Below are 71512 nucleotides of genomic sequence, written 5' to 3'. Positions count from 1 at the left end.
CTTTCTTGCAAGCTCTAAACCCAACAATGCAGTAACCAATAACAATGTAACACAAACAAATTACATCAGGTAGAACAAAAACACAAGAAATAAAAAATAAGAAATAAGAAGAACAAGAGAAAGTAAGTAAGCATACGATATACATAGTCAGTCAGTTCCAGTACCATATTTACAATGTGCAGGGATACTGGATCGAAAGAGGTAGATACTGTATGTATAGGGGTAAGGTGTCTAGGCATCAGGATATATGATAAACAGAGTAGCAGCAACGTATATGATGATTGCATGTGAATGGGTTTATGTGTGTGTGTAGTCAGTATAAATGTATGTGCATATTATGTGTGTGTGTGAGCAAATGATCGAGTGAGTGTTTGTGTGTGTGTTGGAGTGTCAGTGTGCGTGAGTGTGTAGGGCCCTGTGATTGTGAATAGAGACAGTGCAAAAATTAAGGGCCAACTCAGATAGTCCATGTAGCCATTTTGTTAGCGATTTTGTTAGCTATTTAGCAGTCTTATGGCTTGGGGATAGAAGCTGTTCAGGAGCCTGTTGGTGTCAGACTTGATGCACCAGTACGTCGTGCCGTGCGGAAGCATAGAGAACAGTCTATGTCTTGGGTGGCTGTAGACATTAATGATTTTCCGAGCCTTCCTTTCACACCACCTGATATACAGGTCCTGGATGGCAGGGAGCTTGGCGTAACTGATGTTCTGGGCTGTCCGCACAACCTTCTGTATCACCATGCGATCGAGGGCGGTGCTATTGCCAAATCAAATCAAGTTTAAATCAAATGTTATTGGTCGCATACACATATCTAGCAGATGTTATTGCGGGTGTAGCGAAAGGTTTGTGTTGCTAACTCTAACAGTGCAGTCATATCTAACAATACACAACAATACACACACAAGTGTACACAAGTCGAAAAAGTATAAGAATTAAATTAAAAAATATGGAAATATTAGGAAGAGCAATGTCAGAGTCCCGAAAATATATACAGTACCTGTCAAAAGTTTGGACACACCTACTCATTCAAGGGTTTTTCTTTATGTTTACTATTTTCTAAGTTGTAGAATAATAGTGAAGACATCACAACTATGAAATAACACATATGAAATAATGTAGTATCCAAAAAAGTGTTTAACAAATCAAAATATACTTTATATTTGATATTCTTCAAAGTAGCCACCAATTGCCTTGTTGACAGCTTTGCACACTTTTGGCATTATCTCAACCAGCTTCATGAGGTAGTCACCTGAAATTAATTTAAATTAACAGGTGTGCCTTATTAAAAGTTAATTTGTGGAATTTCTTTCCTTCTTAATGTGTTTGAGCCAATCAGTTGTGGGTAGGGGTGGTATGCAGAAGATAACCCTATTTGGTAAAAGACCAAGTCCATATTATGTCAAGAACAGCTCAAATAAGCAAAGAGAAACGACAGTCCATCATTACTTTAAGACATGAAGGACAGTCAATCTGGAAAATTTCAAGACCTTGCAGTCGCAAGAACCATCAAGCGCTATGATGAAACTGGCTCTCATGAGGACCGTCACAGGAAAGGAAAACCCAGAGTTGCCTCTGCTGCAGAGGATAAGTTCATTAGAGTTAACTGCACCTCAGATTGCAGCCCAAATAAATGCTTCACAGAGTTCAAGTAACAGAGACATCTCAACATCAACTGCTCAGAGGAGACTGCGTGAGTCATATGCTCTCTCTAATTCTCTCTTTCTTTCTTTCTCTCTCTCGGAAGACCTGAGCCTTAGGACCATGCCTCAGGACTACCTGGCCTGATGACTCCTTGCTGTCCCCAGTCCACCTGGCCGTGCTGCTGCTCCAGTTTCAACTGTTCTGCCTGCGGGTATGGAACCCTGACCTGTTCACCGGACGTGCTACCTGTCCTAGACCTGCTGTTTTCAACTCTCTAGAGACAGCATGAGCGGTAGAGATACTCTGAATGATCGGCTATGAAAAGCCAACTGACATTAACTCCTGAGGTGCTGACCTGTTGCACCCTCGACAACCACTGTGCTTATTATTATTTGACCCTGCTGGTCATATTTGAACATCTTGGCCATGTTCTGTTATAATCTCCACCCGGCACAGCCAGAAGAGGACTGGCCACCCCTCATAGCCTGGTTCCTCTCTAGGTTTCTTTCTAGGTTCTGGCCTTTCTAGGGAGTTTTTCCTAGCCACCGTGCATCTACACCTGCATTGCTTGCTGTTTGGGGTTTTAGGCTGGGTTTCTGTACAGCACTTTGAGATATCAGCTGATGTAAGAAGGGCTTTATAAATACATTTGATTTGATTTGATCAGGCCTTCATGGTCGAATTGCTGCAAAGAAACCACTACTAAAGGACATCAATAATAATAAGAGATTTGCTTGTGCCTAGAAACACAAGCAATAGACAATAGACCGGTGGAAATCTGTCCTTTGGTCTGATGAGTCCAAATTTGAGATTTTTGCTTCTAACCGCTGTGTCCCTGTGAGACGCAGAGTAGGTGAACGGATGATCTCCGCATGTGTGGTTCCCACCGTGAAGCATGGAAGAGGAGGTGTGATGGTGTGGGGTTGCTTTGCTGGTGACACTGTCAGTGATTTATTTAGAATTCAAGGCTATCATTTGTTTTTCAACAGGACAATGACCCAAAACACACCTCCAGGCTGTATAAGGGCTATTTGACCAAGAAGGAGAGTGATGATGCTGCATCAGATGACCTGGCCTTCACAATCATCCGACCTTAACCCAATTGAGATGGTTTGGGATGAGTTGAACCGCAGAGTGAAGGAAAAGCAGCCAACAAGTGCTCAGCATATGTGGAAACTCCTTCAAGACTGTTAGAAAAGCATTCCTCATGAAGCTGGTTGAGAGAATGCCAAGAGTGTGCAAAGCTGTCATCAAGGCAAAGGGTGACTACTTTGAAGAATGATGGCCTTGAGAAGCTGTTTTTCAGTCTCGGTCCCAGCTATGATGCACCTGTACTGACCTCGCCTTCTGGATGGTAGCGGGGTGAACAGGCCGTGTCTTGGGTGGCAAAGGTCCTTGATGATTTCTTTGGCCTTCCTGTGACACCGGGTGCTGTAGATGTCCTGAAGGGCAGGCAGTGTGCCCTTGGTGATGCCTTGGACAGACCGCACCACCCTCTGGAGAGCTATGCGGTTGGGGACAGTGCAGTTGCCGTACCAGGCGGCGATACAACCCGACAGGATGCTCTCAATGGTACATCTGTAAAAGTTTGTGAGGGTCTTAGGGGCCAAGTCAAATTTCTTCAGCCTCCTGAGGTTGAAGAGGTGCTGTTGCGCCTTCATCTCCACACTGTCTGTGTGGGTGGACCATTTCAGATTGTCAGTGATATGTACGCCAAGGAACTTGAAGATTTTCCCCTTCCCCACGTCGATGTGGATGTGGGCATGCTCACTCTGCTGTCTCCTGAAGTTCCCAATCAGCTCCTTCATTTTGTTGGCATTGAGGGAGGGGATATTTTCCTGGCACCACTCCACCAAGGCCCTCACCTCCTCCCTGTAGGCTGTCTTGCCGTTGTTGGTAATCATACTTGATGATTGAGTTGGAGACGTGCATGGCCACGCAGTCATGGGTGAACAGGGAGTACAGGAGGGGTATGAGCAAGCACCCTTGTGGGAACCCTGTGTTGAGGACCAGCGTAGTGGAGGTGTTGTTGCCTACCTTCACCACCTGGGGCGGCCCGTCAGGAAATCCAGGACCCAGTTGCACAGAGCGGGGTTCAGACCCAGGGCCCCGAGCTTAATGATGAGCTTGGAGGGTACTATGGTGTTGAATGCTGAGCTGTAGTTGATGAACAGCATTATTACATAGGTTTTCCTCTTGTCCAGATGGGATAGGGCAGTGTGCAGTGTGATGGCGATTGCATCATCTGTGGATCTATTGGGGCGGTATGCAAATTACAGTGGGTCTAGGGTGTCGGGTAAGGTGGAGGTGATATGATCCTTAACTATCCTCTCAAAGTACTTCATGATGACAGTTAGTGAGTGCTACGGGGTGATAGTCATTTAGTTCAGTTACCTTTTCTTTCTTGGGTACAGGAACAATGGTCGACATCTTGAATCAAGTGGGGACAGCAGACTGGGATAGGGAGAGATTGAATATACTACATGACCAAAAGTATTTGGACACCTGCTCGTCGGACATCTCATTCCAAAATCATGGGCCTTCATATGGATTTGGTCCCCCCTTTGCTGCTATAACAGCCTCCACTCTTCTGGGAAGGCTTTCCACTAGATGTTGGACCATTGCTGTGGGACTTCCATTCAGCCACAAGAACATTAGTGAGGTCGGGCACTGATGTTGGGCGATTAGGCCTGATTCGCAGTTCGCATTCCAATTCATTCCAAAAGTGTTTGATGGGGTTGAGGTCAGGGCTCTGTGCAGGCCAGTCAAGTTCTTCCACACCGATCTCAACAAACTATTTCTATATGGACCTCGCTTTGTGCACGGGGGTATTGTCATGCTGAAACAGGAAAGGGCCTTCCCCAAACCCCAAAGTTGGAAGCACAGAATTGTCTAGAATGTCATTGTATGCTGTAGCGTTAAGATTTCCCATCACAGGAACTAAGGGTCATAGTCCGAACCATGAAAAACAGCCCCAGACTATTTTTCCTCCTCCAGCAAACTTTACAGTTGGTACTATGCATTGGGGCAGGTAGCGTTTTCCTAGCATCAGCCAAACCTAGATTCGTCTGTCGGACTGCCAGATGATGAAGCGTGATTGGCTACCCGGACTATTTGCATTGTGTGCCCCCCCCCAACCCCTCTTTTACGCTGCTGCTACTCTCTGTTTATCATATATGCACAGTCACTTTAACTATACGTTCATGTACATATGTACATACTACCTCAATTGGCCCGACCAACCAGTGCTCCTGCACATTGGCTAACCGGGCTATCTGCATTGTGTCCCACCACCCACCATCCGCCAACCCCTCTTTACGCTACTGCTACTCTCTGTTCATCATATATGCGTAGTCACTTAACCATATCTACATGTACATACTACCTCAATCAGCCTGACTAACCGGTGTCTGTATGTACCCTCGCTACTTTTAAAGCCTCGCTACTGTATATAGCCTCGCAACTGTTTTTCACTGTCTTTTTACTGTTGTTTTTATTTCTTTACTCACCTATTGTTCACCTAATACCTTTTTTGCACTATTGGTTAGAGCCTGTAAGTAAGCATTTCACTGTAAGGTCTACACCTGTTGTATTCTGCGCACGTGACAAATAAACTTTGAATTGATTTGATTAAGTTCTCCAGGTAACACATTTCCACTGCTCTAGAGTCCAATGGCAGCGAGCTTTACATCACTCCAGCCGATGCTTGGCATTGCGCATGGTAATCTTAGGCTTGTGTGCGGCTGCTCGGCCATGGAAACCCATTTCATGAAGTTCCTGATGAACAGTTATTGTGCTGACGTTGCTTCCAGAGGCAATTTGGAACTCGGTAGTGAGTGTTGTAATCGAGGACAGACGATTTTTACGCTCTACACGCTTCAGCACTCAGCAGTCCCATTCTGTGAGCTTGCGTGGCCTACCACTTTGCGGCTGAGCCGTTGTTGCTCCTAGACGTTTCCACTTCACAATAACAACACTTACAGTTGACCGGGGCAGCTCTAGCAGGGCAGAAATTTTATGAACTGACTTGTTGGAAAGGTGGCATCCTATATCGGTGCCACGTTGAAGTCACTGAGCTCTTCAGTAAGGACATTATAATGCCAATGTTTGTCTATTTGCCCAATTTTATACACCTGTCAGCAACGGGTGTGGCTGAAATAACCAAATCCACTAATTTGAAGGGGTGTCCACGTACCTTTGTATAAATTGTGTATGTCCGTAAACACTCCAGCCAGCTGGTCTGCGCATGCTATGAGGACGAGGCTAGGGATACTATCTGGGCCGGCAGCCTTTCGAGGGTTAATACACTTAAACATCTCGCTCATGTTGGCCATGGAAAACGAGAGCTCACAGTAATGCAGCCAGTCAAGATGCTCTCAATGGTACAGCTGTAGAACTTTTTGAGGATTTGAGGGCCCATGCCAAACCTTTTCAACTTCCTGAGGGTGAAGAGGCACTGTCACGCCTTCTTCACGGCTGTGTGCATGTGTGTGGACCATTTTAAGTCCTTAGTGATTTGGACACCGAGGAACTTACAGCTCTCGACCCGATCCACTGCAGCCCAGTCGATGTGGATGGGGTCATGCAGTTAGGCTCCTCCATGTGTGTAATTAGAGGCGTAGCCCTCTGTGAAATTTTCTGATTGGTGTAGATAATGGAACTGAAGCACAAGACAAGTGTAGACCTCAGTTAAGTTATTTCATTTATCTGAACTCTGGACTTTGAATTCAAAGCGAATGGGGACAGTTCAAGTTCCCCCATGTCCAAATGCAGCACTTCAGTATTTGATATAGTCAATCAACCACTGTCTACGTCTATAACATCTTACTTTATCTCCTTTCTCCGTAGCCCTATATAATCTGTGTTGTTTGCAACAAAAACATCACAAGCAATAACACCCACATTGACTGTGTTCGCTACAAGGATGTGAAGAAGGTAAGCTTCTAAACATAAAAAAATGTATGTCATACTCAAATTTCTAGTGTATCCGACAACAATGAGTTAGAATCCTAATTTCATTAAAACACTTTTTTCTTGAGAAACTGTTTGTGTTATCATGAATATTATTTTCAGCTTGTCGTCCAACACGAGAAATGTTCACCTCCGAGTGGTTTTCATGGAGAGGCTACACTTTTAGCCTCAACCAACAAAGAAGACCTTCAGACTGGATGCCTTGGATGTTTCTGATAACTAATGAAAGCCATTGTCCAGCACTGATGGTCAGAGGCAGTCCTTACAGGCGGCAGTTAGCCTAGCGGTTAAGAGTGTTGGGCCAGAAACTGAAAGGTTGCTGGTTTGAATCCCTGAGCTGACAAGGTGAAAATTCTGTTGATGTGCCCTTACAGGTCTACCTGAACCATTGTAACCGGAGTCTATACTTCAAAACAATCATGGTGAGGGAGTGAGATTACTAGAATGGTGCCTGTGAAGTAACAGATATGTGTGGTATGTTGCAAAGCTGAGTAAAATCTCCTAATAAACTAAGATCACAAAGTCAACATGCCAGAAATACAATATACGATATTACACCATGGTCTAAATCCTGTAGTATTACTATATTTATGTACTACACTGTACTACTACTACACTGTAGTGTTTTTGTGGACATGACTGTAATAAACTGTAATCTTTACCGTAGTGTATTTGTGGACATGACTGAAGTATACTGTAGAATTTACTGTAGTGTTTTTGCGGACATGGCTGTAGTATACTGCAGTATTTACCGTAGTGGTTTTGCGGACATGACTGTGGTATACTGTAGTATTTACTGCATTGTTTTTGCAGACATTACTGTAGTTTACTGCAGTATTTACAGTAGTGCTTTTGCAGACATGGCTGATATTCAAGTCAAATCAAGCTTTATTTATATAGCACACTTCAAACATGGATGCAACGCAATGCGCTTCACGGGAAAAACACCATTTAAAAAAAAAATTTTACTACACAAACAGAGGATAGAAAAATATATAAGAATACACACTGAAAGAGTAAAAAGCACCATAAGGAAAAGCAGATGTAAAAAGGTGTGTTTTAAGATCCCTTTTTAATATGTCCATAGTTTCGGCCCCCCTCAGGTTCTCTGGCAGGCTATTCCAGAGTCTGGGGTCATAGTAACTAAAGGCTGCTTCTTCATGCCTCTTTGTTCTAGGCTTTGGGATAGTTAAAAGGCCAGTGCCAGAGGACCTGAGGGACCTACTGGGTACATAATTAACTAACACCTCCCAAACCCGGATCCGGGATCCCCCCCATCACAAAAGCTGACTAGCATAGCCTAGCCTAAAGTTACAGGGATATCATAAAATAAAATGTTCATGAAATCACAAGTCCAAGACACCAAATGAAAGATACAGATCTTGTGATTCAAGCCATCATCTCTGATTTTTAAAATGTTTTACAGGGAAGACACAATATGTAAATCTATTAGCTAACCACGTTAGCAAAAGACAACACTTTTCTTACTCCACCATTTTCTTACTGGATCAGTAGCTATCACAAATTCGACCAAATAAAGATATAAATAGCCACTAACCAAGAAACAACCTCATCAGATGACAGTCTGATAACATATTTATTGTATAGCATAGGTTTTGTTAGAAAAATGTGCATATTTCAGGTATAAATCATAGTTTACAATTGCAGCCCCCATCACAACTCTCACTAAAATGACTAGAATAACTACAGAGACCATCGTGTATTAGCTAATTACTCATCATAAAACATTTCTTAAAAATACACAGCGTACAGCAGATGAAAGACACAGATCTTGTGAATATAGCCAATATTTCAGATTTTCTAAGTGTTTTACAGCGAAAACACAATATAGCGTTATCTTAGCTTACTACAATAGTCAGTCACACAGCAGCATTGATTCAAGGCAAAAATAGCAATAACGTTATAAACCACCAAACGCTATTAATTTTTTCACTAACCTTCTCAGAATTCTTCAGATGACAGTCCTGTAACATCATATTACACAATTCATATAGAGTTGGTTCGAAAATGTGCATATTTAGCCGCACAATTCGTGGTTACACAACGTGATTAGTGGGCAAAAAATCAAGCAATCTGTCCTGCGCCATCTTGGAAAGGCACCTATTCTTATCGAAAGCTATTCATAAACTTGACTAAAAAAATACAGGTTGGACAGCAATTGAAAGACAAATTAGTTAGATTTTTAAAATTAACGTTACTAGACATACAGTGTGCGTTACAGCCAGACTAGTGCCGCAATAATGGCGGACAAATACGTTTACATTTTTCCACATAAATACGGAATAACATCATAAATAGCTCTTACTTTTGGACGATCTTCCATCAGAATCTTGGCGAAGTGGTCCTTTGTCCAAAAGAATTGTTGCTTGGTTGTAAAATGTCATGTTCAACTTCGGAATTAGCAGCTACCAATAGCTATGCGGCCACAGCATGCCCAAATCCTCAAACTCAATACTAAGGAAATTCCGAAAATAGCAATATACTCGCATAAACTGATATAACTCGGTTTAAAATAACTTCGTTATGATATTTCTAACACCTATATCGAATTAAATTACAGACGGATATATCTAAGGTCGATAACTGAGCATTTCAAAACGCCATCCTGAGGTCTTGCTTTGCGTAATGGCGAGCGTTGAAAAGAGAGGTCCCCTCGTTCCTTGGCGTTTTATGAACTCTGAGAGCTACGTAGAAAGTCCATTCCACTTCTCATTGGTTACTGACATCCAGGGGAAGGCGGGTGCAGTTCATGTCGACCCATAGGATACAGACAGAGCTTTAAACTGATCTGAGAGCAGAGCCTAGTTTTCAGACCTTCGCAGTTCCTGTCATGGATTTCGCTGTAGAAAGAGTTCTGTTTCACCCACAGACATAATTCGAACGGTTTTAGAAACTAGAGAGTGTTTTCTATCCAATTGTAATAATAATATGCATATTGTACGAGCAAGAATTGAGTACGAGGCAGTTTAATTTGGAGACCAATTTTTCCAAGATCGAAATAGCACCCCCCATAGGCTCAAGAAAGCATGTCTGACATGTGTTGGGGAGCACAATTGTGGATTGATTTCAAATCCAATAGAAGAATCTTACAATTTATTCTAAAACTCACAGGCAGCCAGTGCAGAGACCTTAAAACCAATGTAATGTGCTCTCAATCTGGTCTTCGTCAGTACCCGTGCTGCAGCATTCCGTATGTTTTGCAGTTGACCAATGGTCTTCTTGGGTAGACCAGACAGGAGAACATTACAGTAGTCAAGCCTGCTTATAATAAAATCATGGATGAGTCTCTCTGTATTAGCCTTAGAGAGAAAAGGCCTACCTTGGCAATGTTCCTCAGGTGGTAAAAAGCTATTTTGGTCAAATTCCTAATGTGTGTTTTGAAACTGAGTTAAGAATCTAAAATGACAGCTAGGTTTTTTACCTTGTGTTTTATCTTTATAGCCCATGAATTAAAATGTGCGGTTCTCTCTCTGTGCTTTGGCTCCAGCAATAAGTACCTCAGTCTTATTGTCACGCCCTGGCCTTAGTATTCTTTGTTTTCTTAATTATTTTAGTTAGGTCAGGGTGTGACATGGGGAATGTGTGTTTTTTGTAGTGTCTAGGGTGGTTGTAAGGTTTAGGGGGTTTATTAGAGTAGTTGGGTTTATGTTTAGTATAGAAGTCTAGCTGTGTCTATGGTTGAGTGTAGGTATCTAGGAAAGTCTATGGTTGCCTGAATTTGGGTCTCAATTAGAGACAGCTGGTTATTGTTGTCTCTGATTGGGAGCCATATTTAAGGCAACCATAGGCTTTAGCTGTTTGTGGGGAATTGTCTATGTCGAAGTGTTTTGTGTCAGCACTTATGTTTGTATAGCTTCACGGTCGTCTGTTTTGTTGGTTTGTTTTGTTTTTTCCTTCTTTAAATAAAAAGAAGATGTACTTTCCACGCGCTGCGCCTTGGTCCTCTCTCAGTCCCTTTGACGATCGTGACACTTATCTTCATTTAGCTGGAGGAAGTTGTGAGCCATCCAAGTATTTAAATCATCAATACAGTCTAATAATTTATCTGTGGAGCTAAAATCCTCTGGTGACAGAAATGTAAAGTTGTGTGTCGTCTGTGTAGCAGGGAAAATCAATCCTGTGCTTTCTGATAATTCTGCCAAGGGGTAACATATATAAACTGAACAGTAATGGACCCAAAATAAAACCTTGTGGAAAGCCACGTCATATCAATTATATTTGAGTTATGTTCACCAAGGGTGACAAAAAAATAGACCGGTTAAATAGGTCCTAAACCAATTTAGAACTGGCCCGGTGAAGCCAATCCACCTCTCCAGTCTGTCTAGAAGGACATCGTAGTCAACAGTGTCGAATGCAGCACATAAATCCAAGAATACAAGGACAGATAGCTTCTAGGCATCTGTGTTTTTTTTTAAATACAGTTACCACTTAAATCATTTAGCTGTTTAAAAAAACATTTCTACAGAATTTTACTTAAGAATGGAAGGTTGGAGATGCTGAAGAATCTAGATGACTTTTCTTCAGAAGGGGTTTCACCATAGCAGGTTAGTGCAGTGGTAAAAGTAACTGAACAGGGAGTGATTAACAATAATAGCAAAAGTTTTTATTGTCACGCAAACAAGTACAGTGAAATGCCTTTCTTGCTTGCTCTTAGTAAGAATGCATTAATCAATATCAGTAGTACTATAAAATATTTATAAAATAAAGTCTTAATTAGAACAAAAATAAAACAAAAACACAAGATAAATTGAAATATGAAGAACAAGAGAAAGTAAGTAAGCTATACTGAACAAAAATATAAATGCAACATACAACAATTTCAATGATTTTACTGGAGTTACAGTTCATATCAGGAAATCAGTCAATTGAAATACATTCATTAGGCCCTAATCTATGGATTTCACATGACTGGGCAGGGGCGCAGCCATGGCTGGGCCTGGGAGGGTATAGGCCCACCCACTTGGGAGCCAGGCCAACCCACTGAGGAGCCAGGCCCAGCCAATCCTAATTTCCCCATAAAAGGGCTTTTGTACAGACAGAAATGCTCCTCAGTTTCATCAGCTGTCCGGTGGCTGGTCTCAGATGATCTCGCAGGTGAAGAAGCCGGATGTGGAGGCCCTGGGCGGGCGTGGTTACACATGGTCTGCGGTTGTGAGGCCAGTTGGACGTACTGCCAAATTTGCTAAGATTACATTGGAGGCAGCTTATGGAAGAGAAATGAACATTAAATTCTCTAGCAACAGTTCTGGTGGACAGTCCTGCAGGATGCCAATTGCGCGCTCCCTAAAGATGTTGACATCTGTGGCATTGTGTTGTGTGACAAAACTGCACATTTAATAGTGGCCTTTTATTCTACCCAGCAGAAGGTGCGCCTGTGTAATGATCATGCTGTTTAATCAGGGATGTAAACAAGTTTGTGCACAAAATCAGAGAGAAATAAGCTTTGTGTGAGTGTGTGTGTGTGTGTGCGTGTACCGTACGTAGAGTCAGTATGAATGTGTGTGTTGTGTGTGTGAGCAAATTAAGTGTGTGTGTCCGGTCCTTTCTTTCACACCGCCTGATATAGAGGTCCTGGATGGCAGGGAGTGCAGCCCCAGTGATGTACTAGGCTGTCTGCACCACCCTCTGTAGCACCATGCGATCGAGGGAGGTGCAGTTGCCATGCCAAGCAGTTATGCAGCCAGTCAAGATGCCCTTAATGGTGCAACTGTATAACTTTTTGAGGATTTGAGGGCACATACAAAATCTTAATATTTACATGAATTCTGATTATTTCCAGGAATACACAACATCCTGAAATATATGTAGATGGTATCTTTGTTAGAAAGAATATTATTTTTCCCTTGACGGATTGATGCTGAACGTAAAAAAAGTCTCAATTACACCGAAAGCCATGAAAGAAGAAAATGAATCAGATTATCCCCACTCTTTCATGAGAAGTTAACATTACCAAGGACTCAGTCCTTAAAGGAAAAGTGTCTTTTAGTATTTGTTTCATTAGTCCACCGTTGAAACAGTCCCAAAATGTTTTTCATGTCAGCAATCAAGTTTTCAAGTTATAGATCTTTCAAAATACAGATACTGTGACACTTTCTGCATTTTGAAAGTTTTATCTTGAAAACTGACGTGCAAAATATTTTTAACCGTTCTAAACTTGACGACAGTTCTAAACTTGATATGAAGGCATGGTGTGTGGGTGGAGACTAGAGAATTATTGAGGGAACACTGGAGAGCCTCTGTGTATAACAAGTCTGGTAGAGGATATCCTGGAGAGAGGGTTTGGCCCGTGTCCTGCGCCTGTCGCAAATAAAAATAAAAAGTATTAATAACTCATCAGAAGGAGCCCCACTTAAGTGCTGGGGAAGTTCTTTAAATTAAAGACAAAACAAAATGAACAGTTCAGTTTGTGTGTGCGAGAGAGAGAGAGCTGCTGCTACTACATGCTGTTTATTATCTATGTATAGTCACTTTACCCCTATCTACATGTACAAATTACCTTGAGTAACCTGCACCCCCGCACATTGACTCGGTACCGGTACCCCCTGTATATAGCCTCAGTATTGTTATTTTACTGTGTTACTTTTTATTTTATTTAGTAAATGATTTCTTACCATTTCACGGTAAGGTTGTATTCGAATGTGACAAATACAATTTTATTTGAGTTGATTTGATTTTTGAGAGAGAGAGAGAGAGATGGAGAAACCGAGCAAACAATCCCTTGTCTATACAAAGACAAAGACTTGGGCAGGCGTTTCAAACACTAATTGAATAAATTAGCCTAGTGACAGTGTGAAAAGACACTGTGAATGGAGCAGGGAAAGGTGGACGGCAGTTATTATATTTCCCTCTGGAGACTGGTGTTCTCAGAGGCTGTAATTGATTTAGATGGATCAGCAGTGGGGTTCCCACAGCCCGCGTCTGTTTGTTCTCCAACAGCAAACCCCATTGAGAAAACTGGCCCTCTCCACAAACAACAGGGGTGAGAAAACAAAAATAACTACAAAACCCGGGTGGAAGAGAGCAAAAGGACATAATTTGATCGTTTTCCAGCCCCTCCCCACACTCCCTTATTTTAAGGACCAGTAGACTTTATTCTTAGTCCTCTGTTTATTCTCAGGCCTCTATTTGAGTCTTGGTTTACTGAGTTTTTACCTACAATCCCAGTTATAGCCTGTTACAGTGTGACATTTTCGACGTAGCTTTAATAAAAAAGAAATAAAGGAATCTCAGAGCACAGTCATTTCAATGCAAAGGCAAACAGGGTCAACTCCCCAGTGAATGAACAACATTTTAAGTCACAATTTGCATTTATTTAATGTAATAATTTGTATGATATTGATTAAATGAAGCCTGTGGTGTATTGATTATGAAAGAACAGTGAGCAAGGTTGAACCTTCTTTGCCCACTTTGAGGATAATACAGTGCCACCGACGAGGCCCGCTACCAAGGACTGTGGGCTCTCCTTCTCCGTGGACAACGTGAGTAAGACATTTAAACGTGTAACCCTCACAGGGCTGCCGACCCAGACGGCATCCCTAGCCTCGTACTCAGAGCATGTGCAGACCAGCTGGCTGGTGTGTTTACGGACATATTCAATCTCTCCCTATCCCAGTCTGCTATCCCCACATGCTTCAAGATGGCCACCATTGTTCCTGTACACAAGAAGGAAAGGTAACTGAACTAAATGACTATCTCCCCGTAGCACTCACTTCTGTCATCATGAAGTTCTTTGAGAGACAAGGATCATATCACCTCCACCTTACCTGTCACCCTAGACCCACTTCCATTTGCTTACCACCCCAATAGGTCCACAGACGATGCAATCGCCATCACACTGCAAACTGCCCTATCCCATCTGGACAAGAGGAATATCTATGAAAGAATGCTGTTCATTGACTATAGCTCAGCATTCAACACCATAGTACCCTCCAAGCTCATCATTAAGCTTGAGGCCCTGGGTCTCAACCCCGCCCTGGGCAATTGGGTCCTGGACTTCCTGACGGGCCGCCCCCAGGTGGTGAAGGTAGGAAGCAACATCTTCACTTCGCTGATCCTCAACACTGGGGCCCCACAAGGGTGCGTGCTCAGCCCCCTCCTGTGCTCCCTGTTCACCCATGACTGCGTGGCTACAGCGGAGATTGGAGTATCTGTCCATAGGACCACTTTAAGCCGTATACTCCATAGAGCTGGGCTTTACAGAAGAGTGGCCAGAAAAAAGCCATTGCTTAAAGAAAAAATAAGCAAACGCATTTGGTGTTTACCAAAAGGCATGACGGAGACTCCCCAAAAAATGGAAGAAGGTACTCTGGTCAGATGAGACTAAAATTGAGCTTTTTGGCCATTAAGGAAAACGCTATGTCTGGCGCAAACACACCTCTCATCACCCCAAGAATACCATCCCCACAGTGAAGCATGGTGGTCGCAGCATCATGTTGTGGGGATGTTTTTCATCGGCAGGGACTGGTAAACTGGTCAGAATTGAAGGAATGATGGATGGCGCTAAATACAGGGAAATTCTTGAGGGAAACCTGTTTCAGTCTTCCAGAGATTTGAGACTGGGACAGAGGTTCACCATCCAGCAGGACAATGACCCTAAGCATACTGCTAAAGCAACACTTGAGTGGTTTAAGAGGAAACATTTAAAATGTCTTGGAATGGCCTAGTCAAAGCCAATTGAAAATCTGTGGTATGACTTAAAGATTGCTGTACACCAGCAGAAGCCATCCAACTTGAAGGAGCTGGAGCAGTTTTACCTTGAAGAATGGGCAAAAATCCCAGTGGCTAGATGTGCCAAGCTTATAAAGACATACCCCAAGAGACTTGCAGCTGTAATTGCTGCAAAAGGTGGCTCTACAAAGTATTGACTTTGGGAGGGGGGGTAAATAGTTATGCACGCTCAAGTTTTCTGTTTTTTTGTCTTATTTTTTGTTTGTTTCACAATAACAAATATTTTGCATCTTCAAAGTGGTAGGCATGTTGTGTAAATCAAATGATACAACCCCCCAAAAAATATATTTTAATTCCAGGTTGTAAGGCAACAAAATAGGAAAAATGCCAAGGGGGGGGTGAAAACTTTCTCAAGCCACTGTAAGACAAGGAAAAGTAAAAATCCCTTTGAGACACCTCTCGTCAGACTCTCCTACAACTCTTGTCAGTCTGAATAGGCCCTTGACTATCAGCAGAGGAACAGAGGTGGGCAAATATCTGACCTGCTACTTTTCACAGCAATTCACAGCAATCTTAATTCAACAGACTCTGCCAGTTGAATAAGAAGTGCAAAAAATAAACGTATTAAAGAATGTTCCTCCATACTCTTCCAAAAAAGAGAGTCCACATTAGCTTAGTATTAACCCATTCACAACACATCGACCACAAATGGTGTTGACACCAATTGAGCATCTTATGCAAGGTAGTTGTCATTTGGCACATGTAAGCTTAACAGTGACGCCAAGCAAGAGCAAATAGAGCAGTAGTGGAAAGATGGTATCTGAGCCCCTAAGCCACCAAATTCCTTGCATGAGCTCAGTCTGATAGTAGGACACTCAAGCCTGTCACTTTTTAATCCCCTCCAAGATCCTCCTCGCACGCCACGTCGCCTTAAAAAGAACAACAAACCACTGGCACTAAAAGTGGACAGGACAAATAATTCCTGCTTCCGGTCCCCCAAAAACCAGATGGGTTCTTGAACATGTGTGTGTGTGCTGGCTCTTGACAATGTATTGAATTTTGAGACAAATGTAGACTTTAAGCTCTTGGGAACAATAATGTTTAAAGCAAATTCATAAAGGTTTGAGTGTCCTAAACTGAATAAGGCTGTAATAAAATTATGTCTCCATCAACTTGCCCATTGACTACCGACGGGGTCACCCAACCATACTAATATGTACGGATTTGCTCCCACACTTCAACCCAGACAAGAATACCTTGTGGCATTCTCAAGGACTTGGACAGCTTTTTGTGTGTTATTTTCTCTCCCAAGTATGGCTTTATGGTGTCTAAGAGCTTTTGCATTCAAATGAGTCTATCTCTTCTTTCTCACACTCTGGCCAGAGGCAGCTGGTTAGTGGACAATGGCCTGACGCACAGGTGTCCACTGAGAGTGAATTAAGGGTTCTCTAGCTTTTAATTTTTGTTTTATAGCTATTTCAACCCAGGCAACGCTTGTTTAAGTTTCAATAAGGAGATGTGATGGAACACTGGGACTCTTGTATCAGTTTGAGGGTGCATTCACAAACACATGACCAACATCAATCACTGATGAATTGTAGGCCTGCTACAACAATGACCGATTGTCACTGGTGCTGTGACATCCTATATGTTTCATCATCTTATGCAATCTTGTTATTTCCCTCATCAACAAGATCCTTCAGTCCACAAAAAGGATGCCGTATTGCCGGAGGGACATCCATCATTTTGTGGAAAGGTGGCTTTTATTTTAGTGTGGCACTTAAAATTCTGCCTGATTCTTCTGGTTCAGCGCCTCATGTGCAGACAGTAGTTCTTTCTAGGCGACTGATGAGGTCATACTGTCCTGGGAAAGTTAAGTTATCCCTTTAAATCAACAAATGATGCCGACCTCTGCTGAGTATATGAATGTGCCTGGTGGCAGATGGCAGCGTTCCATAACCCATAGACTTAGAGCACTAATCCCCAAGGGGGATCATGCATCCCTGGGTCATCAGTTGCTCACACCAAGGAAGAGGGGAGAGTGAGAGAAAAGATAGAGAGGACTCTTGTTCGCCCTTAATCCCCCAAATTGAGCAAATACATTTTAGAGTTCTGCATATGCAAAAGCGGGAACTTAAGACTCTCCCCAACCCTGATTAGGCCTCTATCTTATCAGCTGCCGGTTGATAGGGATGTCCATGAATAATTACGGACACCCAAGTAGAGTTCTTTTACCCACTTGTCTTTTTGACAGCTGCAGGCAAAAAAAAAAAAAATGTTTACCTTTATTTTACCAGGCAAGTCAGTTAAGAACAAATTCTTATTTACAATGACGGCTCTTTGGAAGACACTCTCGAGAAGTATCCCAAATAAACAGGAATCATAAGTCTATCCCAAAAACACAAGAGCGCTAAATCAAGGCCACCAATAGTGGTGCGTCAATATCATGATTTTAAAAAGATTGTCACACTCCAGTTATGAATTATTTTACCATGGAGCAATGTCTGACACTCGTATCATGTAGGAGTCATGTATGTGTGTGTTGAGACATATCAGCTGCTGTCTCAATCCAATCCAGAGCTCTCTGTTACTCAGCAGTTGAAGAAGTTATTCCTTCATCCCCCTTCTCTGAGAGAACGGTTCTCACAGATTCACACCTCTCCATCTGGACTTGCCCCTTTCCAAATGTCAATCACAGCAGGGACCCCCTGTTTTCAACTGAAATCAGGGACAAACCCATTTTAGAAGACTTTGGAGGGGGCCTCCCAAGTGGCGCGGTGGTCTAAGGCACTGCATTGCAGTGCTAGCTGTGCCACTAGAGATCCTGGTTCAGTCCAGGCTATGTCGCAGCCGGCCACAACCGGGAGACCCATGGGGCGGCGCACAATTGGCCCAGCGTCGTCCAGGTTAGGGGAGGGTGAGGCCGACCGGGATATCCTTGTCCCATCGTGCTGTAGCGGGCCGGGTGCATGCACGCTGACATCGTCGCCAGAAGTACGGTGTTTCCTCCGACACATTGGCGCAGCTGGCTTCTGGGTTAAGCGGGCATTGTGTCAAGAAACAGTGCGGCCTGGCTGGGTCGTGTTTCGGGGGACGCACCGCTCTCGACCTTCGCCTCTCCCAAGTCCGTACAGGAGTTGCAGCAGTGGGACAAGACTGTAACTACCAATTGGATACCACGAAATCGGGGAGAAAAAAGGGCTAAAAAAAAAAGTACAATCAAAAATAAGGGCTTTGGGGGTAAACAACTGCTGTTTAATTGATATAATTTGTTGTTGTTTTTTGTCCTTCTCTTTCTAGATTCACTTTTTAGGATGTCAATTGTCAATCAGTGGAGGCACCTGGGAGGAGGTAGGGGAGGACCATCCTCCTCAGTGAATTTCATAAAAATGTAAATAGTAAAACATTAAAAATGCATCCTTTTTAGATAAAACTATACTAAATATTTTCACATGGCACCAAATAATTTATTAAAACACACTGTTTTGCAATGAAGGTCTACAGTAGCCTCAGCAGAACTCTGTAGGGTAACATCATGGTGTAGCTGGAGGACAGCTAGCTTGAATACAAAACCTAGTTCTCACTATGCTCTCACCACTGTTCTCACCCACTTCCATTCCAATTACACAGTAATTATGACAACTGCTGGAGGACGTCCTCCAACTTATCAGAGCTCTTGCAGCATTAATTGACGTTGTCCATCCAATCACAGGATCAGAGAATGAATCTAGTACTGAAAGCATAAACTACAGCTAGCTAGCACTGCAGTGCGTAAAATGTGGTGAGTAGTTGACTCAAAGAGAGAGAAAGACAATAGCTGAACAGTTTTGAACAAATACATTTCTTCCAAAATGAAGGAGAAGCGAGAGCGAGAGAACTATATTTATTGTATTTTTTTAAACTTTCACTTTCAATTGCGAATGTCAGGGTAAGCTTTTGGCTTTATTAAAAAAACATCCTGTGGCGTTCTGCATTTGCATCGAATAGCCCCCGTGATATGCAACTTTTCATGGAAGATAGGAACCAATATACACAGGCAGTTAGGAAAGCTAAGGTTAGCTTTTTTAAACAGAAATTTGCATCCTGTAGCACAAACTCAAAAAAGTTCTGGGACACTGTAAAGTCCATGGAGAATAAGAGCACCTCCTCCCAGCTGCCCACTGCACTGAGGATAGGAAACTCTGTCACCACCGATAAATGCACTATAATTGAGAATTTCAATAAGCATTCTTCTACAGCTGGCCTTGCTTTCCACCTGGCTACCCCTACCCCGGTCAACAGCACTGCACCCCCCACAGGTACTCGCCCGAGCCTCCCCCAATTCTCCTTCAACCAAATCCAGATAGCTGATGTTCTGACAGAGCTGCAAAATCTGGACCACTACAAATCAGCCGGCCTAGACCCTCTCTTCCTAAAATTATCTGCCGAAATTGTTGCAACCCCTATTACTAGCCTGTTCAACCTCTCTTTCGTATCGTCTGAGATTCCCAAAGATTGGAAAGCTGCCGCGGTCATCCCCCTCTTCAAAGGGGGAGACACTCTAGACCCAAACTGCTACAGACCTATATCTATCCTACCCTGCCTTTCTAAGGTCTTTGAAAGCCAAGTTAACAAACAGATTACTGACCATTTCGAATCCCACTGTACCTTCTCCGCTATGCAATCTGGTTTCAGAGCTGGTCATGGGTGCACCTCAGCCACGCTCAAGGTCCTAAACAATATCATAACCGCCATCAATAAGAGACAATACTGTGCAGCCGTATTCATCGACCTGGCCAAGGCTTTCGACTCTGTCAATCACCACATTCTTATCGGCAGACTCAACAGCCTTGGTTTCTCAAATGATTGCCTCGCCTGGTTCACCAACTACTTCGTAGATAGAGTTCAGTGTGTCAAATCTGAGGGCCTGTTGTCCGGACCTCTGGCAGTCTCTATGGGGGTGCCACAGGGTTCAATTCTCGGGCCGACTCTCTTCTCTGTATACATCAATGATGTCGCTCTTGCTGCTGGTGATTCTCTGATCCACCTCTACGCAGACGACACCATTCTGTATACTTCTGGCCCTTCTTTGGACACTCTGTTAACTAACCTCCAGACGTGCTTCAATGCCGTACAACTCTCCTTCCGTGGCCTCCAACTGCTCTTAAATGCAAGTAAATCGAAATACATGCTCTTCAACCGATCGCTGCCCGCACCTGCCCGACCGTCCAGCATCACTACTCTGGACGGTTCTGACTTAGAATATGTGGACAACTACAAATACCTAGGTGTCTGGTTAGACTGTAAACTATCCTTCCAGACTCACATTAAGCATCTCCAATCCAAAATTAAATCTGGAATCGGCTTCCTATTTCGCAGCAAAGCATCCTTCACTCATGCTGCCAAACATACCCTCGTAAAACTGACCATCCTGCCGATCCTCGACTTCGGCAATGTCATTTACAAAATAGCCTCCAACACTCTACTCAACAAATTGGATGCAGTCTATCACAGTGCCATCCGTTTTGTCACCAAAGCCCCATATCCTACCCACCACTGCGACCTGTATGCTCTCGTTGGCTGGCCCTCGCTTCATACTCGTCGCCAAACCCACTGGCTCCAGGTCATCTACAAGTCTCTGCTAGGTAAAGCCCCGCCTTATCTCAGCTCACTGGTCACCATAGCAGCTCCCACCCATAGCACGCACTCCAGCAGGTGTATCTCTCTGGTCACCCCCAAAGCCAATTCTTCCTTTGGCCGCCTTTCCTTACAGTTCTCTGCTGCCAATGACTGAAACGAACTGCAAATATCACTGAAGCTTGAGACACATATCTCCCTCACTAGCTTTAAGCACCAGCTGTCAGAGCAGTTTACAGATCACTACACCTGTACACAGCCCATCTGTAAATAGCCCATCCAACTACCTCATCCCCATACTGTATTTATTTATTTATCTTTCTCCTTTGCACCCCAGTATCTCTACTTGCACATTCATCTTCTGCACATCTACCATTCCAGTGTTTAATTGCTATATTGTAATTACTTCGCCATCATGGCCTATTTATTACCTTACCTCCCTTATCCTACCTCATTTGCACACACTGTATTTAGACTTTTTTCTACTGTATTATTGACTGTATGTTTGTTTATTCCATGTGTAACTCAGTGTTGTTGTATGTGTTGAACTGCCTTGCTTTATCTTGGCCAGGTCGCAGTTGTAAATGAGAACTTGTTCTCAACTAGCCTACCTGGTTAAATAAAGGTGAAATAAAAATAAAATAAATGTATTTATTGCCACCGAGGCCTGCCGGTGTAACTGCTAAATTGCTTTCTGATTGTACACTGTACTGCATGATTGTAGCGGGCTTACTAACGTGTTAGTTCTAGTATGTTGACTATTACGCAGGAGCGCAACTTTAACTTTGTGATACAAAACGAGGCAATGGTGTGCTTTAAGACCATGCGGACGTTGGGTAGGCTGTTTGGAGTGTTTATCCGACTGGATAAAAATGTAATAATAATAATTATGTCCCCCCCACTTCTAAAACCAAAGTTGCGTCCCTGCTATGACGTTACAATGATGTAGCCTGTGTGTAGCTGTTAGCGGTCATGATATGAAGGATTGGAAAGGTTTTTTCGCCTGGTCACATACAGCTGATGTGTTGTGCACTGAAGTCCACAAGCGAAGGGAAAAGGTGAGAAAAGGAGAGCGCACAGATATTAGCGATAAGGAATGATATATACAACTAGCAAAGTGATCATGCTGTTTTTATGGGGCTGCTATGAAAGTGAACAGTGCTTGAGTATGATCAGGGGTGTATTCATTCTGCAGATTCTGTTGAAAAATGTTTCTTAAACAGAAGCAAACGAAACGGGGATATACATACCTGAATTTGTCCAATAGAAACTCTCATTTACAACTGTTGGACTAATGATTACACCCTAGATCAGCTAGATGCAGGCAAGAGTGTGCATGGCAGTATGTGTCACTGTCTGTCACCTTGATTACTCAAAATTCTCTCAACCTGTGCACTTATGTTGTAATCTTTCCTTCATAGGCTAGGTTGTAGCAACCTCATGATGTGTACAGGGAAAATTTGAGTATCATGTAGTAGCCTAAACCTATCGATGTTACGTTGAGCTGGGTGAATAGAATATGAATGTCAGTCATTCAATATGATGTAATAGAAAAAAATAAGGCCATGCTCATATAAAAAATCTTAAACGGCACCGACTGTCACTGTCATCAATGAAGTAGTGTTGAAATAAACAACAATTTCCACATTACAAGTTACGCTGTGTCAAAACTAAAGGACAATTAACCTACTTTACAGGACCTTTTATAAGACTATATAAGTAATTTTATTAGACAACCACACATTCGTTCCATATTTAAAACAGTGTGTTGTTCTTGCGTAGAGATAAAGCAATGGTCTTTAAAAACCTAAGGTAAACTTTGACCCATGATAAAGCACACTGAGTTCTGATCAACTCAGCTTTTTCTGTGTAAATCTGTGAGTTGTATGTGCCACTTGCTATATCGATCAATGATAGGCCTACAGAGATCCATAAACTATATTTTACCATAACATGTTATCAATTTAGTCAGATTGGCTTGACTGTCATTTGAAGAGGCTCAGTCTAGCCCATAGAGATCCTATTAAAGATATTAAATTACTAGAGGGGCTCTGTCATAAATCCTCAAAGTTACATAATGGGGCGAAAATTGCAGCCATCTTGGTCAAGTAGAAATCCAAAACCAGTCTAATTGGAATGAATGGCAAATCCAAAACCAGTCTAATTGGAATGAATGGCAGTGGTGCCTAGGTGATACATTTGCTGCTTTTACTTATGCAGTAAATAAAAGTATGTCAGAATCAGAATCTGATTTTGAATGTGAGAATCAGAATGAGATCAATGTGACTCACACATTGCCACTAGTATTTGTTATTCAGACACATTTAACTCCTACATGATGTAGTGTTGTGGCATCTCACTTGTCATGTGTGTTTTGCTCTATATTTGTATTTTTAATCCCAGCCCCCATCCCCGCAGGAGGCCTCTTGCCTTTTGGTAGGCCAAAAATGTAAATAAGAATGTGTTCTTAATGACTTTTCTAGTTAAATAAAGGTTTAAAAAAAATGTTTTTAGAAAATGATGAAAGGCTTTGAGGTGTTATTGGCCACCATCAGGCTTTTGGCATTCTAGAAAAAACAAGCTGAGCACTGGTGTGTGTCTCCCCCCTGTGTTTAATGAGGAACTAGATGACCCCTTGAGGCTCCACTGACTCAAGTTTCAAATATTAATGTCACATGCACAAGTACAGTGAAATGCCTTTCTTACAAACCCAACAATGCAATAGTCAATAACAATGTATTACTAGAAAAAAACAATAAAGTAAGTATACTATATACAGGAAATATTTAAAAAGTCAGTTACAATACCATATTTACATGTGCAGGGATACTGGAGTGATGGAAATACAGTTGAAGTCGGAAGTTTACATACACCTGAGCCAAATACATTTAAACTCAGTTTTTCACAATTCCTGACATTTAATCCTAGTAAAAATTCCCTGTCTTAGGTCAGTTAGAATCACCACTTTATTTTAAGAATGTGAAATGTCAGAATAATAGTAGAGAGAATGATTTATTTCAGCTTTTATTTCTTTCATCACATTCCCAGTGGTTCAGAAGTTTACATACACTCAATTAGTATTTGGTAGCATTCCCTTGAAATTGATTAACTTGGGTCAAATGTTTTGGGTAGCCTTCCACAAGCTTCCCACAATAAGTTGGGTGAATTTTGGCCCATTCCTTCTGACAGAGCTGGTGTAACTGAGGCAGGTTTGTAGGCCTCCTTGCTCGCACACGCTTTTTCAGTTCTGCCCACAAATTTTCTATGGGATTGAGGTCAGGGCTTTGTGATGGCCACTCCAATACCTTGACTTTGTTGTCCTTAAGCCATTTTGCCACAACTTTGGAAGTATGCTTGGGGTCATTGTCCATTTGGAAGACACATGTTCGACCAAGCTTTAACTTCCTGACTGATATCTTGAGATGTTGCTTCAATATATCCACATCATTTTTCTACCCCATGATGCCATCTATTTTGTGAAGTGCACCAGTCCCTCCTGCAGCAAAGTTTAATCAAATCAAAGTTTGTTCGTCACGTGCGCCGAATACAACAGAATACAACAGGTGACCTTACAGTGAAATGCTTACTTACAGACTCTAACCAATAGTGCAAAAAAGGTGTTAGGTGAGCAATAGGTAAGTAAATAAATTAAACAACAGTAAAAAGACAGGCTATATACAGTAGCGAGGCTATAAAAGTAGCGAGGCTACATACAGACACCGGTTTGTCAGGCTGATTGAGGTAGTATGTACATGTAGATATGGTTAAAGTGACTATGTATATATGATGAACAGAGAGTAGCAGTAAGGTAAAAGAGGGGTTGGCGGGTGGCGGGACACAATGCAGATAGCCCGGTTAGCCAATGTGCGGGAGCACTGGTTGGTCGGCCCAATTGAGGTAGTATGTACATGAATGTATAGTTGAAGTGACTATGCATATATGATAAACAGAGAGTAGCAGCAGCGTAAAAATAGGGGTTTGGTGGGGGGGGGCACACAATGCAAATAGTCCAGGTAGCCATTTGATTACCTGTTCAGGAGTCTTATGGCTTGGGGGTAAAAACTGTTGAGAAGCCTTTTTGTCCTAGACTTGGCACTCCGGTACTGCTTGCCACGCAGTAGTAGACAGAACAGTCTATGTATGACTGGGGTGGCTAGGGTCTTTGACAATTTTTAGGGCCTTCCTCTGACACCGCCTGGTGTAGAGGTCCTGGATGGCAGGCAGCTTAGCCCCAGTGATGTACTGGGCCGTACGCACTACCCTCTGTAGTGCCTTGTGGTCAGAGGCAGAGCAATTGTCGTACCAGGCACTGATTCAACCAGTCAGGATGCTCTCGATGTTGCAGCTGTAGAATCTTTTGAGGATCTCAGGACCCATGCCAAATCTTTTTAGTTTCCTGAGGGGGAATAGGCTTTGTCGTGCCCTCTTCACGACTGTCTTGGTGTGTTTGGACCATTCTAGTTTGTTTTTGATGTGGACATCGAGGAACTTGAAGCTCTCAACCTGCTCCACTACAGCCCCGTTGATGAGAGTGGTGGCGTGCTCAGTCCTCCGTTTCCTGTAGTCCACAATCATCTCCTTAGTCTTGGTTACGTTGAGGGAGAGGTTGTTACTCTGGCACCACACAGCCAGGTCTCTGACCTCCTCCCTATAGGCTGTCTTGTCGTTGTCGGTGATCAGGCCTACCACTGTTGTGTCGTCTGCAAACTTAATGATGGTGTCGGAGTCGTGCCTGGCCATGCAGTCGTGGGTGAACAGGGAGTACAGGAGGGGATTGAGCACGCATCCCTGTGGAGCTCCAGTGTTGAGGATTAGCGTGGCAGATGTGTTGCTACCTACCCTCACCACCTCATCACCAAAGCACCCCCACCATGATGCCGCCACCCCCATGCTTCACGGTTGGGATGGTGTTCTTCGGCTTGCAAGCCTCCCCCTTTTTCCTCCAAACATAACGATGGTCATTATGGCCAAACAGTTCTATTTTTGTTTCATCAGACCAGAGGACATTTCTCCAAAAAGTATGATCTTTGTGCAGTTGCATGATCATGTGCAGTTGCAAACCGTAGTCTGGCTTTTTTATGGCGGATTTGGAGCAGTGGCTTCTTCCTTGCTGAGCAGCCTTTCAGGTTATGTCGATATAGGACTTGTTTTACTGTGGATATAGATACTTTTGTACCTGTTTCCTCCAGCATCTTCACAAGGTCCTTTGCTGTTGTTCTGGGATTGATTTGCACCTTTCGCACCAAAGTACGTTCATCTCTAGGAGACAGAACGCGTCTCCTTCCTGAGCGGTATGCCGGCTGCGTGGTCCCATGGTGTTTATACTTGCGTACTATTGTTTGTACAGATGAATGTGGTACCTTCAGGCATTTGGGAATTGCTTCCAAGGATGAACCAGACTTGTGGAGGTCTACCATTTTATTTCTGAGGTCTTGGCTGATTTTTTTTTGATTTTCCTATGATGTCAAGCAAAGAGGCACTGAGTGTGAAGGTAGGCCTTGAAATACATCCACAGGTACACCTCCAATTGACTCAAATAATGTCAATTAGCCTATCAGAAGCTTCTAAAGCCATGACATCATTTTCTGGAATTTCCCAAGCTGTTTAAAGGCACAGTCAACTTAGTGTATGTAAACTTCTGACCCACTGGAATTGTGATACAGTGAATTAAGTGAAATAATCTGTCTGTAAACAATTGTTGGAAAAATTACTTGTGTCATGCACAAAGTAGATGTCCTAACCAACTTGCCAAAACTATAGATTGTTAACAAGAAATTTGTGGAGTGGTTGAAAAACGAGTTTTAATGACTCCAACCTAAGTGTATGTAAACTTCCGACTTCAACTGTAGATATGTATTGGGGTAAGGGGACTAGGCAACTCCCTATAAGATAAACAGAGTAGCAGCAGCTTGCATGTGAGTGGGTGTGCGGGTGTGTAGAGTCAGTATAAATGTATGTGCATATTATGTGTGAGTGAGCAAATGATGGAGTGAGTGTTTGTGTGTGTGTGTGTTGGAGTGACAGTGTGTGTGAGTGTGTAGGTCCCTGTGAGTGTGCATAGAGACAGTGCAAATAGTGAAATAAAAGGTCAATAAAGATACAAGCTGTCCAGGAGTCTGTTGGTGTCAGACTTGATGAACCGGTACCTTTTGCCATGAGGCAGCAGAAAAAAATTGTCTATGGCTTGGGTGGTTGGTGCCTTTGACGATTTTCCGGGCCTTCTTTTCACACTGCCTGATATAGAGGTCCTGGATGGCAGGGAGCTCGGCCCCAGTAATATACTGGGATGTCCGCACAACCCTCTGTATTGCCATGCAATCGAGGGTGGTGTTATTTCCATACCAAGCAGTGATGCAGCCAGATCTCAATGGTACAGCTGTAGAACCTTTTCAGGATTTGAGAGCCCATGTCAAACTTTTTCAACCTCCTGAGGGGGAAGAGGCACTGCCTTCTTCACGACTGTGTGTGTGTTTGTTCCAGTTCACAGGACAGGACAATCTACCCCAAGAGGAAGGGAATCTCAAATGTTGTAAAAGTTTAAGGAAAAGCTCAGTATTGGAAGAAAACTTACTCAATTTCATTTTTTACTAAACTTTTGTTTATATTTGGCAATGATCCTTTTTGACTTTGCATAGGGGTTTAGAATAGTTACACTAAAACAATACCAGCAAAACCAACAGCACAGGACAAGATAGTGGCAATACACATCTCCTTTGTTTCCCCCCACCTACTGTTATGTATTCTTGGGTATTTAAAATCTCTTTCGTGTCTACTGATTAAAGAACTAAACATGTTTTTACCGAACTGCTGCCTTTCGCCTTTTTTCATGAGAAGAAACGGAGAAGAAACTGAGAAAATATATAGGGATCCACTCCAACGTTTGTTGGCCACACTAGAATCGGTGACTTTGGCGACACCTCGTGGACGTACTCGTTCTCTGCAACTAAAGTTTTGGCGCCCTTTCTGAACGCCCCTGCTCACAAGTAGACATGCGCACTTCTCATTCATCACATCGTTTCCGCTTCCTCTATGTATCCGATTATTTTTGAGAGGTCTGTTGTGTTTGTAGTTACACGTGCTGGTATTTTCCTGTAAAATGTTAAAGTTGGACTCACTTTTAAGCCTGAAATGTTTTGATAGCAAGTATTATCTTCCGGTTAATGGTGTCCAATTTGCCTTCGCTTAAAAATATATATAGTTTGCGAGTAAGAACGGTGTCTATATTCGTTTGTTAGCTTAGCCAACAGTCGCTAGATACCCCATCCAAGCTAGCAATAAACCGGCTAACTAGCCTTTGGCCCTTTATCAAAATATTGCAATATTTATATTCTACTGCATGATAGCAATATTTATACTCTACTGCATGATATAATGAACTGTACGGTGAAGTTGGAGCATCTGTCTAATTTATTTTCGTCATCTTGTTTTTTTTCCTATTACATCGGATTTTCCAACACCAACGAAGTAGAAACCCATTGTTGGTCCATCATGGGAGCTTACTTGTCGCAACCCAATACAGTAAAGTCCTCTTCCAACGGGGGAAACCAAAATATGAGCTATGGCTTTGCGGCCATGCAGGGCTGGCGTGTCTCAATGGAGGTAAGATGATCTAAACAAATTGCTAGCTGGATTGGATTCCGCAGTCATTCGTTGCCAGTATGGTGTCCAACTAACTAGCTATCAGAACTAGCTACCAGTTAGCTAGAATGCTAACTAAATTATTTGGTTTAGACAACAAAAAGTAGTGTAAGTTGTCTAATAGGCTACACGTTATCAAACATATGGAGCTTGGTTTAGCTATCCAACCATTAAACACGTGGCTTAATAACTATCAACGTCAACATTGGCCAGCTAGCTGATTTTGTTGTTATCCAACAATGTAGCTAGGTAGCTTTCCTGCATGTATTTATATAGATATGTAAGATGTGCAAGACTGGGCCGTTAACATTAACAATGTAAATGCATCATGATTCATTTTCACATTCAAGTGGCACGGGTCTGATTTCTATGATGTAGCTGTTATACTGCTCATAGAAATGGCATTCCATGAGAGTAACGTTTTTGTTTCTTTCAACAGGATGCTCACAACTGCATTCCAGAACTGGACGATGAAACGGCTATGTTTGCTGTGTATGATGGACATGGAGGTACTGTTCTTTTTATCCTGAATAGTAACTTTTGTGCGTACCTTGATTGTATGTTATTTTTGTTAATATCAGACATTATTAAACAAGTTATTCTAAGTAATCAGTACTTGCTTTCTCAGGTGAGGAAGTAGCATTATACTGTTCCAAGTACCTTCCTGAAATGATTAAGGAACAGAAGACTTACAAAGATGGCAAACTGCAAAAGGTGAGTGCAAGAATGCTTTTGGGGTATGGAAAGGAATCCTCTTGACATGGGCAATTGAACATGTTACATATATGTAAGAGTGTATATAGAAAGTATACCCAATAAACATTGCGCAATCTCACATTGTTAAAAGTGACTACCAACCAACTTTGGTTCAGTAGCTCTTGTTTTTGTTGTCAAACTCCACTCCATAGCAGCATACATTTGTCTTAGGTGGGTGGATGTGTTTCAGGCTTTGGAGGATGCATTTCTGGCCATTGATAGCAGGGTGACCACAGAGGAAGTGATCAAAGAGCTTGTTCAGATAGCTGGCCGCCCACAAGAGGAAGCACCAAATGAAAAAGTGGCTGAAGAAGATGATTGTAAGTACGCTGTAACAACTGACCAAGTTAAATATGTCGTTGTCATTCCTTGTGCTTTATTCAAAACAAATAGTTTGATTCAACCCCATGTGTTCCTTTCTGTCTGTTAGTGGACAATGAGGAGGCAGAACTTTTGCACGAAGAGGCCACCTTGACCATTGAAGAGTTACTTGTTCGCTATGGACAGAACCTCAATGCGATTAAACACAAGAAGCTCTGTCCGGAGGGCAAAAAAGAGTCTGGGGAAGGTGAACCACATTCCCATGGGGAGAAGGGCATCAACGGAGAAGTGGAGAGTGAGGTGGACAGCAATCGGAAGGCTGATGGTGCTGGAAGTGCAGCTGGTGGTGTGGGATTCTCCAAGCTGCGGGCCTGCAGGAGAGCAGGAGGGGACAGCTCTTCAGCGGCAGGAGCAGCAGGGTCCTCTGAAGGAGAAAAGGAAACTGGGCCCTCCTGCTCCTCCTCAGCAGCTCCGGCTCCAGGAGACACCAGCTCCAAGTTCTTTGAGGACAGTGACGAGTCAGGAGAAGAGGAAGACGAGGAGGGTAGCGAAGAGGAGGTGAGGGGGAAGAAATCTCCTGCAGGAGTTAAGTTACTCTAACTCTGGTGCCCCACCCTCTGCCTGAAGAGCTACTGGGTATTCAGGCTTTTGCCCAAACACAGTTCTTACACACCTGATTATGCTTAAAGGTCCTGGTGAGGAGCTATTGGTAGAATCAGTTGATAGATTCTGGTTGGAGCAAAAGCCTGCAGAATGAGTGCTCTCCGGGAGGAGGGTTGGGCACCTCTGCTGTAACTCATATTTGCTCTTCATAGATTTCCCCCCACTGGATTTTTCAACAAATAAACTGTTTAAATTTTTTTTGTAATTGTGGAAAGAATGTTATGTGTGTTAATTATGTAATTCCGCTTCTATAGGATGCCAGTGAGGAAGATGAAGGTGAAAACAGTGACGAGGAAGAAGACACTGAAGAGGGGGAGGACTCTGATGAAGAGAATGAGGAGATGTGCTACCCTGGAATGGATGGAAAAGAAGAGGTAGAATACACTCAGCTTAATTTTCAACTTAAACCTTGAATGGAGGGCACTTTATTAAAATGATTTCTGAGTAGCCCTGGTTGTTGCAAAGTTGTAATGGAGTGTTTTGTGTCTGAAGTAGTGATTACTTTCTATGCCTCCCTAAATGCAAAATATTATTCTGGGATTAATCTCCTTAGCTGTGTAGTGGGTTAATCATAGGCCCTTTAAACGGAAGGTGGCTATTTTCAGAAACTGTGCCTTTTTCCCCCAGCCTGGCGCAGACAGTGGCACTACAGCAGTGGTGGCTCTGATCAGAGGGAAACAGCTGATTGTGGCAAACGCTGGTGACTCCCGCTGTGTGGTGTCTGAGAAGGGCAAGGCCATAGACATGTCCTACGACCACAAGCCAGAGGATGAGCTGGAGCTGGCCAGGATAAAGAATGCTGGTGGAAAGGTCACCATGGACGGTCGCGTCAACGGAGGACTCAACCTCTCCAGGGCCATCGGTAAATCGATCCTCCTGCATTTCCTAGCCCTGGCATTTGATTTGAATTATCAGGCATTGTTTCCAGAAATATGTATCTTTTTTGCTGTTGAAGAAAAGACATTAGATTGAAAGGGCCTTTGTGTTTTCAGGCGACCACTTTTACAAACGAAACAAGGCCCTTGGCCCAGAGGAGCAGATGATCTCCTCAATGCCTGACGTCAAAGTGCTCACCCTCAACCCAGAGCACGACTTCATGATCATTGCATGCGACGGAATCTGGTAGTTTGTTAGTTTTTTTCTTAAATTAAGGCCATACTTCAATAATCAATGTGTGAAATGGATCCACAGCTATATTTCCCTTCATTAATGAGTGTCATCCACAGGAACGTCATGAGCAGTCAAGAGGTTGTAGACTTTGTCAGTCAGAGAATAAAGCCTAATGGTGATGATACTGCCAGGCCTTTGTCCTCCATAGTTGAAGAAGTAAGATTATATATTTTTTTACTGTGTTGGGAAACCAAAGTTGATGTACCTGAGATCCACCACTCCCCTGTAATCATGACATTACTCATTCTTTATTTAACAATGAACTAGCGCTCTCAAACATTATTTTGTCTCCGTAGCTACTTGACCATTGCTTGGCACCTGATACATCTGGAGATGGCACGGGCTGTGACAACATGACCTGCATCATCATCACGTTCAGTACTCACCCTGGCAGCAGCATGGCCGACGGCACCAAGAAGAGAAAGCCTGAAGAGATTGTCCCAGAGAAGAACGGGAATGACAGCAAAAAGTCAAAAAGCGAATAGAACTGCCAACAAGTACAATAACTCCAGTCCTTTTCACAAGCCAGAACTTTCCCATCTCTGAAAAGTTTAAAGACCATGGTCTCTGGGATAGGATGAGTTTTAGTTTAATGTCCCGAGACTGAAGAGAATATAAAAGTAAAATGGCCTCTTTGTAATTATTGATTTTGCTTAACTGTCCTATTGGAAACGTGTCCTGTGAATCCTAGTGTACTGTTTTTGTCACCCATGCCCTTTTATGTATATAATTTTCAATATTTGTTGATGGACGAAATGCATCTTTGTAATTGTGGATCAATGTGACATTTGGTGCATACTCGTTTGACACCATTCTGTAATTACATACAAATACATTTTTATTTTTTGTGTGACAAGTGACATCTTGTCTACTTACTTTAAAAGGACAATCACTGTTTGCATGAGTCAAATGTCCCCCTAGGCAAAGAATACAGAAACTCCTCAACAGTTCAATAGATTTGAAACTACTCAATTCACGTTACATTTTGTACTACGGTAGCTGTATTTAAAGAATACATTTTACATTCCTTGCACTCACATATTCCCAGAACAATTTGCCAACCACTTCTGAGTTAAGGCCACTATGCTAATTAAATGTCTGCCTTTGTCTCATGACTTGGTTTGCGCATAAAGATGGTGGCAACACTGCCTTACATTTAGTTAATTATGGTCCAAATTCAGCAAATGCTTTTGATGGATTTAGTATAACTATTCATGGGACAAAAGCTCCTCACTTCTCATGTATCTTTGTATGCGTGACTTAAATGTCCAGTTAAAGGGTTAATTAACCCAAATATTTTAGTAAATTTTATTTTGGTACTTTTTGAGAACATTGCGTTTCACTTGAAAAATCACATGAAGTATTTTTTCCCCCTAAATCAATAAAGTTGCCAAAACCCCTTTTTATTTAATCAGTAATGGAAATGGAGAGGTTGCACAATCATGTAGCAAAGCACTAAAGCATCATGCCAATCGTTTCATACCTCAAGTGGTTTGGAGCTAGCCTGGGTGGGTACAAGTCTGTTTGTGTGATCATTCTACTCCTTGCCACTCCCCTTGTCATGTTAGGTGGTGGAATGATCACACAAACAGACTTGTACCCAGGCTAGTTGGAACTACTGTTCCCAAAATACCATAAAGCTCAGTTTTATTGGGGGGTTGAACATTTTATACCAAGTATATCCAACAGCAAATTGAATTTCTATACCACTCAAACTATTACATTTTCAAGATATGCTACACTGCAGATGAAATCAGAAAATACAATGTCATAATAGGTATATATTAACCAGATTTACCATTACTCTTAAATCTTCTCATATGGCTATGGTAAAGTTGACAGTATAAACAAATGGAAAGTACATAAAACATGTTGGGCCTAGGTGTTTTGTTCTACCACATAGGGGTTCTGATGAACATCCCCATCCAGCTGTGAGAATCAGCCATCTGAAACAATAATTGCATCTATATTAAACACAATCTGAATGTAACATAGCCAGTAGACTGTGGTACACACCTCTTTGTGCTCGATTCAAGTAAACCCTCATATATGCAGTAACAGAAAAATCTGCCTATATTTGTCATAAGCCATACTTATGCTTACCTGCATTCTTTTATGAAGAAATCTCAACTGTTGGTTCAGCAACTCTATTTCCTATTAAAATAAAAACATAATTCAGCTGACATACATTTATATGTATGATGATACTGTAGTTCCAATATTTTACATGAGTCATTTAGCAGACGGTCTTATGCAGAGCGACTTACATTAGTGAGTGCAAACATTTTGATACTTTTTTCATACAATATGATGGATTCTTATGATGTACCTGATAAATTTTCTCATGACGTCTTAATTTAATCTGAGGAAATAGTTCTTCAAGTCTCACTATCTGAAAAAATAAATAATGACAAATCAATGCTTATTCCTCTCTGGATTATGAATATAGAAAGCCCTTAGAAATATTGTCTTACCCTTCTGACAACACCCTGTAGTCTTGTTCGCATACTTTTATTGATTACTGTCATGGCAATGGTCCGTGGTTTTGGAATGACTTAGAATCAACAAATACACCACACAACATCAATCACGCATTCTAACAAGGGAAACAACATCGATTTTATATACTAGATCATATACAGTGAGCTACAAAAGTATTGGGACAGTGACACATTTTTTGTTGTTTTGGCTCTGTACTTCAGCACTTTGGATTTGAAATGATACATGTTAAAGTGCAGAAAATCATCTTAATTTAATTTTCATCCATATCGGGTGAACCGTTTAGAAATTACAGCACTTTTTGTATATAGTCCCCACATTTTAGGGGACCAAAAGTATTGGGACAAATTCACTTATATGTGTCTTAAAGTAGGCAAAAGTTTAGTTTGGTCCCATATTCCTAGCATGCAATGATTACATCAAGCTTGTGACTACACACTTGTTGGATGCATTTACTGTTTGTTTTGGTTGTCTTTCAGATTATTTTGTGCCGATAGAAATTAATGGTAAATAATGTATTGTGTCATTTTGCAGTCACTTTTACTGTAAATAAGAATAGAATGTTTCTAAACACTTCTACATGAATTGTGAATAATGATGAGTGACAAAGTTACAGACGCACAAATATCATACCACGAAGACCTCTCACCATTACAATAAAAGAGGAGGTTAGCGGGGGGGTATGATATTTGTGCATCTAACTTTCTCACACATTATTCACGATTCATTCAGGATTAACCGTAATAATGGTAGCATCCACATTAATGTATGTAGAAGTGTTAACAAACATATTCTTATTTACAATAAAAGTGACTCCAAAATGACACAATACATTATTTACCATTCATTTCTATTGGGCACAAAATCATCTGAAACACAAATAAAACAAACAGCAAATGCATCAAACGAGTTTGTAGCGTCACAAGCTTGACATAATCATTGCATGCTAGGAATATGGGGACCAAATACTAAACTTTTGACTACTTTAATGCATATACACTGAGTGTGCTCTTTCCATGACAGACTGACACATAGGTGAGTCCAGGTGAAAGCTACTATCCCCTTATTGATATCACGTGTTAAATCCACTTCAATCAGTGTAGTTGAATTGGAGCAGACAGATTAAAGAAGGATTTTAAAGCTTTGAGACGATTGAGACATGGATTGTGTATATGTGCCATTCAGAGGGTGAATGGGTAACTGAAAAGATTTAAGTGCCTTTGAACGGGGTATGGTAGTAGGTGCCAGGTGCACCAGTCTGTGTCAAGAATGGCAATGTTGCTGGGTTTTTCACACTGAACAGTTTCCCGTGTGTATCAAGAATGGTCCACCACCAAAAGGACATTCAGCCAACTTGACAACTGTGGGAAGCATTGAAATCAACAATGGCCAGCATGCATGTGGAAAGCTTGACACCTTGTAGAGTCCTTACCCTGATGAACTGAGGCTGTTTCGAGGGCAAAAGATGGGGTGCAACTCAATATTAGGAAGTTGTTCTTAATGTTTTGTACACTCAGTGTATAAGTGAATTTGTCCAAATACCTTTGGTCCCCTAAAATGGGGGGACTATGTACAAAAATTGCTGTGGTTTCATAGTGTCAAGTGCTGGACTACAGAGCCCCAAAAAATGTCACTGTCCTAATACTTTTGTAGCTCACCGTATATCTGTTATTTAAATTATATTTTAATGTGAAATGTGATGATATAAGTTAAATGTGTACCATGCTGAAAGACTGTTGCCACTTCCAGCACATATGGCCTATGAATCAAAATATATTGACATTAATGTTATGCACTGATAGAATGAATTACATTTGAATATTTTTATTTTTTTACATGAAATATACATTTTAGTAAATTATTGGCTCACAGTAACATACTGAATGTTGCAGTACTTACACGTGCTTGCTGTTCACAGGTATAAAGCTGTTGAATGGAATCAGACAGCCCTTGTGGTTTCTTATCTAGAAATATGCCATCATTTGGTAAGGGATACATTATAATAGTGTCAGTCAGTATACAGTACATGGTACAATCTAGGAATAATAACTTCATAAAAAATAAATATGGCATACCTTAAATGTCTGTGTCACATTAGCAGAATTCAATCCAAACAAATGTGTTATGATCTTGAAGGACAGAGAGAGAGCGAAAAAAAGAGAGAAAGCGAGAGAGCTATTAGTATAGGGGAGAAACCTGACCTGACAATTTGGCCTACTGCTGAACACCTCTGCCTACCTGTTTAACTGTAGTGGCCTCCATACCCTTTGGAATGGTGACCTCTTGCAATGCAATGACTCTGTCATCTGGAATAGGAGGAACACATCTAATTTGTGATGCATTCAGCTTTTTTATGTGTGCAACTGCAAGAAATAATCACAGATGGTTTATAATGTGAAGCCTTGATAGGGGGCTTCCATTTAATTTCAAGTAGCCTTGCTGGCTATCAGTTCTCAGTGGACTGTGCATCAACAAAGATGTCAAATCCACCTGCTTCCAGCTGGCTGAAGTTGGGCTGGAAGCATGTATTACATTTTTCTTATACTGAACAAAAATATAAAAGCAACATGTAAAGTGTTGGTTCCATGTTTCATGAGCTAAAATAAAAGATCCCAGAAATTATAAACACAAAAAAACATATTTCTCAAAAAAAAAATGGCACAAATTTGTTTCCATCCCTATTAGTGAGCATTTCTCATTTGCCAAGATAATCCATCCACCTGACAGGTGTGGCATATTAAGAAACTGATTAAACAGCTTGATCATTACACAGGTGCACCTTGTGCTGGGGACAATAAAAGGCCACTCTAAAATGTGCAGTTTTGTTAAGTAACACAAGGTCACAGATGTATCAAGTTGAGGGAGAGTGCATCTGGCATGCTGACTGCAGAAATGTCCAGCAGAGCTGTTGCCAGAGAATTTAATGTTAATTTCTCTACCATAAGCCACCTCCAACATCTTTTTGAGAATTTGGCAGGAGTCCAAGAGGCCTTACAAGCGCAGTCCACGTGTAACCATTGTCTGAGACCAGCCACCTGGACAACTGATGAAACTGTGGGTTTGCACAACCGAATTTCTGCACAAACTGTCAGAAACCGTAACAGGGAAGCAGATGGCAGACAGTGTGTATGGCGTTGTGTGGGCGAGCAGTTTGCTCAACATTGTGAACAGAGTGCCCCATGGTGTCGGTGGGGTTATAGTATGGGCAGGCATAAACTACGGACAAAGAACACAATTGCATTTTATCGATGTCAATTTGAATGCACAGAGCTACCTTGACGAGATCCTTATAGGCCCATTGTCGTGCCATTCACCTCCTGTTTCAGCATGATAATGCACAACCCCATGCCGCAAGGATCTGTTACAAAATTCTTGAAAACTGAAAATGTCCAAGTTCTTCCATGGCCTGGATACTCACCGGACATGTCACCCATTGCGCTTGTTTGGAATGCTCTAGATCGACATGTACTACAGCGTGTTCCAGTTCCCGCCAACATCCAGAAACTTTGCACAACCATTGAAGAGGAGTCGAACAACATTCCACAGGCCACAATCAACAGCCGGATCAACTCTATGTTAAGGAGATGTGTCACGCTGCATGAGGCAAATGTTGGACACACCAGATACGGACTGGTTTTCTGATCCACGCTCCTACCTTTTTTTTAAGGTATCTGTGACCAACAGAAATCCATAGATTTGGGCCTAATTTATTTATTTAAATGGACTGATGTCCTTATATAAACTGTAACTCAGTCAAATCTTTAAAATTGTTGCATGCTGCGTTTATATTTTTGTTACGTGTCAATATTTAGGGTTGCCGTTTTGATCTTGATAAGGGGGTAAGCTAGATTTGTATGTTATTTCAGCTGCAACCCACGACTAGCACGAGCTAAAATGTAACGCAGAGACTGTGTTTATATGGAAACCAGTGTAAACACAGCGTCAGGGAGCAACAATAAATCAAATCAAATGTATTTATAAAGCCCTTCTTACATCAGCTGATATCTGAAAGTGCTGTACAGAAACCCAGCCTAAAACCCCAAACAGCAAGTAATGCAGGTGTAGAACGTTTACGCAACTCCAGCCAAAAAGATTAATCAAAAAATAAACCAACCGTTTTTATCAAGTCTCCTCAGTGCAATCCAAGCTTTTGATAAACTTTGAGAATTATCACGACGAATATTTGTCATTTTATCAACGCAGCGCCGGCCAAATCAAGCTTGAAGGAAGCCCCGTTTTTTCTTTCTTTTTCTTTTTACATCAATGTCTTGCAAGCCCGTGTTATGATAATGATGATTTGTCGCCACAGATAGTATGTTTTTGTTTCTAGCGTTTTGGCTAGATGGAGTAGGCCTACAGCTTCATCTAGTGGTCGCGTCGGGGACAACAGTTGATGACTGTAATTTTGAGGCGAAACCTCACCCTAACTCTTTTCCTAACTTTAACATAATTCTCCTAACCTACTACGTTAATTCACCTAACCTGTTATGTAAACAAACCCTCTCTGTCGTTTTCGCAGTGGGTGGGCTCTGAACCTTTGAACTACCAACCTCAGATGCCAGCAAGCTTGCACAAGAACAAAAAAGTCTCGCGATGAAGATATAATAATATAAAAAGAACACAATGGTCGAAATTCGTAACAATTTACTAGAAAATGTTAACATACATAGAATATTGTTTAACAACATTCAAATTAGGAAAATTGTTAATAGCCTTAACACAAATAATATTACATAATTGACAATTATTAACAACATCAAGATGAATGACTACTAGATATTAGGAATCAAATCAAATTGTATTTGTCACATGCGCTGAAATGATTACTTACAAGCCCTTAAACAACAATGCAGTTTAAAAAAAAAATACCAACAAAAAAATGAAATAAAGTAACAAATAATTAAAGAGCAGCAGTAAAATAACAATAGCGAGGCTATATACAGGGGGTACCGGAACAGAATCAATGTGCGGGGGCACCGGTTAGTAGTTGAGGTAATTGAGGTAATATTTACACTACCATTCAAAAGTTTGAGGTCACTGAGAAATGTCCTTGTTTTTGAAAGAAAAGCACATTTGTTGTCCATTAAAACAACATCAAATTGATCAGAAGCACACTCTTCTAGGCATAGTTGCAAAGAAAAAGCCATATCTCAGACTGGCCAATAAAAACAAAAGATTAAGATGGGCAAAAGAACACAGACACTGGACAGAGGAACTCTGCCTAGAAGGCCAACATCCAGGAGTCACCACTTCACTGTTGACGTTGAGACTTTATTTGGCGGGTACTATTTAATGAAGCTGCCAGTTGAGGACTTGTGAGGCGTCTGTTTCTCAAACTAGACACTCTAATGTACTTGTCCTCTTGCTCAGTTGTGCACCGGGGCCTCCCACTCCTCTTTCTATTCTGGTTAGAGCCAGTTTTCGCTGTTCTGTGAAGGGAGTAGTATACAGCGTTGTACGAGATCTAAAGTCTCTTTGCAATTTCTCGCATGGAATAGCCTTCATTTCTCAGAACAAGAAAAGACTGACAAATTTCAGAAGAAATGCCTGTAATCAAACTCACAAATGCTTATGCTCCAGATACTCAACTAGTCTAAAGAAGGCCAGCTTTATTGCTTCTTAAATCAGAACAACAGTTTTCAGCTGTGCTAACATAATCGCAAAAGGGTTTTCTAATGATCAATTAGACTTTTAAAATGATAAACTTGGATTAGCTAACACAACGTGCCATTGGAACACAGGAGTGATGGTTGCTGATAAACGGGCCTCTGTACGCATATTTTCCACCATAATTTGCAAATAAATTCATTACAAATCCTACAATGTGATTTTCTGGATTTTTTTTTCTCATTTTGTCTGTCATAGTTGAAGTGTACCTATGATGAAAATTACAGGCCTCTCATCTTTTTAAGTGGGAGAACTTGCACAATTGGTGGCTGACTAAATACTTTTTTGCCCCACTGTATGTAGATATTCCATTAAAAAAACAATCTGCCTTTTCCAGCTACAATAGTCATTTACAACATTAACAATGTCTACACTGTATTCCTGATGAATTTTATGTTATTTTAATGGACAAAAAAAGTAATTTTCCTTCAAAACAAGAACATTTCTAAGTGACCCCAAACTTTTGGACGGTAGTGTACATATGCTTAGAGTTATTAAAGTGACTTATGCATAGATAACAGATAGTTGCAGCAGCGTAAAATGGGGGGGGGGGGGGGGGGGGGCAATGCAAGTAGTCTGAGTAGCCATTTGATTAGATGTACAGTAGTCTTATGGCTTGGGGGTAGAAGCTGTTTAGAAGCCTCTTCGACCTAGACTTGGAGCTCCGGTACCGCTTGCCGTGCGGTAGCATAGAGAACAGTCTATGACTAGGGTGGCTGGAGTCTTTGAACATTTTTAGGGCCTTCCTCTGACACCACCTGGTATAGAGGTCCTGGATGGCAGGAAGTTTGGCCCCAGTGATGTACTGGTCCGTACGCACTACCCTCTGTAGTGCCTTGCTGTCGGAGGCCGAGCAGTTGCCATACCAGGCAGTGATGCAACCAGTCAAGATGCTCTTGATGGTGCAGCTGTAGAACCTTTTGAGGATCTGAGGACCCATGACAAATCTTCTGAGTCTCCTGAGGGGGAATAGGTTTTGTCGTGCTCTCTTCACGACTGTCTTGGTGTGCTTGGACCATGTTAGTTTGTTGGTGATGTGGACACCAAGGAACTTGAAGCTCTCTCCCTGCTCCACTACAGCCCCATCGATGAGAATGGGGGCGTGCTCGGTCCTCCTTTTCCTGTAGTCCACAATCATCTCCTTAGTCTTGATCACTTTGAGGGAGTTGTTGTTGTCCTGGCACCACACGGCCAGGTCTCTGACCTCCTCCCTATATGCTATCTCGTTGTTGGTGATCAGGCCTACCACTGTTGTGTCATCAGCAAACTTAATAGTGTTGGAGTCATGCCTAGCCGTGCAGTCATGAGTGAACTGGTAGTACAGGAGGGGACTGAGCACGCACCCCTGAGGGGCCCCCGTGTTAAGGATCAGCGTGGCGGATGTGTTGTTACCTACCCTTACCACCTGGGGGCGGCCCGTCAGGAAGTCCAGGATCCAGTTGCAGAGGGAGGAGTTTCGTCCCAGGGTCCTTAACTTAGTCATGAGCTTTAGGGCACTATGGTGTTGAACGATAGCATTCTCGCATAGGTGTTCCTTTTGTCCAGGTGTGAAAGGGCAGTGTGGAGTGCAATAGAGATTGCATCATCTGTGGATCTGTTGGGGCGTTATGCAAATTGGAGTGGGTCTAGGGTTTCTAGGATAATGGTGTTGATGTGAGCCATGACCAGTGTGGCGGATGAATCAGAACTTGTCTTTCACATGTCCCTGGTGCTATGCAGAATATCAGAAAGGGAAGAGGACAGAATGGAACATTGTCTTCATATGTGAATGTGTCTTTACCTATTCTTAAACCATGTGAAGGGATGGCGTGAATAATGGGGAACCAATTACTTGTCTCCACAATGTCTGTGCGCTTATCCTGGGATAGTGTACAACCTAAAGGCTCACTCCCCTCAGTGAGCTTGTCCAGAAGTGGGGTCAAGAGGGGGTTTACTTGAGATGGGAGTATCTAGAGTTGACAATTGAGTTATGCCTTGGATGAGGTAATGTTTTGGTACTATGAAGTACCAGGAACGAGATTAGAACCTCGTTTTAGAGACCAAACTGAGCGATAATTTATAGCGAATGCAATCTGGCTAAGGGATACTCCTTTCTCAAGTAAAAGTCCCTTTGTGAAGAGTTCCTAAGATCTGTGGTTCGTCATGTAAGTTGAGAGGGGTGTATCTTGGTTATAAAATATATTTGTATTCTTCTGTAGTGACTCTCAAAATTCATTATAGATAGTGAATTGTTGAAAGTCAAAGGCTAAAGCTTAAAGCTCATTAAAGATGAAGTTTAAGTATAACTCTGACTGGTGTGTAGTTTGTAACTCTCCTCATTTGGTAATACAGGAAAATGCCATCACACCAGCCTTTCAAAGCACTTCATGGCTACAGACGTGAGTGCTACGGGTCGGTAGTCATTTAGGCAGGTTACCTTAGTGTTATAGGGCACAGGGACAATGGTGGTCTGCTTGAAACATGTTGGTATTACAGACTCAGTCAGGGAGAGGTTGAAAATGTCAGTGAAGACACTTGCCAGTTGGTCAGCGCATGCTCGGAGTACACATCCTGGTAATCCTTCTGGCTCTGCGGCCTTGTGAATGTTGACCTGTTTAAAGGTCTTACTCACATCGGCTGCGGAGAGCGTGATCACAGTCGTCCGGAACAGCCGGTGCTCTCATGCATGTTTCAGTGTTTCTTCCCTCGAAGCGAGCATGTAAGTAATTTAGCTCGTCTGGTAGGCTTGTGTCACTTTGGCAGCTCTCGGCTGTTCTTCCCTTTGCAGTCCGTAATAGTTTGTAAGCCCTGCCACATCCGATGAGCGTCGATGCCAGCGTAGTATGATTCGATCTTAGTCCTGTATTGACGCTTTGCCTGTTTGATGTTTCGTCGGAGGGAATAGCGGGATATCTTAGAGTCCCGCTCCTTGAAAGCGGCAGCTCCACCCTTTAGCTCAGTATGGATGTTGCCTGTAATCCATGGCTTCTGGTTGGTGTATGTACGTACAGTCACTGTGGGAACTATGTCATCAATGCACTTATTGAGAAAGCCAGTGACTGATGTGGTGTACTCCTCAATGCCATCGGAAGAACCCCGAACATATTCCAGTCCTGTAGCTTAGCATCTGCTTCTTCTGACCACTTTTTTATTCCTGCATCCTGCTTTAATTTTTGCTTGTAAGCAGGAATCAGGAGGATAGAAGTATGGTCAGATTTGCCAAATGGTGGGTGAGGGAGAGCTTTGTATGCATCTATGTGTGTGGAGTAAAGGTGGTCTAATTTTTTTTCTCTCTGGTTGCACATTTAACATGCTGATAGAAATTAGGTAAAATGGATTTCAGTTTCCCTGCATTAAAGTCCCCGGCCACTAGGAGTGCCACTTCTGGATGAGCGTTTTTCTGTTTGCTTATGGCGGTATACATCTAATTGAGTCTTAATTAGTCTTATTGTCAGCATCGGCAAAAAATACAGATAAACTCTCTTGGTAGATAGAGTATCTCACGATAAGCTGTAGACCACACTACCTCAGGCGAGCAAAATCTTGAGACTTCCTTAGATATCGTGCAGCAGCTGTTTTTTTACAAATATACATAGACTGCCACCCCTTGTCTTACCAGAGGCTGCTGTTCTATCCTGCCGATGCAGTGTATAACCCGCCAGCTCTATGTTATTCATGTTGTCGTTCAGCCACGACTCGTGAAACATCATGAAAAACTGATAACAGTAATAAAAATAAAATGGATTTATAATACTACTAAATTGTTTTTTGTAATTATAATCAACTTTAGCAAATACTTAAAAATACCAGTGTTTCAACCATTCATATTGCATTGTAAAATGTACTGTAAAATTACACTCAGTAGCACCTTTAGTATTCAAACCACAGCGTTTCCACACCCAGGGTCATCATTGCTATTATTATGGCCATTTATATGTGTACAATCAGTTGAAATGCAATCAGTCCTTTGGGGGTAGGGCCAGGTCCCCTCCACGGGGGAGGGGCTGCTGCCACAGTCCAGGTCTGAATGAAGCACAGGAGCCGTGGGTTGGCGTCCCGAGAAGCAGCCCATCTCAGAACTGCGGTCCTGGGAAGAGGAGAGCAGTGAGGGGGGTTCCTCTGGTGGTTCTCTTCATGGTTTTCTTCTTTCTGCATTTGCTGCTGCTTCCTCTGTTGTTGTTGTCTGGAGTCAGCATTTGCCTGGAGCGTGAAAGACGGTGAGAAGAGATCAGTATCAGGAGGGAGACTGATATCTAGAGAAAGAAGGTAGAGAGAGAGGGGGGAAATTAAGTTATCCAGAGAAATAAAAAGAGATGGAGAGGAAGAGTGATGAAGTCAGACACAGAGGGGGGGGAAAGAGAGAGGAGATTCAGACAAAGAAAAGATGAGAAAGCAAGATATGAGGTCTGGCTTAGCATGAAGTCTCTCTGTGAGAGGATCCACTTACTTGGTGTGTGTGGCGTGTTTGTGTTCTACGTTGCATCTGTCCGCCCTGCTCTGCTCCCAGTTGCAGTAGCACGTTGTGTGTCGAGTTTCCATAGCATGTGGAGTTTAAAGTGAACCACACACACCCAGGAAGGCCTGCCCACTCAAATACCTCTCCATCACAGTTGACAACTCTATGGTGTCCCCCTCCCAGAGTGCAAAGAACCTCAGCGTGAACCTGGACAACACCCTGCTGTTCTCTGCAAACATCCAAGCAGTGACTCTCTCCTGCAGGTTCATGCCCTACAACATCCGTAGAAAATTACCTTTCCTCACACAGGAAGCGGCACAGGTCCTAATCCAGGTACTTGTCATCTCCCATCTGGACAACTGCAACTCTGCTGGCTGGGTTCACTGGTTGTGCCATCAAACCCTTGCAACTTATTCAGAACGCCGCAGCCAGCCCGCCTGATGTTGAACTTTCCCAAGTTATCCCATGTCACCCAGCTTCTCTGCACTTTCCACTGGCTCTCAGTGGAAGCTCGCATCCACTTCAAGACCCTGGTGCTTGCCTATGGAGCAGCAAGGGGAACTGCCCCCTCCCTACCTTCAGGCAGTGGTCGAAAAAGTACCCAATTGTCAAACTTGAGTAAAAGTAAAGATACCTCAGAAAATGACAAGTAAAAGTGAGTCACCCATTAAAATACTACTTGAGTGAAACTATTTGTTTTGAAATATACTTAAGTACCAAAAGTAAATGTCATTGCTAAAATATACTTCAGTATCAATAGTATAAAAGTATGAATAATTAAAAATTCCTTATATTAAGCAAACCAGACGGCAATTTTTTTTTTACAGATAGCCAGAGGCACACTCCAACACTCAGACATAATTTACAAACTAAGCATTTGTGTTTAGTGAGTCCGCCAGATCAGAGGCAGCAGGGATGTTCTCTTGATAAGTGTGTGAATTGGACCATTTTCTGTCCTGCTAAACACTCAAAATGTATGGAGACAAAGTACATTATTTTCTTTAGGAACGTAGCAAAGTAAAAGTTGTCAAAAAATATAAATAGTAAAGTACAGATACCCCAAAACACAACTTAAGTAGTACTTTAAAGTATTTTTACTTAAGTACTTTACACCACTCCCTCCAGGCTATGCTCAAACCCTACACCACAAGCCACTTCTAGTCTCTTGGCTGGGTCAGCTCCCGCTTGTCCCAGTCAAAGTTCTTCTCTGTCCTGGCACCCCAATATTGGAATGAGCTTCCCCCGGACGTTAGGACGGCCGAGTCCCTTACCATCTTCCAAAAACGTCTGAACACCTACCTCTTCACCAAGAATCTTCATTACATCCCACAGCGACAATTTTTTTTAAACAACACTTGCCTTTTCCTACTAACACAGACTTTGCTGATTACTTTGAGAAAAATGTACTTACTACAACTGTGATATGTGGTTGTCTCACCTAGCTATCTTAAGATGAATGTGCTAATAACTAAGTCGTTCTGGATAAGAGCACCTTGCTAAATTACAAAAATTTAAAAATGTATAAATCTATATGTCTATGGTGAGAGCAGGCACCTGAGCTGAGCCATAGGACAGATTGCTTTATTGAAACATTCTTGTAACAGTTCTTCCCAAGACACTGTGGATTTTAATTAGGATAGATTTCTTGCATTTTAAAACATCATTATCATTATTACAGAAATGGTAAAGAGTACAGCATGCAGTATTTTATAGGTTATATACAGTACCAGTCAAAAGTTTGGACACACCTACTCATTCAAGGGTTTTTCATTATTTTTACTATTTTCTACATTGTAGAATAATAGTGAAGACATCAAAACTATGAAATAACACATTTGGAATCATGTTGTAACCAAAAAAAGAGTTAAACAAATCTAAATATATTTTATATTTGAAATTCTTCAAAGATGCCACCCTTTGCCTTGATGGCAGCTTTGCACACTCTTGGCATTCTCTCAACCAGCTTCACCTGGAATGCTTTTCCAACAGTCTTGAAGGAGCACTTGTTGGCTGCTTTTCCTTCACTCTGCGGTCCAACTCATCCCAAACCCAACTGGGTTGAGGTTGGGTGATTGTGGAGGCCAGGTCATCTGATACAGCACTCCATCACTCGCCTTCTTGGTCAAATAGCCCTTACAAAGCCTGGAGGTGTGTTTTGGGTCATTGTCCTGTTGGAAAACAAATGATTGTCCCACTAAGCGCAAACCAGATGGGATGGTGAATCGCTGCAGGATGCTGTGGTAGCCATGCTAGTTAAGTGTGCCTTGAATTCTAAATAAAATCAGTGTCACCAGCAAAGCACCCCCACACCATCACACCTCCTCCTCCATGCTTCACGGTGGGAACCACACATGCGAAGATCATCCGTTCACCTTCTGTGCGTCTCACAAAGACACTGCGGTTGGAACCAGAAATCTCACATTTGGACAGATTTCCACCAGTCTAATGTCCATTGCTCGTGTTTCTTGGCCCAAGCAAGTCTCTTCTTCTTATTGGTGTCCTTTAGTAGTGGTTTCTTTGCAGCAATTTGACCATGAAGGCCTGATTCACACAGTCTCCTCTGAACAGTTGATGTTGAGATGTGTCTGTTACTTAAACTCTATGAAGCATTTATTTGGCCTGCAATCTGAGATGCTGTTAACTGTATTAATTTATTCTCTGGAGCAGAGGTAACTCTAGGTCTTCCTTTCCTGTGGCGGTCCTCATGAGGGCCAGTTTCATCATAGTGCTTGATGGTTTTTGTGACTGCATTTGAAGAAACTTTCAAAGTTCTTGACATTTTCCGGATTGACTGACCTTGATGTCTTAAAGTAATGATGGACTGTCATTTCTCTTTGCTTATTTGAGCTGTTCTTGCCATAATATGGACTTGGTCTTTTACCAAATAGGGCTATCTTCTGTATACCACCCCTACCTTGTCACAACACAACTGATTGCTTCAAACGCATTAAGAAGGAAAGAAATTCCACAAATTAAGCCACACCTGTTAATTAAAATGCATTCCAGGTGACTACCTCATGAAGCTGGTTGAGAGAATGCCAAGAGTGCGGAAAGCTGTCATCAAGGCAAATGGTGGATACTTTGAAGATTCTCAAATATATTTTGATTTGTTTAACACTTTTTTGGTTACTACAGGATTCCATATGTGTTATTTCATAGTTTCGATGCCTTTACTATTATTCTACAATGTAGAAAATAGTAAAAATAAAGAAAAACCCTGGAATGAGTGGATGTGTCCAAACTTTTGACTGGTACTGTATCTATATCATATAGTTGTTTCATGACAGAAAAAGATTGCTGGATTGACATCAGCACTTGTTTCAGTCTAACACTCAAATAGATACAAAGCAAGAATTGCAAATAATGGCTTCATAGAGTTTCTTTGTCATGCTTGAAAGTGCATAGATAACCTTTGGGTACCCAAGAGTAACCAAGGGTAGGGTGGACCTGATACTGAAGGTACATACATGAAACCCTGAAAAAAAGGATTTACTCAGCGCAATGATGCCACCTAATGGACATTCTGGATAGTAATTTAAATAGTCTGCTCAACATTATAGCCTATATTATGTGTTTTAAGTGTTTGTGTTGTGGCATAAAGAGTGAAAATAGCTGGTGATTTCCTGATCAAACAGACAAAATAGGATGAAAATACATAATCCAACACTCCTTTTGGTGATAAATAAAACATGCATTATATACTGTAAACATACTGCAACAATCAATATCAATTAAGGTTTGGCATTTACAGCAAAATAGGTCGAGCTTACAACATTCTAAATTGTACATAACTGTAGAGACTGGACTTGATGAGAGTAGTACAGTACTGATATTCAAGTATAACCAGACAATGCCCTTTCCCCATATCACACATGTATGGAAGGAACATATCTGACTCAAACTGCACCATAATTACATCAGTCTAAACATAATGGAGGTAATGGAGTTTTGATAAAGAAATCATAGCAATAATATAGTGCAAAATCATTATTCAAAATCATTATTCATTATAGGGCTGACCCCATTTAGTCGACTGGCCGATTAATTGGCCGATAAGCTGTTGGTCGACCGAGATCTCTTTAGTCAAGCAGTAGCAATTTTTCATGATGCACAAGACCTGTCTGATTCACGGCTGTCTCAGTGGACTAATCCATTGCAAAGGCCAAGGGGAGGGCACAATCCATCACTCTAACACGTGATACTGACATTTTATATGGTTATATTACGTAAAAATAATGGTGCAACATTAATAAATCAACTAATTTGTTCTAAATTAATATTTTTCTCCCGCATTGGATACGGTCACTGTCCGTGGTTCTGAAACAATCTTCAGTGCGCCATAGAATTGCTGCCTTTCCCTATGTTGCTATGTGCATAATAGCAAAGTTAACCAGCATATTGGGATTGAGAACAATGCGGCGGAGGCAGCAGCAGAGACGGGGAAACAGCCCTTGCCTTAGCCTAATTGTCTAAGAAAATTGAGGAGCGAGGAAACCACAATTGAATTAGGTCTATAATGAATAGCCTAACTGTTAAATGTGCCTGGCTTTACAAATCATCCATATACAGCTACAGAAATAAGACAGATATTGCTTCTGTTGCTTGTTTGAGTGTTTCTTTAATAGCCTACTAATTCCATGAGCACCAAGCCTCATGCAATGGCAAAATGGCGGCTAAAGCAATTTCACAGATTTGGCTGTTTTTAATCATTATAATAATGAGTAATGTCATCATCATTAGTAGGCTTTGTATTTTAACCTTGTATAACCACCATCGAGGTGTAGGCCTAAGAGCGCGTCCTGTTTAGTCTTAATACCATAACTTACTTAGGCCTATATTTCATTATATAGGCTACCGTATCAATCAATCCTTCATTCCTTCGTTCGTTCATGCCATCACAAAACATACGAGACAATCATGCTTTCAAATGCAATCAAGCATTTTAGTTTTACAAATAAATAAAGGAAGCTTAGAATAATTTACCTAATCAATAAATAAACCGCAATTCACGAATGCATGCAACTGTTTTTAGTCTGATGTAATAAAGGCTTTATATATATATATTTGTTTTTTTCATTAGTACAGACTCTCTGGTACACTTATATATTTAGTGTTATTTAGACTGTTCCAAATGGTTATAAAAAATTATAATATTGTAATCTGACAGCAACTGTTTGGCACACGATTCTCACAACGCTTGCGCCTGTACCCAAATATTTCTTAATCACCAGTAGTTTCCACAACTAAGTCAAATGTCTTCGACAGATCTGACTTCCCCTTTCCCTCCTGAGCAACCAGTAAATATTCGCCCGTTTTGAGTTTCATTTTCCATGTCCTCCGCGTCCATTTTGCTAGTCAACATTATGGGTTTGGAGTTTGTTATAAGCAATTTATTGATGTGATTATGATAGGCTATAGGCCCTATTGGTCACATGCATGCGATGCTTACATGTTTCATGTAAAGAGAGCAAGGGTTGAGGGAATAGGGAATATTTTTTGTAAACAAATTACGGATTTCGATAACATAACTTTTCAGTCAGAAACAAGTAAGAAACGAAATGGCTGAAATGATGTTGCAGTTTCAGCACGGACAGCGCAACAAACACTTGTTGTGGTGTGGTGCCTTTTCGCTGCAGTAGGGAGGAGAACGAGACAACGTGCGCTAGTCACACAGGCACTCAATGTCATTTCTTTTAACACAGTGTGACCATCGGGCTCTTTCTTGAGTCATTTTTGTGTGATAATTATCTAATCAAACAGTGTGCTTAAAGCATCAGACAAGCTCAGTGCATATGTAGTTGATTTTATTCAAACACATAGGGTGTATGTCTATATATGGAAAAATAAGTTTAAACATTTTGATTGGTCGAAAGAACAGGAAGACTCTCGGTCGACCAAGATTTTATTTTTAGTCGGGGACAGCCTTAATTTGTCATTATAACAGCAGTCTTGATTACAGTGAGTTCATAAAGAGGTATAGGCTATTGGTTTAGGGACCAAGGCACCACATTCATACACCATAATTAAATATAATTCATATAATACCCCACCCTCAGACCCCCAGACTGTCCCCCCCAGGCTCTGGGTCTAGGTGGTGAGAGAGAGAGACTCTGGGTCTAGGGCAGTGAGAAAGAGAGGCTCTGGGTCTTTGGCGGTGAGAGAGAGGCTCTGGGTCTAGGGCGGTGAGAGAGAGAGGCTCTGGGTCGGTGAGAGAGAGAGGCTCTGGGTCTAGGGCAGTGAGAGAGAGAGGCTCTGGGTCTAGGGTGGTGAGAGAGAGGCTCTGGGTCTAGGGCGGTGAGAGAGAGAGGCTCTGGGTCTAGGGCGATGAGAGAGAGAGGCTCTGGGTCTAGGGCGGTGAGAGAGAGAGGCTCTGGGTCTAGGGCGGTGAGAGAGAGCGGGTCTGGTCTGGGGCGGTGAGAGATAGAGACACTGGGCCTAGGGCAGTGAAAGAGAGGGGCTCTGGGTCTAGTGCCGCGAGAGAGGCTCTGGTCTAGGGCCGTGAGAGAGAGAGCCTCTGGTCTAGGCGGTGAGAGAGAGGGGCCCTGGGTCTAGGGCTGTGAGAGAGAGGGGCTCTGGGTCTAGGAGATGAGAGAGGGGCTCTGGGTCTACAGTGGTGAGAGAGAGAGCTTTACCCAGCTGATATTGCTCCTTCATGGGCTCGGGCCCCTGCTTCTCTGGGCCCTTCTTCAAAGGATTCCTCCTATCAAACTCTGCTGTGATCTCAGCCAGTGTCCTGCCCTTGGTCTCAGGCAGAGTGAGGCCCACAAACAAAGAGGCCGCCACACAGACGCAACAGAACGGGATGAAGCAGAGCGCATCGAGGTAACTCACTATGAACGGAAAAGCCATGCCTACTATCAAGAGGTTGATCCACATGAGGGACCCAGCCACCATGTAGGCCGCAGGCCGAGCCGTCTGGTCAAAGATCTCAGCAGGCAAGATTCCCGTAACCCCGGCAGGGCCCATACCGAAGCTGAGGATATAGCAGAACACACAGACCATGCTGAGATAGGGCATCCCTGGGACAGAGTAGCCCTGGAGGGTCAGGGCCAGGGTGAAGACCAGCGCCCAGACCGCCATCAGGGCGTATCCGCCACTGAGGAGCATCCTGCGGCCCACACGCTCAACCAGCAGGTTACACACGACGGCAGCAGTGAACTCACAGGCCCCAGTGCCGATAGAAACATACTGGACCTTCTTCACAGGGATCCCTGCTGCTTGGAAGATGTAAGAGGCATAGAAGTAGATGGAGTCATTACCACACAGCATCATGGCGCTGCTAGCAGCCATCACAGTGCGTAGCTGGGGGTGGAGGGAGCGGTTGGAGAACAGGTCCCAGGGAGTCTGACTCTTGGCCGTGGCCCCACCGGCGTCAGCCTGCTCCTGCAGCATCTCCTCCATCTCCAGGCTGAAGTCAGCTCCACTGCGGAACCTACCCAGAGCCCGGGCGCACGCCTCCTTGTTCCCCCGGTCCATGAGCAGGTAGCGGGGGCTCTCAGGGAACCAGGGCAGGGTGAGCAGCTGGAGGAGGCCTGGGAGGGCGTTGCTGGCCAGGAGGTAGGGCCAGAGGGGCTCGGTACCCAACAGCTCCGTTAGACCCACCACCTGGCCCAGGAAGATCCCGAACGCGGTGAACACGGCCGAGGAGAAGGCCACAGCGCCACGCAGGTGTTTGGGGGCGCTCTCTCCGAAATACATGGGCTGGACGTTCATGCTCACCCCAGCGTTGACCCCCACTAGCAGGCGTGCGAGAATAATCATCTCAACTGACCTCGCCGCCCTGCTGGTAAGGGCGAGGACTGCACCGAGGAACAAGAAAGAGTTATTGAGAAGTAGTGAGTTCTTCCTCCCACAGCGGACAGCCATGGGTCCTGCCAGAAGAGCCCCGGTCAGGCCACCCAGGGAGAAGGCAGACACGATCACGGTCCACAGCAGGGTCACCTGGGAGGTGTCTAGGCCGGTTCCCCAGCGCTCCCAGTATGTGTCATTGATGAACCTCTGGATGTGGTTGGTGGGGGCGTTGATGATGGAGAGGTTGTAGCCGTACTGGAAGGTGCCACCGATGGCAGCGGAGCACACCGTCAGGGTGAGGGTTCTGGAATTTCCTGCAGGCCTATCTGCCTCTGTTTTTGTGTCATCATCCTCTCTAACATTCATTTGCAAGATTTGAGACTGTGTTGATTCTAATAATACTTTATTCCTTAAGAGGACAAATGCATCAGACTCAGAGCTTACTGAACACTGGTTTGACAGCAGCTGTGTTTTTTAGACACACAGTAAATAAAGTAACGTATGAGCCAGAATGGCCGATATGGTATGCCAATATTTCACCTGTTTCTGTAGCGTGAGGGATCTTGTCTTGATAGCTACTGGACAGGACGCTAAATTCTATGCCCAAACGTAACTCAACCGTCGGAAAAATAAGAATTAGGGAGGGAACCTTACCATATTGATGGAACAGATTCACAACTGTGGCACAGAACTACATGTATATTGAACGAATGCGTATTTCTGAATCGGGATGACGCTAGCTACCGGTGTCCACTTGACGTTGAAGGATACAGCAAATACGGGTACCTCGATGAATCGGAAATTCAGAATACGTGTTTGCCAATCAAAAACGCAGAATACTTTGTGGTGGGCGTGTTCCTTTCTTGTGACGCTAGACTAAGCTGAGAGTCCGCGCTCATTGGCTATTCAGGAGAGAGACGAAGGCGCTTAAATAGACAGCCTGCGTTGAAGGACTGAAACTTTATGAAACTAACATTTAGAAAATAAGTTGTTTATTTTCAAGGTGAATCCCAACCCCGATATATTTGAATTATTGTTAAATGTTTTGTATATTGTGAAATACATGCATTAGCCAATCAGACACCCTGCTGCTAGAAATATCGTTAGCTAGCTAGCTAGCTAGTTAGGTCATTAACCAGCGTTGGCTAGTTAGCTTAGAACAAGCTCAGCTAATGCTTGCTAGTTTTTAACGTTAGACCAAAACGCCATGCACGTGCTAGTGCCCACTACTAGTCAAATGTTTGTTGTAGCTGCTTTAATTTGAGATAGTCTTACTAGAGAGTCTTACTAGAGACCAACCATAGTCTTACTAGAGACCACCCCTCCTAGCCACCGTGCTTCTATGTCTGCGTTGCTTGCTGTTTGGGGTTTTCTGCTCAGTTTCTGTATAAGCACCTTGACGTCTGCTGATGCAAAAAGGGCTTTATAAATACATTTGATTGATTAATCCAATCCAGACCAGTAGCCAACTAGCTAGCTCGAATGTCAGCTAGTTATGTTGGGAGTTCATTTTGCACTTGCAAATAAAACACTGGATTCAACTATATTCAACTAGTTAGCTAGTTTAATCAGGAGTCAGTCTTATTGTTGGGATAGAACAAAACATGTGTGCACACCCTGGGGTATGGCCTTGGGGAAACACGGGGCTACTTGTCAACTGTGTGTGTGTTTCAGGCACCATGCAGTCCAGGCGATGGTTTGGAGGGGCTGGGTTTAGCTTTGCGGATGACCCTGTCACAGAGACGTTGTCCCAGGCCATCCGAGGCACAGGAGAAGAGCTGGACCGAGAGCCAGACACTGGGGTGCTGTTTGGCAGCCTACGTGGGAGCGTGGTAGGCCTCCGGTATTATACTGGCGTGGTAAGTAGCTATCTACCAAAAGGTAAAGAAAAACTTGCTAAATTCATGAATCTTAAGTTGGTCCAGGAGTTTGTCCTGACCACTCCTGGCTTTAGGCTAACTAACGTCTTACTACTTTCACTTTAACTTATGCGGCACGAATAGGCCTTTAGAATGAATGACCTTATTATGTGTGTATAGGTGAACAAAGGGGAGATGGTGTCTCTGGTGCGTCAGCCTCAGAACCCGTACGACCGTAATGCGGTGATGGTAGCTAACGTCTATGGCAGTCAGGTGGGGCACATCAAACGAGAGCTAGCCGCGTTGTTGGCTAACATCATGGACAACAACTTGGCCAGGGTGGAAGGGTGAGTGAGTGTGTGTGAGAGCAGGGCTGACAGTGCTCATGGGTCCTGTCAAAGTTCATGTAGAGGTCCATGGATCAGTGTTTATAACTGATATGCAGCTCTGTGTGTACAAGCCAAGGTAATTAACTGTTTTGTGTGTGTTTAGGGTGGTCCCGTTCGGGGTGAAAAACCAGTTCACCATGTCTGTAGTTCTGTCCTTCTGGGGGAGAGAGGAGAACAGAGATGCAGTGGTGAGGCAGATAACTTCACGCAGCTTCAAACTGCAGAGTGGGCCTACAGGTACACACACACACATGCTGACACAGGTACACTCATAGCCTCCTCCTGGGCAATCTCTTGTCTCACTGTGTGTGTGTCTCATTTTGGGAAAGGATTCATGTGTGTAGATGGTTCTAGAGATCTGCCCAGGAAGACTGTCCTACTGACTGCAGAAGAGGTATTGTACTTCCAACCATCTGCTTCCCAAATAGCACCCTATTCTCTACAGTATAAAGATGTACACCAAGATATTGAAAATTATGATTACCTACGTCTGTGTTGTCATATCACGCCGTTTCCTCCCCTCTCCTGCAGTTGAAGAATGCATTTGACAATTTATTTGAAAACCTGATGGAGGATAAGATTGGAGAGAGAGAGGCAGTGGAGGTGAGTGCATGTATACTTGTGTAGCGGGAGAAGCGGGAGAGAGTGTGGAGAGTCAGGAATGGAGGGCCTCCTGAGTGGCGCAGCGGTCTAAGGCACTGCATTGCAGTGTTGCGGCATCACTACAGCCTGGGCTTCAAGCCCAACTGGCCGTGACCGGGAGTCCCATAGGGCGGCGCACAATTGGCCCAGCGTCATCCGGGTTAGGGGAGGGTTTGGCTGGTGGGGGGCTTTACTTGGCTCATTCCGCTATACAGACTCTTTGTGGTGCGCCGGGCCCTGCAGGCTGTCTTCGGTTGAACGGTGTTTCCTCCGACACATTGGTGCAGCTGGCTTCCGGGTTTAATCGGGCGGGTGTTAAGAAGCGCGCTTTGGGGGCCTCCCGAGTGACGCAGTGGTCTAAGGCACTGCATCGCAGTGCTAGCTGTGCCACTAGAGATCCTGGTCGAGTCCAGGCTCTGTTGCAGCCGACCGCGACCGGGAGACCCATGGGGCGGCGCACTATTTGTCCAGCGTCGTCCGGGTTAGTTGAGGGTTTGGCCGGCAGGGATGTCCTTGTCCCATCGCGCTCTAGCAACTCCTGTGGTGGGCCGGGCGCATGCACGCTGACACGGTCGCCAGGTGTACTGTGTTTCCTCCGTCACATTGGTGTGGCTGGCTTCTGGGTTAAGCTGGCATTGTGTCAAGAAGCAGTGCTGCTTGGTTGGGTTGTGTTTCTGAGGACGCACGGCCGTCAACCTTCGCCTCTCCCGAGTCCGTACAGGAGTTGCAGCGATGAGACAAGACTGTAACTACCAATTGGAGACTACCAAGGGGTAAATAAAAATGGTAAAAATCATAATAAAAAAGAAGCACGCTTTGGCGGGTCATTTTTCGGAGGACACGACTCGACCTTCACCTTTCCTGAGCCCGTTGGGCAGTTGGAGCGATGAGACAAGATCTTAATTGAATATCACGAAATTGGGGAGAAAAAGGGGTTAAATAAAATATATACAGTACCAGTCAAAATTAATTCCAGGGTTTTTCTTTATTTTTACTATTTTCTATATTGTAGAATAATAGTGAAGACATCAAACCTATGAAATAACACGTATGGAATCATGTAGTAACCAAAAAAGTGTAAACAAGTACAAATATATTTTATATTTGAAATTCTTCAAAGTAGCCACCCTTTGCCTTGATGACAGCTTTGCACACTCTTGGCATTCTCTCAACCAGCTTCATGAGGAATGCTTTTCCAACAGTCTTGAAGGAGCACTTGTTGGCTGCTTTTCCTTCACTCTGCGGTCCAACTCATCCCAAGCCATCTCAATTGGGTTGAGGTCGGGTGATTGTGGAGGCCAGGTGATCTGATGCAGCGCATCTGATGCAGCGCTGCAGAATGCTGTTTTAGATATGCTGGTTAAGTGTGCCTTGTATTCTAAATGAATCACAGACAGTGTCACCAGCAAAGCACCCCCACACCATAACATCACCTCCTTCATGCTTCACGGTGGGAACCACACATACGGAGATCATCCGTTCAACTACTCTGCATCTCACAAAGACATAGAGGTTGGAACCAAAAATGTAACATTTGGACAGATTTCCGTCTAATGTCCATTACTCATGTTTCTTGGCCCAAGCAAGTCTCTTCTAATTATTGGTGTCCTTTGGTAGTGGTTTCTTTGCAGCAATTCGACCATGATGGTCTGATTCACGTAGTCTCCTCTGAATAGTTGATGTTGAGAATGATGCGTCTGTTACTTGAATTCTGTGAAGGATTTATTTGGGCTGCAATCTGAGATGCAGTTAACTCTAATGAACTTGTCCTCTGCAGCAGAGGTACTCTGGGTCTTCCTTTCCCTTGGCGGTCCACATGAGAGCCAGTTTAATCTTAGCGCTTGATGGCTTGCAATTGTACTTGAAGTCTTGAAATTCTTGAAATTTTCTGGATTGACTGACCTTCATGTGGCTATTTTAAGAATCTCAGATATAAAATATATTTAGATTTGTTTAACACTTTTTTGATTACTACATGATTCCATGTGTTATTTCATAGTTTTGATGTCTTCACTATTATTCTACAATGTAGAAAATAGTCAAAATAAAGAAAAACGCTGCAATGAGTAGGTGTGTTCAAACTTTTGACTGGTACTGTGTGTACACACCCACACACACACTACCGTTCAAAAGTTTGGGGTTACCTAGAAATGTTCTTGATTTTGAAAGAAAAGCACATTTTCTTTGTCCATTAAAATAACATCAAATTGATCAGAAATACAGTATAGACATTGTTAATGTTTTAAAGTTGCTGATAATGGGCCTCTGTACGCATATGTAGATATTCCATAAAAAATCGTCCATTTCCAGCTGCAGTAGTCATTTACAACATTAACAATGTCTACACTGTCTTTCTGATCAATTTGATGTTATTAATGGACAAAACATTTGCTTTTCTTTCAAAAACAAGGATATTTCTAAGTGACCCCAAAATTTTGAACGCCAGTATATATATATATACACACACACACACACACACACACACACACACACACACACACACACACAGAGGAAGGATAGAGGAGGTTGAAATCATAATAGACTCATGGCTGTTTGTGTGTGTATCTGTCGATCTACAGGCAGTGTGTACTCCGCTGCTGCCCCACCAGAAGCAGGCTCTGAGCTGGATGTGTGTGTGTGAAAACAACACTGCGCTGCCCCACTTCTGGGAGGTTAAGGAGGGACTGTTCTATAACACACTCACACACTCCTCTGTTAGAGAGAGACCACAGAGGGTCCGGGGCGGCATACTGGCTGATGACATGGGACTGGTAAGACGAACACGCACACTGATTACTGACCATGTACAGTACACAAACACACACACACACCCTTCACCATCACCACTGTGGTTTGTGTTTTCAGGGGAAAACGTTGACCACCATCGCTCTGATCCTCTCCAACTTCCACCACGGGAAACCTCTGTGTGAACCGGTAAGTGTTATGATCTGAAGTGGGTTTCCTTCGTGGCTGCTGATTGGTGAAAAGATTAGGTGATAGATTTGTCACTATCATGTCTGTTCAGATCAGGGTTGGGGGGACGGGATCAATTCCATTTTAATTTCTCCAGTCAATTCAAAAAGTAAACCCAATTTCAAGTTTTCTTTCATGAATTGACCCCAACACTGGTTCAGATCAGCTGTCGTAAAGTGAAAAGATGGCAGCCTTTGTGCGTGGATCTCTGAATGTCCTGTCAGTGAGCTGTGTCTCTATATGTCTCTGTAGGAGAAGTCTTCCCCTGAACCTAAGGCCTCTACCACCGCAAGGAAAAACCCTGAAGGTAAGTGTGTGTGCTCAGACATTTCAGGTGCCTGCTCCTTCTCTCTCACTAATGTTGATTCCCTTTTCTCTCTGTCTCTTGTCTATCTCTCTCGCTCAGGGAAGAGTGGCGAGGGCGTACAGGCAGAAGTGTCTGTGGCTCCCGCTGGTCACTCCCCTTGTATGAGGTAGGTTAGAGCCTTAGCATATAGCTCTCTGCTTGTATATGTTATCACCTCTGGTTTCTGTCAGGACAAATTGTGTGTGTGTTTCAGAGCCAATCAGGCTGAAACTCAGGTGGTGTGTGTGGAGTCAGTGGACGTGGTGCAAGAGGATGTAGTGGAGGATGGAGACGAGGACTGGGTGTCTGAAAAGAAAGGTAGAAGTCCCTAATATACACACTACTACTGTTTGTGTGAGTACATGGAGACTCAGCTGAACTAATATATCTGTCCTTCACCACACAGCGAAGGGAAGGCCACAGGGAGGCAAAGCCAAGGCCACCACAACAAAGAAAGGTAAATTGGCTGTGCGTGTGATTTTGTCCCTCCTGATGCCATGTATATGTGGTGGTCTGTGCTGCAATAAAATCTGTCCTTTCAGCTGCTAAGACCAAAGGGAAAGCAGTCAGCACCTCAAGGAAAGGTAAGACAGCCGTCTTTACAAGTACTGGCATTTAGGATTTGAAAAATAGTTTGCATGCAACACTAGGCTTTGCATTCAAAACTGTGTGTCACGTGTGTGTGTGTGTGTGTATGTGTAGGGGGTGCTGTGTTGGAGGACCTGGACTTTGCAGCAGCACTGAGTGGGTTAACACAGGGAGCTCCTCAGAAAAAGAGTGTCGGTGAGTTCAGTGGTCAATATATGGTGGATATATTATATTGCTCTGCCATGCATCATTGATATACTGATGATCTGTGATAACAAAGCTACATGCATCCCCACCAATTTGATGACTGCATTATTTGGTGTGTGTGTGAGTTAAGGTAAAAGTGTAGTTTCGCCGGTGGAAGCTGCCTCTTCCCAGAGCACAGACGACCCAGCAGCCAGAGCCACTCTCATCATCTGCCCCTTATCGGTACTCAGCAACTGGCTGGTGAGAACACACAAACTCTTTTGCACATTCGTGCACACACACAAACAGTCAGTCAGTCACACACAAACAGTCAGACACACACACAAACAAACAAACGGTCAGTCACTCTGACACACACACACCCACTAACATGTTAACTTGTGTTGTAGGACCAGTTGGATCAGCATGTGCGAGCGGACGTCAAGCTGAATGTGTATCTGTACTACGGCTCGGAACGCAACAGGGACACACACTTCCTGTCCTCGCAGCACGTGGTCCTCACCACCTACAACGTGCTTTCTGCTGACTACTCGGTGAGTGGAGGGTGGGTGTGTGTTATAGCTCTTGATTTGGGACTAGTAAACTGTAACGCTCTCTCTTTCACTTACTCCTCTCTGTCTCTGTCTCAGGGCATTGCTAGTCCCCTCCATACAGTGAGCTGGCTGAGAGTAGTCTTGGACGAGGGCCATATTATCAGAAACCCAAACGCCCAGCAGAGCAAGGCTGTACTCAAATTAAACACACAGAGACGCTGGATACTCACAGGTACTAGCCACACACACACACACACACACACACTGCTAGTGGATAATGTCAACTGCTGACGTAGAACATGTGAAGAGCTCAGTGTAATTTGTGTCCAGGCACTCCCATCCAGAACAACCTGAGGGATCTGTGGATGCTGGTGGCGTTTCTGCGTCTGAAGCCGTTCGACGTGAGAGAGTGGTGGAACAGAGTCATACAGAGACCTGTCACACAGGGGGACAAGACCGGCCTGCAGTCAGTACACGCGCGCGCACAAATAACAGCGAGAGAGTCATTTACCGTCATGCTAGCTTGACTGACTGGCTGGCTGACTCATGGTTTTTAGAGCCCTCCTGCTAAAGCGACAACTGATCTCGACTACAGCATCTCACATTTGTAACAATGTCTAGTGTTTATGTTTTCACTGGCTGCCAAAGCTGACAACTCAAATGTGTGTGTTTGACCCGGCGTGTGTGTGTGTAGGAATCTGCAGGCTCTGGTGAAGTGTGTCACGCTGCGTCGTACGAAGACCAGCCGTGTGTGTGGTCGGCCTCTGGTCTCTCTGCCGGAGAGGAGCGTCAGAATAGAGGAAGTGGAGCTGACACAGAAGGAGAGGGAGGAATACGAGCTGGCACGCACAGAGGGACGCTCCACCATCAGCAGGTGTGGCTGTGTGTGTCTTTACCTGTGTGTGGCTGTGTGTGTCTTTACCTGTGTGTGGTCGTGTGTGTCTTTACCTGTGTGTGTGTCTTTACCTGTGTGTGGCCGTGTGTGTTTTTACCTGTGTGTGGCCGTGTGTGTCTTTACCTGTGTGTGTGTCTTTACCTGTGTGTGGCCGTGTGTGTCTTTACCTGTGTGTGTGTCTTTACCTGTGTGTGGCCGTGTGTGTTTTTACCTGTGTGTGGCCGTGTGTGTCTTTACCTGTGTGTGGCCGTGTGTGTCTTTACCTGTGTGTGTGTCTTTACCTGTGTGTGGCCGTGTGTGTTTTTACCTGTGTGTGGCCGTGTGTGTTTTTACCTGTGTGTGGCCGTGTGTGTCTTTACCTGTGTGTGTGTCTTTACCTGTGTGTGGCCGTGTGTGTCTTTACCTGTGTGTGTGTCTTTACCTGTGTGTGTGTCTTTACCTGTGTGTGGCCGTGTGTGTTTTTACCTGTGTGTGTCTTTACCTGTGTGTGTGTCTTTACCTGTGTGTGGCTGTGTGTGTGTCTTTACCTGTGTGTGTGTCTTTACCTGTGTGTGGCCGTGTGTGTGTCTTTACCTGTGTGTGGCCGTGTGTGTGTCTTTACCTGTGTGTGTGTCTTTACCTGTGTGTGTGTCTTTACCTGTGTGTGGCCGTGTGTGTGTCTTTACCTGTGTGTGGCCGTGTGTGTCTTTACCTGTGTGTGTGTCTTTACCTGTGTGTGGCCATGTGTGTCTTTACCTGTGTGTGTCTTTACCTGTGTGTGTTTTTACCTGTGTGTGTTTTTACCTGTGTGTGTGTCTTTACCTGTGTGTGTGTCTTTACCTGTGTGTGTGTCTTTACCTGTGTGTGTTTTTACTTGTGTGTGTTTTTACTTGTGTGTGTCTTTACCTGTGTGTGTTTTTACCTGTGTGTGTCTTTACCTGTGTGTGTTTTTACCTGTGTGTGTTTTTACCTGTGTGTGTTTTTACTTGTGTGTGTCTTTACCTGTGTGTGGCCGTGTGTGTCTTTACCTGTGTGTGTCTTTACCTGTGTGTGTCTTTACCTGTGTGTGTCTTTACCTGTGTGTGTCTTTACTTGTGTGTGTTTTTACCTGTGTGTGTCTTTACCTGTGTGTGTCTTTACCTGTGTGTGTGTCTTTACCTGTGTGTGTTTTTACCTGTGTGTGTCTTTACCTGTGTGTGTCTTTACCTGTGTGTGGCCGTGTGTGTTTTTACCTGTGTGTGTGTGTTTTTACCTGTATGTGTCTTTACCTGTGTGTGTTTTTACCTGTGTGTGTTTTTACTTGTGTGTGTTTTTACCTGTGTGTGTTTTTACCTGTGTGTGTTTTTACCTGTGTGTGTCTTTACCTGTGTGTGTTTTTACCTGTGTGTGTTTTTACCTGTGTGTGTTTTTACCTGTGTGTGTTTTTACCTGTGTGTGTTTTTACCTGTGTGTGTTTTTACCTGTGTGTGTTTTTACCTGTGTGTTTTACCTGTGTGTGTCTTTACCTGTGTGTGTCTTTACCTGTGTGTGTCTTTACCTGTGTGTGTCTTTACCTGTGTGTGTCTTTACCTGTGTGTGTCTTTACCTGTGTGTGTCTTTACCTGTGTGTGTTTTTACCTGTGTGTGTTTTTACCTGTGTGTGTTTTTACCTGTGTGTGTTTTTACCTGTGTGTGTTTTTACTTGTGTGTGGCCGTGTGTGTCTTTACCTGTGTGTGTGTCTTTACCTGTGTGTGGCCGTGTGTGTTTTTACCTGTGTGTGTTTTTACCTGTGTGTGGCCGTGTGTGTTTTTACCTGTGTGTGTGTCTTTACCTGTGTGTGGCCGTGTGTGTTTTTACCTGTGTGTGTGTCTTTACCTGTGTGTGGCCGTGTGTGTCTTTACCTGTGTGTGTGTCTTTACCTGTGTGTGGCCGTGTGTGTTTTTACCTGTGTGTGGCCGTGTGTGTTTTTACCTGTGTGTGTTTTTTTACCTGTGTGTGTGTCTTTACCTGTGTGTGGCCGTGTGTGTCTTTACCTGTGTGTGTGTCTTTACCTGTGTGTGTGTCTTTACCTGTGTGTGGCCGTGTGTGTTTTTACCTGTGTGTGGCCGTGTGTGTCTTTACCTGTGTGTGTGTCTTTACCTGTGTGTGGCCGTGTGTGTCTTTACCTGTGTGTGTGTCTTTACCTGTGTGTGGCCGTGTGTGTCTTTACCTGTGTGTGGCCGTGTGTGTCTTTACCTGTGTGTGTCTTTACCTGTGTGTGGCCGTGTGTGTTTTTACCTGTGTGTGGCCGTGTGTGTTTTTACCTGTGTGTGGCCGTGTGTGTCTTTACCTGTGTGTGTTTTTACTTGTGTGTGTCTTTACCTGTGTGTGGCCGTGTGTGTTTTTACCTGTGTGTGTCTTTACCTGTGTGTGTCTTTACCTGTGTGTGTCTTTACTTGTGTGTGTCTTTACCTGTGTGTGTTTTTACTTGTGTGTGTTTATACCTGTGTGTGTCTTTACCTGTGTGTGTCTTTACCTGTGTGTGTGTCTTTACCTGTGTGTGTCTTTACCTGTGTGTTTTTTTACTTGTGTGTGTTTTTACCTGTGTGTGTGTTTTTACCTGTGTGTGTCTTTACCTGTGTGTGTCTTTACCTGTGTGTGGCCGTGTGTGTTTTTACCTGTGTGTGTGTTTTTACCTGTGTGTGTCTTTACCTGTGTGTGTTTTTACCTGTGTGTGTTTTTACCTGTGTGTGTCTTTACCTGTGTGTGTGTCTTTACCTGTGTGTGTCTTTACCTGTGTGTTTTTTTACTTGTGTGTGTTTTTACCTGTGTGTGTTTTTACCTGTGTGTGTCTTTACCTGTGTGTGTCTTTACCTGTGTGTGTCTTTACCTGTGTGTGTCTTTACCTGTGTGTGTCTTTACCTGTGTGTGTCTTTACCTGTGTGTGTCTTTACCTGTGTGTGTCTTTACCTGTGTGTGTCTTTACCTGTGTGTGTCTTTACCTGTGTGTGTCTTTACCTGTGTGTGTTTTTACTTGTGTGTGTTTTTACTTGTGTGTGTTTTTACCTGTGTGTGTTTTTACCTGTGTGTGTTTTTACCTGTGTGTGTTTTTACTTGTGTGTGGCCGTGTGTGTCTTTACCTGTGTGTGGCCGTGTGTGTTTTTACCTGTGTGTGTTTTTACCTGTGTGTGTTTTTACCTGTGTGTGTGTGTCTTTACCTGTGTGTGGCCGTGTGTGTCTTTACCTGTGTGTGTGTCTTTACCTGTGTGTGGCCGTGTGTGTTTTTACCTGTGTGTGGCCGTGTGTGTTTTTACCTGTGTGTGTTTTTTTACCTGTGTGTGTGTGTCTTTACCTGTGTGTGGCCGTGTGTGTCTTTACCTGTGTGTGTGTCTTTACCTGTGTGTGGCCGTGTGTGTCTTTACCTGTGTGTGTTTTTTTACCTGTGTGTGTGTCTTTACCTGTGTGTGGCCGTGTGTGTCTTTACCTGTGTGTGTGTCTTTACCTGTGTGTGGCCGTGTGTGTCTTTACCTGTGTGTGGCCGTGTGTGTCTTTACCTGTGTGTGGCCGTGTGTGTCTTTACCTGTGTGTGGCCGTGTGTGTTTTTACCTGTGTGTGTGTGTCTTTACCTGTGTGTGTCTTTACCTGTGTGTGGCCGTGTTTGTCTTTACCTGTGTGTGTGTTTTTACCTGTGTGTGGCCGTGTTTGTCTTTACCTGTGTGTGTGTGTCTTTACCTGTGTGTGGCCGTGTGTGTCTTTACCTGTGTGTGTGTCTTTACCTGTGTGTGGCCGTGTTTGTCTTTACCTGTGTGTGTGTGTCTTTACCTGTGTGTGTGTGTCTTTACCTGTGTGTGTGTGTCTTTACCTGTGTGTGTGTGTCTTTACCTGTGTGTGTGTTTTTACCTGTGTGTGTGTCTTTACCTGTGTGTGGCCGTGTTTGTCTTTACCTGTCTGTGGCCGTGTTTTGTCTTTACCTGTGTGTGTGTGTCTTTACCTGTGTGTGTGTCTTTACCTGTGTGTGGCCGTGTTTGTCTTTACCTGTGTGTGTGTGTCTTTACCTGTGTGTGTGTGTCTTTACCTGTGTGTGTGTCTTTACCTGTGTGTGTGTCTTTACCTGTGTGTGGCCGTGTTTGTCTTTACCTGTGTGTGTGTGTCTTTACCTGTGTGTGGCCGTGTGTGTCTTTACCTGTGTGTGTGTGTGTAGGTACGTTGCAGAGGGGACCGTCCTCAGGAACTACGCAGATGTTCTGGCTATCCTAGTCAGGCTGAGACAGTTCTGCTGCCACCCTGACCTACTGGGAAAGACCACTACACACACAGGTAACACACACATATATGGGTAAAGCGTGTGTATACACATACATTTTGTAACTTTTGTAGCTGATTGTTTTGTTGGTATTTTAAATAAGCCACATACCATTCTAATGAACCCCCTCCCTGACACCCTCTCCCCCACCCCTCCCCCCCTCGACAGGTGTGGTAGCTGTGACTCCTGCAGAGTTGAGAGAGCGTCTGATAATGAAGCTGAGGCTGGTGCTGGGCACTGGCTCTGATGAAGAGTGTGCTGTATGTCTGGACTCTGTTCGTCTGCCCGTCATCACACACTGTGCACACGTCTACTGCAGACCCTGCATCGCAGAGGTCATACGCAGTGAGCAGGTATTTAACTACATACACGCCATGTCTGTCTGTCTCTATCTATCTATCTATATATATATATTGATGCAGGCCTTGCCCGGGGGCACTTATTGTGTGTGTAGGAGCAGGCGCGGTGCCCTCTGTGCAGAGGCCAGATCAAGGCCAGTGAACTAGTGGAGTTCCCTCTGGAGGAAGAGGAGGAGGAGAGTAACCTCTTGGAGAACTGGAGGAGCAGCTCCAAGGTAAAATACACACACCTGGAGAACCACTTCTGGAGTATATTCATTTGTGCAAACTAGCAAAACATTTATTGGAAATGTTCAGGTAGTCCCTCCCTGTTTGGGCCCGTTTGATTCCTAGTGAACACCACCCTGTTGTAGAAAGTTGTTGTGTATACATACATGCATGCATGCATGCATGCATGCATGCATACATACATACATACATACATACATACATACATACATACATACATACATACATACATACATACATACATACATACATACATACATACATACATACATACATACATACATACATACATACATACATACATACATGCATACAGTGAGGGGGGGAAGTATTTGATCCCCTGTTGATTTTGTACGTTTGCCCACTGACAAAGAAATGATCAGTCTATAATTTTAATGGCAGGTTTATTTGAACAGTGAGAGACAGAATAACAACAACAAAATCCAGAAAAACGCATCTCAAAAATGTTATAAATTGATTTGCATTTTAATGCATTTTTTGCTTACTACATGATTCCATATGTTATTTCATAGTTTTGATGTCTTCACTATTATTCTACAATGTAGAAAATAGTAAAAATGAAGAAAATCCCTTGAATGAGTAGGTGTTGTAAAACTTTTGACCGGTTTTGTGTGTGTGTGTACGCACACATACACAGTGGCAAGAAAGAGTATGTGAACCCTTTGGAATTACCTGGACTTCTGCATAAATTGGTCATAAAATTGGATCTGATCTTCATCTAAGTCACAACAATAGACAAACAGTCTGCTTAAACTGATAACACACAAACAATTGTACATTTTCATGTCTTTATTGAACACACCGGTTAAACATTCACAGTGCAGGGTGGGAAAAGTATGTGATCCCTTGGTCTTAATAATGAACTCAACCAAACGTTTTCTGTAGTTGTGGATCAGAGCTGCACAACGGTCAGGAGGAATTTTGGACCATTCCTCTTTACAAAACTGTTTCAGTTCAGCAATATTCTTGGGATGTCTGATGTGAACTGCTCTCTTGAGGTCATGCCACAGCATCTCAATCGGGTTGAGGTCAGGACTCTGACTGGGCCACTCCAGAAGACTTATTTTCTTCTTTTGAAGCCATTCTGTTGTTGATTTACTTCTGTGTTTTGGGTCGTTGTCCTGTTGCATCACCCAACTTCTGTTGAGCTTCAATTTGCAGACAGCCTAACATTCTCCTGCAAAATGTTTTGATAAACTTGAATTCATTTTTCCATCAATGATAGCAAGCTGTCCAGGCCCTGAGGCTTCAAAGCAGCTCCAAACCATGATGCTCCCTCCACTATACTTTACAGTTGGGAAGAGGTTTTGATGTTGGTGTGCTGTCTTTTTTTCTCTTCACACATAGTGTTGCTAGTTCCTTCCAAACAACTCAACTTTAGTTTCATCTGTCCACAGAATATTTTTCCAATAGCGCTGTAGAACATCCAGATGCTCTTTTGAGAACTTCAGACGTGCAGCAATTTTATAATTTTTTTGGACAGCAGTGGCTTCTCCTGTGGTGTCCCCCCATGAACACCATTCTTGTTTAGTGTTTTACGTATCGTAGACTCGGCAACAGAGATGCTAGCATTTTCCAGAGACTTCTGTAAGTCTTTAGCTGACAGTAGGATTCTTCTTAACCTCATTGAGCATTCTGCGCTGTGCTCGTGCAGTCATCTTTGCAGGGACGGCCACTCCTAGGGAGGGTAGCAACAGTGCTGAACTTTCTCAATTTTTAGACTATTTGTCTTACCGTGAACTGATGAACATCAAGGCTTTTAGAGATACTTTTGTAACTCTTTCCTGCTTTATGCAAGTCAACCATTCTTAATCTTAGGTCTTCTGAGATCTCTTTTGTTCGAGGGATGGTACACATCAGGCAATGCTTCTTGTACAATTTGTGTGTTATTAGTTTAAGCAGACTGTTTGTCTGTTGTGACTTAGATGAAGATCAGATCTAATTTTATGACCAATTTATGCAGAAATCCAGAATTTCAAAGGGTTCACAAACACACACACACATATATATAGTCTGTATAATTGATTTATTACTGTTTGTTCATAGAATCCGTACTCCTGGCGAATGGTTTTCATGTGCTATAAGATGTGATGGCTTCTAGCTACTGTAAGACACCCCCTGATCAACTAACGGTGTGTGTAGGTGGAGGCTCTAATGTCTAGCCTGCTCAGACTGCGCAGTGAGGACGACAGCATCAGGAGTCTGGTTGTCTCTCAGTTCACACGCTTCCTCACTATTCTGGAGATTCCACTCAGGTAACATGTACATACATACATACATACATACATACATACATACATACATACATACATACATACATACATACATACATACATACATACATACACACACACACACACACACACACACACACACACACACACACAGAACACTTAAAAATATATTTTACCCCGGATCACTCTCTCACGCTCTGCCTCTAGGGAGGAGGGTTTCAAGTTTGTACGTCTGGACGGCACTATGAGCCAGAAAAGGCGGGCTCAGGTCATTCAGGAGTTCCAGAGCGACGCCCCTGGCAGCCCATTGATCATGCTGCTGTCACTCAAAGCCGGAGGGGTGGGGATAAACCTCAGCGCTGCATCCCGCGTCTTCCTCATGGACCCAGTAAGCGTGTCAACTGTTCAGCAATCTACACTTTCCTCACACACAGACATACATGTACACACTCTGACTTTTGTGTGTGTCCACAGGCATGGAACCCAGCAGCAGAGGACCAGTGTGTGGACCGGTGTCACCGCCTTGGCCAGAAGAGAGATGTTGTCATCACTAAGGTCAGAGGTTACATGGCTGCGTGTTGTGGGTAATGTAGTCACTACAGTGTGTAGTTTTATAATGGACACAGAGGTAGAAGCGGTGTATGTGTGTACATACAAATATTTATTGTGTGTGTAGTTCATAGTGAAGGGCTCCGTGGAGGAGAACATGGTGAAGATTCAGAGGCAGAAGCAAGATCTGGTGGAGAAGGCTTTTGGCACCAAGAACCCCAGTGAGAGGAAGACGTCGCGTGTTGATGAAATCCTAGCCCTGATGGAGCTGTAGATGCCAGCACTAAAAACAGCAATTATTTTGAACAGAGCCCTATCTGGCAGGCCAACTTTGTTATCCTTTAAGTTTAGAGGTAATGTTCTCCCAGCTGTGCGACCACACACACACACTGCCCATTGTTTAGAGCAGTACTGCATATGTGGGAATAAAGTTTCTGTGACGAACCATACATTGGTCTTTTTAATTGGTTTTTGGTCCTAAATTCCCCACAAAGGGAAATTCATAGCTCAGGGTTCAAACCTCTGTAACATCCTCTAGGAGTCTAGGGAATAGGTGAGACATGAGTTTACTGTAGACTTGACTAACTTGCTTTACTTTACAGAGGGAAATATTATGAGGATAAAAGGATGTGAATCAGAGGTGTAATTCCTAATAAAACAGATTGGAAATAATCTTGATACCAGTCTGTTTGCGTCCCTTTTTTGTCCAACTGCCATGTAGTTATACCAAACCAGCAGAATGCACACTGGCATGCAGGCTAGATGGTATTTAACACTAATAGCCTATGTTTGTGTCTCGAATGGGACCCTATTCCCAATATAGTGCACTACTTTTGACCAGGGCCCATAGTTGATGCATATTTTTGGGGGAATTTCTCTGGGCTGTTCGCCTATAACCAGAGAATGTTCAGCACTAGTTCTAAACAGAAGTAATGGTCACAGACTAAATGGAAACAATTTTTTATTTATGAGACGATAGGACTAAACTGAGTCACTACCATTTGCCATACTGTAGCACTCTGTGTGAGTGTTTGTTCCTGTCCCCCAGTCTCACCATTCTCTGTGTTCCAATACACAGTTGGTAGAACAGGAAATGATACAGAGGCAGTCAGGCAAGTTGAAACCTGTGTGCGCACACAGGGCAGTGGTAGACTTCTGGGATTTACAACTGACACCACAGGACCTCTGAACACAGGACTCTTGGACAAGTGAACTAATTTGATGGAAACTAGATGGTGAAAGAGATATTCCAGGTTTAATATGATGGGTATTAATGCAAATGGAAGTTATTAAACTCCCTCTGACATCTGGGAGCCTCTGAACATTCAGAGAGAAGAGGACAAAATTGGTACAAGCCTTCTTGCACCTCCAGGTAGGCACATTTATTGTATCGTCAAGCCTTGAATTACATTGGTTTTATTGTAAAAGTTTGGTGTAATGTTAGTGTGCATGGTTTTGACATGGGATTCCCTTTGAATGACACTTTGGCTATTCCGCTGTTAGTGGGGATTAAATCATAATGTGTTTAACTTGTTCTGCATAACATCTCTGACTCATAATGTAGGGTTGGTTTTTACCCTTGGCTTTATCAAGATCAAAACTTTATTTCAACACCATATCAAGCAAGTTACTCTAACTCAAAGAAGATATTTAAAATTTTCACTAGGACATTAGATCCAAGTACAATATCCAATGTCAACAAAATACAATTGTTAAGATGACAGATCAGATGGCTCACTCACTTTGAATGGGTAAGAATGGAGAGGGAATCAACTTAGACCAATTTGACTTCTGACCAGTAATTGGTCCTGGTTGTCAATGCTTTCACAATACTAAAATTAGAGGGAGGAACTGAGTCCTGTGTTTTCTGCAGTTCTCCATTGGCCTCTGGAGGCCTTATATGGGAAACTGAGATTGCAGATTGACTATGGGGTGATCTGAGAATCGTCACCCCAGGGTGGTGCAGGGCTACAGGCTTCCTGTTCTGTGGGCTCTGCGTGTGTGTGTGTCCGTGTTGTGTGTCTTTAGTGCTCTAAATTTGGGGTTAGGGCGTGCTGCACTGCGCTGACTGCTGTCAGCAACTTCCTGTAGCAGTATTTTCATGCACAGCGATGGGAACCAACATTTAATGGTGTCTGCCTGCCCATTTTCAAGTTAAAGTCATGGAACAAAAACGGCCATACTGGTCAGTCTGCATTCTTTATGATAATAATCTGTAAGGCAGATGTGCATCATGTTGCTAGAGGACAAAGATGGACTTTAGTAACTGAGTACTTCCACAACAGAGATCCTATTAAATTAGTTCTAATATGTAATTCTGTGAATCCCACAATGTTGAGGTTCCTTAACGCCTATTACTGTATGGCCAGTGTAGCAGAGTCCTGTCTCAGTTTACTGGATCTGAATTTTTTATGTTTTAAATGCAAATAAAGTGTATGTCCCAAATGCCACTCTACCTATGGACCCTGGCAAAAAGTAGGGTGCCATTTGAGATGCACAAAGTCAGATACAGCAGTTTTAAATGTACCCTATCAACTGTTTCCAGCTCCAAGATGACCTCTTCTGAAATGTGACTGTCTGCATCTCAATACAGAGGCCCCAGCCAGGGGAGCGGCTGACTGTATAGGCCTACCTACAGTAACATGGAGATGGTGCAGGTGGAGTTTGAGTATGAGTACACAGCCAGGGATGGGGCTCTGGTCTCCATCAAGCCCAACGACATGTAATTGAATTGAAAATATTTATTGTCCATAAAACATTTCACAAAATGGAAATTAGTCATCAGCTCATGGTAAAATGAGTACAATTACAAACAAACAGATCAGACAACATGATAAATATTATAGACGTACTGTGTGTTTTGCACAGCCCAAACATATTGTTTACATTGCCTTTTTGGGCCTGTAATGTTCACAGGTACATCCTGGTTTCCAGGACCAACGAGCACTGGTGGCACGTCCGGAAGGACCAGGGCACCAAGCCCTTCTACATCCCTGCAAAGTATGTGAGGGAGCTCTCTGTGGAGACCCAGGGCCAACTGGACCTCACCGATCCTGGGACTCAGAGTCACACATCCCCGCAGGCAACGACTGACAGAGAGCCACCGAAGATGTCTAACAAAGGTCAAAGACCAGGCGCTGTGATGAGGGTCCACGTGTCCACGGATCACTCTGCGATATCACTTTCCACTCACAGGAAGTCCACGTTCAGGGTTTCACAAGACATCGATGATATCGAGCGGTATGAGCACGTGAAGACAATGGTGGGACTGCAGACCTCCAACAACGAGACTAGAGATAACCCGCCATGTGATCTGAAGAGGCATAGTTTAGTTCCAGGTGTCTCATTCAACTCAGCATCAGGCACTCCAGGTCTTGGCGATTTGCTGCAGCACCCTTCCCTAAAGCTCCTTGTCCCACCCGAGCCCACAAGTGGACTTCCTCAGTTGCAGTCAGGCCATTCTCCGTTTATCAAGGATCCAGTTGAACAGCAGAACTCAGACGGCTGGATGATGAAAACACTGGCAGGGGATCCTAGTGGGCAATCTAATTTATATCAGGACTCTGATATCTATGAGACTATATCAGATATA

At 43.2% G+C, this 71512-nt stretch overlaps 3 protein-coding genes across 6 annotated transcripts; 2 read left to right on the top strand and 1 right to left on the bottom strand.

Moving 5' to 3' along the window:
- Positions 1 to 27938: 27938 nt before the first annotated feature.
- LOC120029597 (protein phosphatase 1G-like) lies at positions 27939 to 32864 on the top strand. 4 transcript variants are annotated; one of them, XM_038974883.1, is made up of 11 exons: positions 27939 to 27968; positions 28385 to 28515; positions 28994 to 29063; positions 29183 to 29268; positions 29501 to 29630; positions 29741 to 30189; positions 30549 to 30668; positions 30922 to 31156; positions 31287 to 31416; positions 31521 to 31620; positions 31761 to 32864. In XM_038974883.1, the coding sequence occupies exons 2-11, from the start codon at positions 28405 to 28407 to the stop codon at positions 31947 to 31949; spliced, it is 1620 nt and encodes a 539-aa protein (XP_038830811.1). In that variant the 5' UTR covers positions 27939 to 27968; positions 28385 to 28404; the 3' UTR covers positions 31950 to 32864. The 4 variants fall into 4 exon arrangements, with proteins under 4 accessions (XP_038830811.1, XP_038830812.1, XP_038830810.1 ...); XM_038974884.1 differs by lacking the exon at positions 27939 to 27968 and adding an exon at positions 27975 to 28121; XM_038974882.1 differs by lacking the exon at positions 27939 to 27968 and adding an exon at positions 27975 to 28121 and having other exon boundaries at positions 28382 to 28515.
- A 14400-nt stretch (positions 32865 to 47264) lies between these two features.
- LOC120029997 (solute carrier family 2, facilitated glucose transporter member 11-like) lies at positions 47265 to 52604 on the bottom strand. The gene has a single exon (XM_038975315.1). The coding sequence runs from the start codon at positions 52220 to 52222 to the stop codon at positions 50585 to 50587; it is 1638 nt and encodes a 545-aa protein (XP_038831243.1). The 5' UTR covers positions 52223 to 52604; the 3' UTR covers positions 47265 to 50584.
- A 144-nt stretch (positions 52605 to 52748) lies between these two features.
- Positions 52749 to 68367, top strand: hltf (helicase-like transcription factor). Its single transcript, XM_038975055.1, has 26 exons — positions 52749 to 52859; positions 53531 to 53715; positions 53896 to 54062; positions 54208 to 54341; positions 54434 to 54498; positions 54636 to 54707; positions 57326 to 57517; positions 57612 to 57680; positions 57972 to 58026; positions 58126 to 58192; positions 58280 to 58383; positions 58472 to 58522; positions 58608 to 58649; positions 58768 to 58848; positions 58991 to 59100; positions 59250 to 59393; positions 59490 to 59625; positions 59724 to 59859; positions 60088 to 60267; positions 64428 to 64543; positions 64698 to 64882; positions 64984 to 65103; positions 67280 to 67392; positions 67579 to 67759; positions 67846 to 67926; positions 68048 to 68367. Exons 2-26 carry the CDS (start codon positions 53536 to 53538, stop codon positions 68192 to 68194), a joined length of 2928 nt encoding a protein of 975 aa, XP_038830983.1. The 5' UTR covers positions 52749 to 52859; positions 53531 to 53535; the 3' UTR covers positions 68195 to 68367.
- Positions 68368 to 71512: the final 3145 nt, after the last annotated feature.

Source organism: Salvelinus namaycush, chromosome 35, assembly GCF_016432855.1.
Source record: "Salvelinus namaycush isolate Seneca chromosome 35, SaNama_1.0, whole genome shotgun sequence".
Lineage (NCBI taxonomy): Eukaryota > Metazoa > Chordata > Actinopteri > Salmoniformes > Salmonidae > Salvelinus > Salvelinus namaycush.
Note: the sequence above shows the minus strand (reverse complement) of the source record. Positions and strands in the feature narration are given on the sequence as shown.

What these genes read in the sequence shown, in the direction of transcription:
- hltf (XM_038975055.1), top strand. Translation starts at nt 53,536, where the DNA reads ATGCAGTCCAGGCGATGGTTTGGAGGGGCTGGGTTTAGCTTTGCGGAT. An exon ending in TCCTACTGACTGCAGAAGAG is followed by an intron (nt 54,499 to 54,635) that starts GTATTGTACTTC and finishes CCTCTCCTGCAG; the next exon opens with TTGAAGAATGCATTTGACAA. An exon ending in CGCAAGGAAAAACCCTGAAG is followed by an intron (nt 58,027 to 58,125) that starts GTAAGTGTGTGT and finishes TCTCTCGCTCAG; the next exon opens with GGAAGAGTGGCGAGGGCGTA.
- LOC120029597 (XM_038974881.1), top strand. Translation starts at nt 28,288, where the DNA reads ATGAACTGTACGGTGAAGTTGGAGCATCTGTCTAATTTATTTTCGTCA. An exon ending in TGTGTATGATGGACATGGAG is followed by an intron (nt 29,064 to 29,182) that starts GTACTGTTCTTT and finishes TTGCTTTCTCAG; the next exon opens with GTGAGGAAGTAGCATTATAC. An exon ending in AGGAGGGTAGCGAAGAGGAG is followed by an intron (nt 30,190 to 30,548) that starts GTGAGGGGGAAG and finishes CCGCTTCTATAG; the next exon opens with GATGCCAGTGAGGAAGATGA.
- LOC120029997 (XM_038975315.1), bottom strand. Translation starts at nt 52,222, where the DNA reads ATGAATGTTAGAGAGGATGATGACACAAAAACAGAGGCAGATAGGCCT.